At 48.2% G+C, this 66,841-nt stretch overlaps 23 protein-coding genes across 23 annotated transcripts; 11 read left to right on the top strand and 12 right to left on the bottom strand.

The window, feature by feature from the left end:
- Positions 1 to 851: 851 nt before the first annotated feature.
- Positions 852 to 1,349, bottom strand: BP5553_07091 (uncharacterized protein; the record flags this gene model as incomplete). The annotated part of the gene is made up of 1 exon (XM_032015714.1): positions 852 to 1,349. The coding sequence occupies one exon, from the start codon at positions 1,347 to 1,349 to the stop codon at positions 852 to 854; it is 498 nt and encodes a 165-aa protein (XP_031867983.1).
- Positions 1,350 to 9,318: 7,969 nt separating this feature from the next.
- BP5553_07090 (Kinase-like protein) lies at positions 9,319 to 11,247 on the top strand (the record flags this gene model as incomplete). Its single annotated transcript, XM_032015713.1, has 1 exon — positions 9,319 to 11,247. One exon carries the CDS (start codon positions 9,319 to 9,321, stop codon positions 11,245 to 11,247), a length of 1,929 nt encoding a protein of 642 aa, XP_031867982.1.
- Positions 11,248 to 11,921: 674 nt separating this feature from the next.
- On the top strand, positions 11,922 to 13,544 carry BP5553_07089 (uncharacterized protein; the record flags this gene model as incomplete). Its single annotated transcript, XM_032015712.1, has 5 exons — positions 11,922 to 12,009; positions 12,215 to 12,257; positions 12,439 to 13,145; positions 13,206 to 13,337; positions 13,396 to 13,544. The coding sequence occupies 5 exons, from the start codon at positions 11,922 to 11,924 to the stop codon at positions 13,542 to 13,544; spliced, it is 1,119 nt and encodes a 372-aa protein (XP_031867981.1).
- Positions 13,545 to 14,387: 843 nt separating this feature from the next.
- On the bottom strand, positions 14,388 to 15,086 carry BP5553_07088 (uncharacterized protein; the record flags this gene model as incomplete). Its single annotated transcript, XM_032015711.1, has 2 exons — positions 14,388 to 14,754; positions 14,851 to 15,086. 2 exons carry the CDS (start codon positions 15,084 to 15,086, stop codon positions 14,388 to 14,390), a joined length of 603 nt encoding a protein of 200 aa, XP_031867980.1.
- Positions 15,087 to 15,770: 684 nt separating this feature from the next.
- Positions 15,771 to 16,535, top strand: BP5553_07087 (Uncharacterized protein; the record flags this gene model as incomplete). Its single annotated transcript, XM_032015710.1, has 1 exon — positions 15,771 to 16,535. The coding sequence occupies one exon, from the start codon at positions 15,771 to 15,773 to the stop codon at positions 16,533 to 16,535; it is 765 nt and encodes a 254-aa protein (XP_031867979.1).
- A 1,611-nt stretch (positions 16,536 to 18,146) lies between these two features.
- Positions 18,147 to 18,859, bottom strand: BP5553_07086 (Uncharacterized protein; the record flags this gene model as incomplete). The annotated part of the gene is made up of 2 exons (XM_032015709.1): positions 18,147 to 18,757; positions 18,802 to 18,859. 2 exons carry the CDS (start codon positions 18,857 to 18,859, stop codon positions 18,147 to 18,149), a joined length of 669 nt encoding a protein of 222 aa, XP_031867978.1.
- Positions 18,860 to 20,098: 1,239 nt separating this feature from the next.
- Positions 20,099 to 20,701, bottom strand: BP5553_07085 (uncharacterized protein; the record flags this gene model as incomplete). Its single annotated transcript, XM_032015708.1, has 2 exons — positions 20,099 to 20,410; positions 20,504 to 20,701. 2 exons carry the CDS (start codon positions 20,699 to 20,701, stop codon positions 20,099 to 20,101), a joined length of 510 nt encoding a protein of 169 aa, XP_031867977.1.
- A 410-nt stretch (positions 20,702 to 21,111) lies between these two features.
- Positions 21,112 to 21,626, top strand: BP5553_07084 (uncharacterized protein; the record flags this gene model as incomplete). Its single annotated transcript, XM_032015707.1, has 3 exons — positions 21,112 to 21,168; positions 21,214 to 21,328; positions 21,412 to 21,626. 3 exons carry the CDS (start codon positions 21,112 to 21,114, stop codon positions 21,624 to 21,626), a joined length of 387 nt encoding a protein of 128 aa, XP_031867976.1.
- Positions 21,627 to 21,905: 279 nt separating this feature from the next.
- Positions 21,906 to 24,413, bottom strand: BP5553_07083 (uncharacterized protein; the record flags this gene model as incomplete). The annotated part of the gene is made up of 7 exons (XM_032015706.1): positions 21,906 to 22,840; positions 22,897 to 23,014; positions 23,067 to 23,333; positions 23,385 to 23,564; positions 23,612 to 23,735; positions 23,928 to 24,303; positions 24,359 to 24,413. 7 exons carry the CDS (start codon positions 24,411 to 24,413, stop codon positions 21,906 to 21,908), a joined length of 2,055 nt encoding a protein of 684 aa, XP_031867975.1.
- A 2,246-nt stretch (positions 24,414 to 26,659) lies between these two features.
- On the top strand, positions 26,660 to 28,684 carry BP5553_07082 (Acyl-CoA N-acyltransferases (Nat); the record flags this gene model as incomplete). The annotated part of the gene is made up of 5 exons (XM_032015705.1): positions 26,660 to 26,712; positions 26,770 to 27,039; positions 27,098 to 28,212; positions 28,459 to 28,584; positions 28,638 to 28,684. 5 exons carry the CDS (start codon positions 26,660 to 26,662, stop codon positions 28,682 to 28,684), a joined length of 1,611 nt encoding a protein of 536 aa, XP_031867974.1.
- Positions 28,685 to 30,842: 2,158 nt separating this feature from the next.
- On the bottom strand, positions 30,843 to 32,663 carry BP5553_07081 (Uncharacterized protein; the record flags this gene model as incomplete). The annotated part of the gene is made up of 3 exons (XM_032015704.1): positions 30,843 to 32,045; positions 32,099 to 32,471; positions 32,530 to 32,663. The coding sequence occupies 3 exons, from the start codon at positions 32,661 to 32,663 to the stop codon at positions 30,843 to 30,845; spliced, it is 1,710 nt and encodes a 569-aa protein (XP_031867973.1).
- A 315-nt stretch (positions 32,664 to 32,978) lies between these two features.
- BP5553_07080 (Rad9-domain-containing protein) lies at positions 32,979 to 34,654 on the top strand (the record flags this gene model as incomplete). Its single annotated transcript, XM_032015703.1, has 7 exons — positions 32,979 to 33,092; positions 33,164 to 33,307; positions 33,363 to 33,504; positions 33,551 to 33,766; positions 33,820 to 34,385; positions 34,433 to 34,582; positions 34,631 to 34,654. 7 exons carry the CDS (start codon positions 32,979 to 32,981, stop codon positions 34,652 to 34,654), a joined length of 1,356 nt encoding a protein of 451 aa, XP_031867972.1.
- Positions 34,655 to 34,861: 207 nt separating this feature from the next.
- On the bottom strand, positions 34,862 to 35,950 carry BP5553_07079 (RCC1 protein; the record flags this gene model as incomplete). The annotated part of the gene is made up of 1 exon (XM_032015702.1): positions 34,862 to 35,950. The coding sequence occupies one exon, from the start codon at positions 35,948 to 35,950 to the stop codon at positions 34,862 to 34,864; it is 1,089 nt and encodes a 362-aa protein (XP_031867971.1).
- Positions 35,951 to 36,186: 236 nt separating this feature from the next.
- BP5553_07078 (Uncharacterized protein) lies at positions 36,187 to 37,716 on the top strand (the record flags this gene model as incomplete). The annotated part of the gene is made up of 4 exons (XM_032015701.1): positions 36,187 to 36,203; positions 36,732 to 36,843; positions 37,038 to 37,204; positions 37,257 to 37,716. The coding sequence occupies 4 exons, from the start codon at positions 36,187 to 36,189 to the stop codon at positions 37,714 to 37,716; spliced, it is 756 nt and encodes a 251-aa protein (XP_031867970.1).
- Positions 37,717 to 37,917: 201 nt separating this feature from the next.
- On the bottom strand, positions 37,918 to 38,846 carry BP5553_07077 (uncharacterized protein; the record flags this gene model as incomplete). The annotated part of the gene is made up of 2 exons (XM_032015700.1): positions 37,918 to 38,448; positions 38,514 to 38,846. 2 exons carry the CDS (start codon positions 38,844 to 38,846, stop codon positions 37,918 to 37,920), a joined length of 864 nt encoding a protein of 287 aa, XP_031867969.1.
- Positions 38,847 to 41,489: 2,643 nt separating this feature from the next.
- BP5553_07076 (uncharacterized protein) lies at positions 41,490 to 42,167 on the bottom strand (the record flags this gene model as incomplete). Its single annotated transcript, XM_032015699.1, has 3 exons — positions 41,490 to 41,665; positions 41,720 to 41,975; positions 42,024 to 42,167. The coding sequence occupies 3 exons, from the start codon at positions 42,165 to 42,167 to the stop codon at positions 41,490 to 41,492; spliced, it is 576 nt and encodes a 191-aa protein (XP_031867968.1).
- Positions 42,168 to 43,360: 1,193 nt separating this feature from the next.
- BP5553_07075 (Uncharacterized protein) lies at positions 43,361 to 44,450 on the bottom strand (the record flags this gene model as incomplete). Its single annotated transcript, XM_032015698.1, has 2 exons — positions 43,361 to 44,031; positions 44,090 to 44,450. 2 exons carry the CDS (start codon positions 44,448 to 44,450, stop codon positions 43,361 to 43,363), a joined length of 1,032 nt encoding a protein of 343 aa, XP_031867967.1.
- A 1,028-nt stretch (positions 44,451 to 45,478) lies between these two features.
- BP5553_07074 (Tuberin) lies at positions 45,479 to 50,466 on the bottom strand (the record flags this gene model as incomplete). The annotated part of the gene is made up of 2 exons (XM_032015697.1): positions 45,479 to 50,023; positions 50,077 to 50,466. The coding sequence occupies 2 exons, from the start codon at positions 50,464 to 50,466 to the stop codon at positions 45,479 to 45,481; spliced, it is 4,935 nt and encodes a 1,644-aa protein (XP_031867966.1).
- An 879-nt stretch (positions 50,467 to 51,345) lies between these two features.
- BP5553_07073 (putative importin-alpha export receptor) lies at positions 51,346 to 54,557 on the top strand (the record flags this gene model as incomplete). Its single annotated transcript, XM_032015696.1, has 7 exons — positions 51,346 to 51,415; positions 51,468 to 51,610; positions 51,678 to 51,845; positions 51,900 to 52,070; positions 52,122 to 53,529; positions 53,578 to 53,881; positions 53,936 to 54,557. The coding sequence occupies 7 exons, from the start codon at positions 51,346 to 51,348 to the stop codon at positions 54,555 to 54,557; spliced, it is 2,886 nt and encodes a 961-aa protein (XP_031867965.1).
- A 1,358-nt stretch (positions 54,558 to 55,915) lies between these two features.
- Positions 55,916 to 57,806, top strand: BP5553_07072 (Beta-xylanase; the record flags this gene model as incomplete). The annotated part of the gene is made up of 10 exons (XM_032015695.1): positions 55,916 to 56,003; positions 56,059 to 56,122; positions 56,357 to 56,361; positions 56,414 to 56,716; positions 56,772 to 56,812; positions 56,860 to 56,908; positions 56,960 to 57,081; positions 57,131 to 57,276; positions 57,333 to 57,627; positions 57,717 to 57,806. 10 exons carry the CDS (start codon positions 55,916 to 55,918, stop codon positions 57,804 to 57,806), a joined length of 1,203 nt encoding a protein of 400 aa, XP_031867964.1.
- Positions 57,807 to 58,521: 715 nt separating this feature from the next.
- Positions 58,522 to 59,952, bottom strand: BP5553_07071 (uncharacterized protein; the record flags this gene model as incomplete). Its single annotated transcript, XM_032015694.1, has 2 exons — positions 58,522 to 58,711; positions 58,772 to 59,952. 2 exons carry the CDS (start codon positions 59,950 to 59,952, stop codon positions 58,522 to 58,524), a joined length of 1,371 nt encoding a protein of 456 aa, XP_031867963.1.
- Positions 59,953 to 60,585: 633 nt separating this feature from the next.
- Positions 60,586 to 62,794, top strand: BP5553_07070 (Ribokinase-like protein; the record flags this gene model as incomplete). The annotated part of the gene is made up of 12 exons (XM_032015693.1): positions 60,586 to 60,638; positions 60,731 to 60,912; positions 60,985 to 61,067; positions 61,114 to 61,703; positions 61,756 to 61,906; positions 61,957 to 62,022; positions 62,079 to 62,187; positions 62,237 to 62,255; positions 62,304 to 62,500; positions 62,551 to 62,630; positions 62,684 to 62,719; positions 62,780 to 62,794. 12 exons carry the CDS (start codon positions 60,586 to 60,588, stop codon positions 62,792 to 62,794), a joined length of 1,581 nt encoding a protein of 526 aa, XP_031867962.1.
- Positions 62,795 to 63,311: 517 nt separating this feature from the next.
- Positions 63,312 to 65,789, top strand: BP5553_07069 (uncharacterized protein; the record flags this gene model as incomplete). Its single annotated transcript, XM_032015692.1, has 7 exons — positions 63,312 to 63,418; positions 63,604 to 63,770; positions 63,827 to 64,795; positions 64,845 to 64,952; positions 65,383 to 65,511; positions 65,562 to 65,723; positions 65,779 to 65,789. 7 exons carry the CDS (start codon positions 63,312 to 63,314, stop codon positions 65,787 to 65,789), a joined length of 1,653 nt encoding a protein of 550 aa, XP_031867961.1.
- Between the last annotated feature and the right edge of the window lie 1,052 nt (positions 65,790 to 66,841).

The raw sequence follows: 66,841 nt of genomic DNA, 5'->3' as shown, positions 1-66,841 counted from the left end.
CTTGACCCGAATAAATCGTGTGCTAAAGCAGTCTCCTTCCTCTTTTAAGTAAATAAAATATAGCTTAAGAAGGAGAAGGAACCAGACTATGGTATAAGGATGGATGTCCTCGGACCCTGAAAGAGTATTATTATACGTAAAGTATACTTCTATCCTAATACACAGGTGTATTTTATTACTTACGAGCAATTTACGCATCGCCCGCTTCAAATAAGAAGGTGGATCGGTCAATCATACTCCATATTCCCTAGCCGCATATACTTCCACTTTCAAGACTAATACATCATCATCTACGTTGATTGCCACTTCTGTAGCCCTTGATGATCCTAAACTAGTCCTCTGTGTGCCATTATAGATAAATCTATAATTCTACGTTATAAGGCATCGAGCACATTAATTATATCATATAATAATATATACGCTGGGGATTGTGGGGGAGTGTGGATGGAGTATTAATAATGTTTTGATATGGCGAGGCTACTTCTTAGGTTATGGTAGAGGAACCACCTATGAGACTTTATAGGGGTGTTTGTGTTAGATGGGCGTTGGTAGGAGGTGGTTTTATAGCTGAATTTTAGTGGCATTGTGTGTTGGGTTTTTGGTTATAGATTGGATAGGGGGTTAGAGGGGGAGCTGTTAGGAGAGAGAGAGGTGGGATATGTAGAGTAAGAGAATAAGAAAGGGGTGTAGAGTGTGCTTTGTTGTATGGTCTAGGTGTGTGGTCTTTAGGGAGTTCATAATAGACGGCAAGAGAGCGAGTGTTTGTATATTGTGTTTTGATTTCTTCTATTGTGAGATTATAGTGACAAAACCCAGAATATGAAGCAGGCGAGCCTCATTACAGAGCCCTCCTACACCTCCCCCTTAAGCTTAACCTCCTCAAAGCTCCCCACCAAAATATTCCCCTCCCTCTCGTCCCCACTCAACGGCACATTCCCCTCCCTAACCACCACAAAGCTCTTCATACCCGCCCCCTTCGCAGCCTGCACCTCCTTCACATTATCGCTCAAAAACAGCCACTTCCCAATATGGACGTCTCTCGTCTTAGCGATCTTCTCATAACTCTCCTTATCCGATTTAACACCCGCATTCACGGTATCGAAATAGTCGCTAATCAGCGATCGGAGATCCGGTGTAGGCTCCGCATTAGTGTACTGGAAAAGCAGCTTCTGCGCGGCCACAGAGCCGGACGAGTATATGATGATGGTTATTCCTGCGGCGTGCCATTTCTTCATGGACGGCGCCACGTCTGGGAAGAGCGGGCAGCGTAGTGAGCCGGATGCGTAGCCTTGGGTCCATAGGTATCCTTGGAGGGATTTCAGGTAGGCGATTTTTACGTCCCGCGACATGAGGTCCTCGACGTGGGATTGGAGGGCTTGAGGACTGGTGCGGTGCGAGGCCGGGAAGGCATCCCGGTAGGGGGTGAAGTTGGGGTCATCCCATTGAGTGGCGAGGACGGAGGGTAGGGCTTGGAGTGCGTAGGGGAACTAGAGAAGAGAGAGGTACTTAGTTCTGCGTTTGCGTGGGAAGCGCGAGGAATTGGTTGGGGGTTGGTATCGCGGGGTACAGCGCAGGTGATGTGATGTGATAATGATGATGCTCTTACTGATGCTGATGCTGCTGCGGGGTGAAGGTAGGGGCCCCTTTTTTGAGTGGTGAGACTTTCACCTGAGGCTGGGAGGGCGGAAAAGGGGATACATGATAATCGGTATGAGATAATGGTGGAAATTGCAACCAACGAGAAGGTTGCTCAAGCCATAGGAGCTGTAGGAGCCCGTCCGATGATGGCCACGATGTCAATGCCGCTTCCCCCGCAATGTCTCACTCGTGGAAACATACAGAAACACTGCACGTACTACATACATCAGGGCATTGACCAAACAGCAAATAGATATGGAGGATCTTCCATCCCTAGCGGAATGCAACCAACCGACGTGTTGGGTGTGGCAGATGGTTTTCTTTATTCTGTGATACCGCACCACTCAGGCCCGTTGCAGGGTCGTGGGGGGTATGCAGATTGATGCAGAACAGACGAATGCACAGAACACAAGTGAGAATAGACGGGCAGGAGTGGCGAATCAGACATTGGGCTTGGACTTCCAGCCTTCACATTGAGGTGACGGCGCATTACCACCTGACCCATCAACCAAAGCTGGAGAGCGCCGAAATTCCATTGCTTTTTCCCAGCCACGATGTTTACCGATCCGCGCCTTGGAATTCGAAGACAGCTGCTTGGACAGGCTTTTGCTTTTGATCGGTACGATCCGACGACGACTTCGTCTCGTGCCCCAGAGATCTCCTGGAACTAGTCATATTTTGATCTGCACATTCCAAATCTTATTGCGGGGAAAAGCTTCGTTGTGGCGGTTTCAAGAGATGAGCTCTGATCGAGATTAAAAAAAAGAAACATAGCCACGACAACCGCGCAAGAGAGAAAATCAGATAATCCCACCTACCAAAACATCTTTAACGAACGATATCGGACAAACCGTTCCCTCTGCACACATCAAGCAGAAGTCAGTTTTCGATCAGAACACGTGACCGGCATCAATCCCATGATTTTCAACATCGAGTCCGACAGAAGTCTTCTTCGGGAACACTGACCGATATCCAGCAACACCACCTCGACATCCTGCAGTTCAGCCATCTTTACTCGTTTTCTTCCCGCCCCGCTGCAGAGAAAGCCAAGCAAGCTACCAGGAGCTCGGTGAATGGGACTCTGATCGCGTCACGTACGTCGGTCCGCGTCTCCCTGGGAGAAAAAAAACCAACAAGAAAAATCTCTTCGTTTGTCTTTCGCAAGGGCAAGTAAACAAATGCCGTTATTGATTCCACTCCCCGAGGTCCAGACTAGGTTCAGCCGGAAGCGGTGAAGGGGGGATAATAATCGCGATCGTAAGTGCCAGTTTGCAACCCTCAGAACTTCAGGACGGGAATAGCGCAATCCCGATAACCAGTGAGGAAGGGGTCCTCGGAGCAAAGTTGACTATGGTGGTGGAGAGATTATGCAAGCTGCGAACCTGTGTGCGTCGCTTTGGAGGAAGATAACGGTTATTGGGCGCGGTGCACGAATAGGATGGCCGAGGTTTAAGATTGTGATGGCGGTGAGTGACGGTGGTTGACGAGTTAGACTTTTTTTTCATACTCCGTCGTGCAATAAAGTGCCAATAATACTCTAATTTGATGGGTGTCGGTCGGAATGCAGGCGTATGGATCGAATCCACTCAGAAGCTGCCCTGGTCGTGCATGCGGAGTGGTGTTCGCCAACACATAGTATTGCTACTTCGTACTATGCTAGGTAATACCAATACGATGTACCGGTAGTACGAAGTATGTACACATGGAGACGCTGTACTGGGCTGAACTGGTACACCCTGTCCATCCCCGATTCCCTTTTCCTGGTGTTGAGCGGAGCCAGCAAGGCTGCATCATGGCAGCGCTGTACGCGGTACATGGCCCAGACATACTTCTGACATACATTACATGTGCAGTACGAGGTACTGCATTAGTACCATGCACGTGGCAAGAAGCTCTGTCTCCCCTCTCTCTGGGTCTCGGTGGAGTCGCCGAGGCATGCATTGTATGTAGTATGGGTATTATGTTTACTTACGAGGGCAGAATTTGATATTGGCTCGGATAAGGCCCGATACTGAGTTCTTCGAGTGAAGACATTTTGTGAGACAGGATGAAGAATCTTCAAAAACAGAGAGAGACACTCACCCAACGCCACTGTACGGAGTATCTATTCCCGACGGTTGTGTGTACTATCTGCTACCTACTGTAGGTACGAAACGAGTGTCTTGCCGGAATTCTCCCCGTTGCTCATGAAACGAAACTCCCTACGGCAAGTAGCCAGCCGGCGTGGGGATAAACAAACAAGTCCCTTATCATTGTTGTTGTTCCAGATTACCTACCTACCTATAGGTATGAAGGGACCATAGCACCGCAGATCAGAACCCCTTTTTCCCGGAGAAGGCATAATGCAAAGTACCCGTACATAGCAAAACCCGTTGCTGTGTTGCCCGGCCATGCGATATGATGCTGATGATGATGCTGCATCTAGGCAGGTTCTAGTTACACAAGATCAGCGCTGCTGTGCTATGCTGGTTGGCCCGGGTATATCGCTCTGTTTATGTTTCCGCTTGATGTGATGATGATGGCATTGTTCGCTCACCAGTCATTTGATGGATCTACGTGTTCGGTTTCTGCTTATGCTCTGGTATTGATTGATTGATTGATTGATTGCACCTTCGATTATATCATATCATATCATATTATCATATCAATCAATCAATCAATGGAAGATACCGTACTACGTCAACGGCAGTGCAGCGGTGGCCGACGGCTATCGCGAATCGCTGTACTACGTAAACATCCATCGGATATCGCCCATCAACCAACTCCCGGTGGGGCGATTGCGATGATGCGATTACGGATAATGAGACGGATTCGCTGGTTTCAGCAGGTTTTGGCGATCCTCGATTAATGCGATTTTGTTGGATGGTTATCTTTGTTGGGTCCTTCGATACCGCTTTCTTCTAAGGACAGGAAAAATGATAGAGTTTATATTATTATTATTAGAACACCGATGGATATGGTACGTAGATGCTGTGCGGTTAGGTGGCGGTCGCAGGAATCCCTACTGCGTACAGCGGGGCGATTTGGACTTCGAAGCGCTGAGGCTACGAAGCATCAGCATATGATCCTCTCCTAGGTATCCAAGGAGCAGCAACTCGATACGCGAAGACGCCATCATCCCTCACGCTCGATTCGTCTGATCGCAAAGGCATAGCAACAGTTTGCGGACGTAGCACGACGGTACACGCCATTCATATTAGCCTCTGCAAGTTGCAAGTGGGTCAGACGTTATGATGATGACCGCCAAAGCAAAGCAGCCACGGCATTTATTATTCCAAGCCCAAGCAGTGCCACTGTCCCAACCAGTCGTGCACACAATCCGTCAGATAGATGAGAAGGGGGTCGGCGCGTGGCGGTGATAGGTTCCCAGGGCCCTTTTAGCCAGCGCCAGAACAATGCTGACTCCTGAGTCCCGAGTGAGTGAGTGGTGAGTGGGTGAGAGAGGGCATGAAACATTCCTGGGCGGGTTTTAATCATTAATGATAATATGATCGACGAACTCCGTATGTGCTCTGTAGTGGTCTCAATGCGATGCAGCTGGACTCCTGGAGGGAACCCGACCTGCATAACGCTTCAAAGACATCAGTATGGCGCACTCGTACTGCAGTGTGTGTGTGTAAAGCAAAGTATAGCATGGCATCACCGGCACCGTGCTTCACGTTGCTCGATTGAACTTCGCCGGCAGTAGCGGACGGTTTCATGTGGTGGGGATGGCGAGATCCTCCGTTGATCGCCACGACTCGCGCTTCAAGAGTCAAGTCTCATCGATTACTGTACAGGAGTAGTACGAGTAGTGGCCAGACTGATAGTTGCACACGTACGAGGGGACAGGCTGGACAAGCTCAGGAACGCCTGACCCCTTGGTTGATGGTGATCGCATTTCATTATGATTATCATCCGTGCTCGGGGTACACTTACTGCACTAGCAGTAACACTGCCCTATGTATATCTGGGAACTGGGGAAGAAGGGGTGAGTGAGGTGATCTAATTTGATGACGTTGCGTTGCGTTGCGTGTTTGTCCCCAACAAGCATCTTGTCGTGGAATGGAATGGAATTTCGAGCGTAAAGAAGCCCGATTGGGGACACTTCTTGCGGTACTATTGGATGCTTCTTACGCAATTACCGGACTCTTCTGCTATTTCTTGGGTTTATGATCACGCGACCTCCAAGAACAGGAAATTGGGAATTTGGCCGTGCCCCTGAATGTGGGCAATATTGCAATGTCTCAGAGATGTTTACTTGTATTTCACTTCGGACACACCGTACTCGTATTGGGGGATTGAAACGCAAGTGCAGGTTCCAAAGTACATGTACTGTACTGTATCTACCTACGTGCTTAATTAGGATCAAATCAATTGCATCATCAAGCGCCCTGAAGGATGGACGACCAGCCAACGTTAAATAAAGTCGGCATATAGACAATGCAATGCATGAATGCGTTGAGGCTTGTTGAAGGAATCGGAAGGATGGATTAGCAGCCATTCATTACATCCGTACGTCCTCCAGCGGCGCGAGCCCGAGCCTGTGGATTGGGGTGTTGCAATAGGGGGATTCCGGGGGTTCCGTATGGCATTATTCCGCACATAGCACGAAGCATTGTGGCCTGGATTACCTGGATGGAGGGAAGCCAATTCTAGACGGCTGAGCAGAGAGGACAGGTGACATTGTTTTTGTCTGAGAGTCTGGCTATTGGCGGTCCACACTATCGTGAGATGAGAGACATGACAAAGACAAAGAGCCGTTGAACTTGCAACTCGGCATTGTGCCGCTGAGACAATCATGGTACGTGCGGATGGCGGGGGACATGTGAGTACCTGACCTAGGAAAGTACCTTGGGAACCTAGGGGGCTGTACAGTACAGTGTGGTTGGCTTTGATGCACGACTCACGAGTACGGAAACTAATTATTGCAACATAAAGACTATTAGAGAGCTTGGGGGTTGGTAACGACTAAAAGCCGCGCAAGTGCTTTGTAAAGAGGAGCGGTGGTGGCGAGTTGGAAGTCTAATAATACGTGGTCTCATGGAGTACCTAGGTAGAGAGGCAGCTACTGCGGATGGCACGGAGTGTACAGCCACTACTGGTGATTTAATAAGGTACCGTACTGTACAATAGCGAGGGTGGCAAAGCCCCCGATATCGCTCGCCATCAGCCACGGGAGTTGCTTTGTACTGTAGGAGGAGTACTCCAAGGCTTGTGGGTGGCAAGTACGATTGGTGTGTCTGTCTCGTGTAGTGGTGTTATGGTTGTTATGGTGCCTATTGTTGTGGTGGTTTGTTGTGGTTGTGGTTGTGGTTGCTGTCCCAAGAGCATCCAGACTCCAGTCTCGACAACTGGTACCCGGGACTGTTTACTTTTACAACTCCAAAGTCCCAAAGCCCACAGCCTCCAAAGAATACCCAATCCAACCATCGACGAGCTCACCAGTCCACAGCTGCAACTACTGCACCCTCCTGCTGCACCACCTAGGGAGTCCACTACTACTGAATATGCAGGCCGGCTGCAGGCTCCAGGAGAAAAGACTGATCGTCGAGACTCGAGAGCGCACCACGAGTTCCACATCGGTCCCCAGTGCCACGCCGCCGAGGGCGATAGCCAGGACCCCCCAGGCCGCCCATCGAAACGGATGGAAAAGAGAGCGTGAAGCCCTTCAAAGCAGCGATGGGCAATGGCCGCCCAGCCTCTGCTGGCGCTCGCCGCTGTTTCACTTCCTGTGGCCGTGACTGGCCCCGTGGCCCGGCGCTGGTTGCTCTGGCGTTGGCGTGAGCTTTATCCGGAATGAGGCGTCTCGCTGCTTTGTGCCCAAACCGTCTGGCGACCGTCATGCAAGCAGGCAGATGGCGGTCAAGCAGCAGTTCGTGGTCGTCCGTCCAGCAGATGCCAGCGCTCTCGGGCGGGTTCGGTGGCCACCAATGCCCTTCACGGCGGCTTCGAGCCTGGAGGAGTGCTGAATAATGCAATGGCTCCCAGATTGTACCAGATGGTACCAGATTGTACCAATAGTACACTGCCAATAACGGGTACACCGCTCATAATACCACCCGCTCACATTGTTATTCACCCTCCGCCCATCCAGCGTCCAGCTCCAAGCACTAACCTTCCCACGCTTGCACAGTGGCAGCCACTCACCTCGTCCCAAAGTGCTCTAGTCCCTTCCTCTCTGTTCTCTGTTCTCTGTTCCCTCGACCACTCCATGCACCCAGGCTGGCTCTAGTCCGCTTCGGGTCTGGCCGCCAGTTGTTGTTGTCTTCCCACGTCTTCCCTCTTCGCTCTCTCGAGAGTACACATCCCCATCCCCAACATCATTTACACCGCTGCGTATGGTTTAAGACCCCGTCACAATCTGTACTCGTTCGCAGTTTCTTTTCCCCTCCGCCTCTCCTCGCCCTTCTTCTCTCCGCCCGTTGCCTACCTATCCCTCCATCACCTTCACCACCTACCTCCGCCGACCTTCACTTCGCTCGTCAACTCGCACTCCTTCGCCCCCTCAGCTTGCCTCCCTGCGTCATTTACTGCCCCAATCTCCCTCAAACCACAACACAATTTGCTCACCACGACAACAACAACAACTCCCATCCGCCCTTCAAGCTTCCGGATACGAGCAACTGTTGTAGAGACATCGAACCGATTACGTCTTCGCTGCTCCACGCTCCACTTCTTTCACGACCCACCGTCCTCCAGCTGTGCTCCATCGAACAACATTGCTTCAAACCAGGCAAGCGGATAAGGCAGGCGAAGAGCAAGCTCTTCGGCTTCCGGGTCCATCGAGTCATCCTCAACAACACATGATTTCCAATACACAGTCCGAGACTGTCTCCAGATAGACTGGCCTCATCAATTCAATCCCCTCCAAGTCGTCGTCATCTCTACAGCCTCGGTATTGGCTCTTCCTGAGTCACATCACAACATCCCTTATCCACACCTCCCCCCCGGAACCATCCACTACTCCCTTCTCCCATCCTCCCGGGCCAACGTCTTCCATCACCATCAACGATAATACCGACAATACCGTACAATTGGCATCTTGTCGATTGTGCTGCATTGACCTCCTGGTTCGATCCGTCCCCTCGAACCCAACCCATCTCCACCACTTTTTGACAACCACAGGTAGTACGCTCTGGTACTCCTGCTGAGGCTCCATCCATACCTCAGATCACTCGTTCCTTATCTTCATTCGACTTCCATGTCACTATAACGATTTCCACATCCTTTCCTTACCGGACACTTCGTCCTTCGTCACTCTTACGACCCCTCAACAACATCTCTTTTGTCCTCCAGTTCGAATACCCATCAATGAGCCTCTGACCCCTACAACGATACATACCGGAGTTTTTCAACAGTTACTATTTTTATTTCCAAAGGGTTGGGATCGATCTATAGCGTTACCTATTTGTTTATTCGCCTCGTCCGATTGCCCTCCGCCCGCTCTCCCACCTCTTCTCCGCTTCGGATCTTCAACCATCACGAGCATCGCTCGCTGTGCCAACACCTGTTTAGAGGAGACGAAAAGCATTTCCCCAGTGTATTGATTGCTAAGCAAGTCTTCCGGGCCAAAAAACATTTTCGTTGTACCAGTATATCGCGCGTCGTTCGATTTACATCTATATACTTAATCTCTTTCACGACGGACATTCTACGTCCGCCGCCTTTGCAACTTCAGTTTTTCAATCCGATCTCATCATGGAATGTCTTCGGGAAAGGTTCTATGATGGCGTCATCCTTGACGGCCGCTTCGAGACTGTGTCTCCCCTCAACCATGGCTCCTTCGGCATGGTATTCATGGCCAAAGATCTGACAACTGGCGACCACGTCGCTATCAAATGCCTCACCAAGAAATCTGCCAGCAGCGTTTCCGACTCCACATTCGCTATTGACGAGAAGTCCGAAGAGCTTGCCTGCCATGCTCGTCTTGGGTCTCATCCGAATATCGTCAACCTCATCCATTCATTCGAGACCGAGGCACATCTCTACATTGTTCTTGAGTTTTGCTCGCGGGGTGACCTCTACGAGGCCATCCGTACCGGAACCGGTCCTCTCGAAACAGAAAGAGTCCGCCAATTCATGCTTCAGCTTGTCGATGCCGTTGCCTACATTCACGGCAAAGGCATGTACCACCGGGATATCAAGCCTGAGAATATCTTCTTGACCCAATCCGGTGACATGAAGCTCGGGGATTTCGGACTGGCCGCCACCGAGGAATGGACATATGAGACCACCGTTGGCAGCGACCGCTACATGTCGCCGGAACAATATGACTCAGCAGGTGCCGGCTACTCGCCCGCTCAAGCCGATATCTGGGCCATCGGCATCTGCCTCTTGAACATCTTGTTCTCTCGCAATCCGTTCACAACTCCCACCGAGTCCGACCCTCTATTTCTAGATTTCTCTCGAGACAAGGAATCCCTATTCGATGTCTTCCCGACAATGTCCCAAGACACGTTTGCCGTCATCACCCAATGCATGAGCTTGGATCCCCGCAAGCGCTCCCTGAGTGGTGTCCGTGAAGCCCTCTTAAGTGTGGTGAGCTTCACCACATTTGACGAGACCTTGGATGACTTCGATTCCGCCAAGCAACATATCGTTGCCAGCTCCCGCGAACCACTCCGGACTCCTTCAATCCAGAGCCCACACGTGGACCAGGGTTCTTTTCCCTGGGCCAAGGCTTTGCACGCAAGTCCTCCTCAGCAATTCCGCCAACTGTCAGACATCCCCGACGATGAGGATTACCAGTCAGAAGATCTCTTCCCGAGCTCAGAAGAGAGCGGCAAGGACTGGTTCTCCGTTGGCGGACACACTCCATCTTTGGCATCGATGCTCGATTCATCTCTTGGCTCCTCGATGATGTCTCTTGCGATCAGACGACCTGCCAAAAATGGAGTGCCCCGTGCAACCCGCGGCATGGTGTCCGGCTCTCTGCCAATTACCATGTCCAAGCCTAAGCCATTGCCATCAATGGCCTCTGTCTTTGGTAGGAAGAGTGACACCATGTCCAAGAGCTGGAGCGACCTTTGGGATGAGGAGGAAGAAGAGGAGTCTGAGCAGCTCAAGGCCCGTCAAATTCAAAATGCTCGAACTTGGAGCCATGAGAGTGAAGCTGATGAGGATACTGTTCGCCTTCCTCTCCAGCCAAAGAGTCCCTCTTTCATGAATACTGCCAAGGTTGATCAGGAGGCATCCCAGACTGAAATATCCGACATCGACGGCGATATCGTTGCCGATGGTTTCTTTTTCCATGAGACCCCGCGGAAGACGGTTGCCTCGCAGCATTCGACCACCACCCCTCGCTATTCACCACCAATCAAACGCCACGCTTTCGATAAGTGGTCGGCGCTGGGAGATCGCAGGCGAGCATACATGGGCCCAGCCGAGTTGGAGAAGTCTCCGGAGTCATGGAAGACTCGGCGCAATGTTGGATTAGGCTTCGCAGGGTTTGGAGCCGGAGTTTGGGATAACAGAGGGAACAACACACTCGCTATGGATAAGGGCAAAGAGTGCCCATGGATGAAGGAAAAGGACAGGGCCCGAGATCGCCAACGTCAAAAGGACTCTAGGCACAAAGATCTCGGTGACCTTGAGTGGGTTGGGGGTTTCACCGACCTCCACTTGTAGTTTGGCATTTTCTTCTTTTTTCTTCTCTCTTTGCACTGACTACGGTGATGCTGTCGACTTGTTCGGATTTACTTGTATATCATGGAACTAGTTGTCAGATTTTGCATAGGCAGGGAATGGAAAGGGAAAGAAAAGATATATATGCTGGAACTCGCTTTTCTGCGTACTAGATAGCTATCCTATCTTCGGATGAGATTCTTTTAATACCAGACAATTACCCACTCTAAAATATGTTTTCATGAACTCTCGTGATTAATAGGTTTAATTGTGCTAACTAATATGACCTTGATTTAGTGAGCCGAGGCTATTCAAGTAAGGTCTCTAGGTACCTAACTAGGTAGGTAGGTGGTAAATAAAGGGATTTGGTTAAAAGGTTACAGTTGACCAACCGGTTCGCTTCCACCCTTCGTTTAAACCCCCTGAAATTGACTCACGTGACTACAATACCCCTCGTGGACCTTAACCTCACCTCGTCCACTCACTCACTCAAATCATTCAACTCATTCATCCAACTAACCTCCTGTTACTTCCGCTACCCCCATCTATCTTCTCATCTTTGCCCCTATGCCCTTTACAAATTTTCACACTACTACCTCACTCGCAAGCTATCCTCCTGTGGTATAACCAGCTAAAATCAATAGATAGCTAGGTGGTCAGGTAGGTAGGTAGTAAGTATGCCAGCGCAAGAAAGCCGGTTTGGGCCGCTGAGTAAAGGGACGGAGGTTGTCGCGGAGTTTGCGGGGAGGGTTGAGGGAAGGGTTTGTAAGTTGGAGGGTTTCTTAGGGATTTTGACGTACCCGGGGGGAAGGGTGAAGGATGAGTAGAAAGGGAAGGGAAGTGATGGGTAGAGGTGTTTGATATGTTTTTATGTTTTTATGTTTGGTATACTTTGTGTTTCGGTGAGGAGATCTCAAGTGAGGTTTTTGGGGTGTGAGTTAGTGACTGACATACCTAAATACCTGTATAGCTAATGGGAAAGAGAAAATGAGGTGGAGGGGTGTGGTGAAGCCGTAGGTGAGGCTACTCCATGGTGTTGGGTATTGGGTGGATAGTCTCAAGTCAGATTGTTTTATTCATATTGACATTTTATTCTCGTCTTTATTTTTTAATTCTGCAAAGTCCTTATTTTAATTAATTAATTTTCTATCTTATATTTATACCCCGTTCTATATATGTACCCCCCTTTCCAAGCAAGCTAACAACCACCCCTCCACCAGTTCTCATAACAGGCGTATCCCCCTCCTCCCTCGGCGCTCAACTCGCCCTAACCCTCTCAACCCACTCCCCCTCCCTCCTCATCCTCGCCTCCCGCACGCTCTCCAAAATCCACCTCGTCACCACACACATCCTCTCCATCCACCCCTCCGCAAACCTCGCCTGCCTGCAGGTAGATTTCTCTGACCTCGATAGCGTCCGCAAAGCCGCTGCGGAAGTGCGTCGGATTCTAGACAATCATGGCCCGGGCAGGGGAATCGATGTGCTGTTCAACAACGCGGGGATCAATATCTGCGAGCGGTTACTAGCACCTGGTAGTGGCGTGGAGATGCAATTCGCGACGAATCATCTGGGTCCGTTCCTTTTCACTAACTTACTACTGCCCCTGATCCTCCGCGGGGACCTGGTCCCTTCGGGGATGAAGAGGATCGTCAATACAAGCAGCGAAGCCCATCGTATCTCCCCCATACGCTTTAGCGATATCAATCTCGAGGCTGGGAAACAGGTCCCGGATGAGGAGATGCCGAGGAAGAATTTGCCGGAGGGGGTGTTGAGGGGTGGTGGTGCGTATGAGCATGCAGTTGCGTATGGGCAGAGTAAGACTGCGAATGTGCTTTTTGCGGTGGGGTTGAATGGGAGGGTTGGGAAGGGGGGAGTAAGGAGTTTTGCGGTGAATCCTGGGAGTGAGTTTTGGGTTTCGTTTGTTCTGTTCTGTTCGGGCGTTTACTAAGTTTAATGTCTAGCTATCATGACGTCTCTGGTCCGAGATCTCGATTCCACCGCAATGGAAAGCCTTATGAAGATCCCTGACTGGAAATCCTTCGATCAAGGCATCGCCACGATGCTCGTTGCCGCGCTGGATCCTGATTTGGACCGTGAGTGCCTTTCCCCTTCTAATTATGGTATATGGCTGATGTGGATGGGTTTCGGTAGCTGTCGACGGGGTCTATCTGGATGATTGTAGGCAGAGGAGAGCGGCGAAGTGGGCTGTTGACGAGGCGGCTGCGGAGAGGTTGTGGAAGGTTAGTGAGGAGTTGGTGGGGGAGAGTTTTGGTGAGGACAAGGGGAGGTGTAAACTTTAATGGTTGGGTGGGGATACTTCTGGTGATGGCGATGGGGATGTTAGGTTTGGAGTTTTGGAGAACAAGGAGGAGAAATGAGGAAGTACATGTTATGAATTTCTTGGATTTCCAACTCTGTCTACAATTTGCTATTAGTTGGCCTATGCTAGGTTCTCAACGATATTTATGATGTAAGATATTTCTACGGACAATCATGAGAATATTGGCTTAGATTATCTAGGGATGAAGGGACTAGCTTCCTGAATCAATCATCCGGTGTTGGCTCTCTAAGATGGATTTTACTTTTGATGTGAGGAATGGCTAGAGAGTCGATGAATACTTATATAAGGGTACAAATTTCGCTTAAAGTTTCTTCATCACCTCGCTCTACATTCTGTTCGGTGATCGACGACTTGCCCCGATTTTGGGGTCTCCTAGCAATCAGAGCTTGAACCCGGCCTTTCACAGGGCTTGGAAAGTCGCCATCTCGGGTATTAAAGCCACGATGCCGCATCCCTACTGGAAGAAACTAGCTGTTAATTGAGCCTGGTTTCTTCCTGAGATGTTACTCCAGATACTTCGCTATATGTCGGAGGATTAAGAGGGTGATTGGAGTCTCACACTTACAAGTTATTGCCGACTAGGACTCTTAATCAGCTTATTGTATTGCTCACAGGTTTTCTTCCTCTCATTATAACTCGTTATCTCCAGATCAGTATCACTGAGCGTCGAAATTCCTCGGATATGTTTTGAAAGGTCCGAAACTGAGCTAAAGTTTCCGTGCCAACAGTTACTGATGATGTTGTCGATTGGATTTTGAGGGTCTGTTAATGGGAATTGACCGTCTATTAAACGGTTTACACCCTATGATCCTTCAAACTCGGTATAGAGCTCAGTTTCCCGAGTCAGATACCAAAAGTCAGATCCCAAGGCGAATTGCTCGGTAGCTGGACCTACAACACCAAACGTACCACCCTTTGATCCGATCTTCTGAGCCCTAACGTAGGGTGCATCACCAACCTCGAGATCGGCCCCAATCTCGAGAGCGTGGTCGAAATCAATCAATTTGAGCTGATCATCATTGTCGAAAAGAATATTTCGAGGATTAATATCGCCATGTGCGTACCCAAGAGATTCTACACAAGCCACCACATCCGCGAGTTGTTGTATCCACCGCAGAATAGCACGCGGCTTGATCACTATAGTCATACGTTGGTAGAGTGTTCCATTCCTAAGGAGCTGTATAAACGTGATGTCGGGACAACATAGGAATACCCGGATAACGCTGGGGCAGGATGCTTGGTCGAGTAGTTCAAAGATGGTTTACTCGTGTCGCAAGTATGGGCCGCCAGGCTTTAGGGACACTTTCGCCGCAATATCTTCTGATATTGAGAGCAAAACCGAACACCCATCGATACCGAAGATAGACGAGCCTGGAAAGACCGTAAGCAATTGTTCGATAATAGGGTTGAGGTCGGCTGCAGATGTAGGCGATGAGGAATGGCGCGTGAAGCTGGGAATGAACTCGCGCAGTGTTTCGTATGTCCAACTTAGCCTAGTCATTTTGAGTAGCAAAGGAGAACACGCGATAAAAGCAGGTGAAGGTCGTGTGTGGACGAGATTTCGCGGTTTATAAAGCCACCGCCTCGAATAAATTGTTGGTCGAAACTCGAGAGGGGGACAACCCAAAGGGGGGCACGTGGTTGAGTTTGAGGACTGAGGAATTTGCACCGCTGTTTTACTGTCTTAAAGGCCTGGCTAAGGAGTTGAAGAGTGTTATTTTTCCTATTCCCAGGTTTCTCTTTACCAGGACCTATAATATCACATTATGTATAACGAGATGATTAAACCTTACCCAAGGGACGTCACATGAGTATTTTGACCAAGGCACTCTAATAGCCGCGACTACTAGACATAATCATGTCGGATAGTAAGTAGCTTTAGGCCGCTCTACTATTAATTTACTAGTTTGATCTAAGGTAGCAATCGGCTATAAAAGGGCTAGTAAAGCAAGAGGAACCAGGAAAGTGGGAGAAATTTGGACAGTTTGGACGTGGGCCTGACCGTTACCTGGCTCTGTGTAGCTGCTGGGTACCCCTATGTAGACTCTACTCTACTTCGCAAGGTGGACATCAGAGGAACCTCAGCATTGTGATGTCACGTTATTCACGTGACGGAAACACCTCGCTGAGAGCTACGGCTTTTCTCTGCCCTCACAAAGCCCCGACACAACCCAACAATCAAAACATGCCGCCACGAAAGCCCAAATTCAAGATCACATGGTGGATGCGACTTCGGTCGAAGATTCGGACTTTTAACACCCCACTATATCTTCGGGATAGCATCGTGCGACTCCGGCACGACAACCGTCACCCGTACTTTGCACTATTAAAGTTGTTCATTATACACCTGCAAATGCCATCAAGGAACTGGTCTTATGACTATCCACTGCCAGAGCCACTTGCCCCTAAGGATATTGCAGATAATGAGGCTCTCTTTAATCGCCATCACCCCGATATCTTCCAACTGAGATATATCCCCATATGGGCCATACGCGATACCCCTCTCCGTGCTATCTATCGCCTCTATGAGGTACTAATGACGCGCGAATTTGTCTTGCTTCGTCTCGAATGCGAGTATATGTGGCGTCAGCTCGGCCGAAAATGGTCCCTACATTCAATACCAGATCCTTGTGATCCAGATCCTGTTCGATACGCTATGCTGGCTTCCACTGTTGAGGAGTTAGTCAGGGCTTTTAACTGGCGCCTTCAGCATGGCCAAAGAAGGAATGGGAGGAATGTTCGCAGGAGTATGGAGAATCCTTGGCCTAAGTATGATCCGGAAGTCACGCCTTCTTGGACAGCCTCTGTTCCTCCTATACAGGAAGAGGATCTGTGCGAGCTTCCTTCAGACATGGTACAAAATGGTCAACTATTTCTCGGAGATGGAGGATGTGAGAACTTCATTCGTCGAAACTTTGACGCTCCTACGCGTTATTTATATACGACATGATGCTTAGTGTATCCGACGTCTATAGCCTATTCGCCTCTCCATTTAGTTGCTAAACTTGGAAGTTCGCATCATCAAAGTTCTGGATGATCCGCCTCGAGGTGCTGCCTGGACTTGTCCTTGGGAGGGACCGAGCCAAGCAGAGAGGTATTGGTTTACCGTAAAGGCAGCCGTTTCACCACTAGTTGTTTGCGGTGTGGTGCGTGCCGCCTTCTTTTATCGTGCGTTCGCGGCGATAAATTCTTTTACACGGGTTTTGCTACTCGTACGAGTCCCTACCTTTGTGAGGTTGACTATAAAAGCTGCCAAGGCCGCTGCCTATAAGGTAGCATGGGGCAGACGAGGGCCATGGGGGTGGTGCTGTGTGTTTGTACGCTATTTCCAAGGTTTTCCCTTTGGTTCGTGTCCTCGACGGCACCTCAAATGCGCACGTCTTTATGATAATACCCTGCCTTTTTTATGTCTAGCTGTGAAGGAAAAACGCTGGTATCTATGTATTTTAAGGTCCTTAACCTCCGCTTTCCTAGGGCCTTGCCGCTGGCGTCCTATCTTTAGCATTGGAAGCTCTTAGAGCAAACCGTACGTTAGATTTAGGACCATCATTCTCGCCCTCCGACACCGGCCCATTTTAAACTGCTAAGGACTTGGACTCAATAACTCTGAACAACTGTAATGGCTAGCTAGTACCATTAGTGATTTGGAGGATAGTGCTTGGTTCAAAGTGGCTGGGTTTCTCTATAGGTTATTACAACTTCAGCAACACCTCATTTGCTTCCTTGTTCTCGTAGTTATGGTCTATTAAGTTATTCCAATTAGAGCTGCTTTGAATTTTTAGGCTTTCATTGCCGTGTCAAAATCTACCAGAGCTTCTCGATGAAAAAGAAATAACCTAATGACTCTAAAAGGTAGATAGCTGGTTAATGGCGCTTTTCGGAAGTTGGCATCTCTGTAGACTCCATTGTAGATATGTCTAGTAATTGCTCACCTATTCTGTTTAGATATACAGCGTCCTAGATACGGGAGAAACTGATTATTATTGAGGCCCTACTATAGTAGACATCTTGGAGTAGATAAAAAGCATCGCAGCAGGCTTAATGAATTGCTAGAAGATGAGGATGCTAAATAGTGAGAAATTGAGTTGATACTAGAAAAAGTGAAGGCGAAAGCAGCGACCCCTAAACCTGCCTTAGTCAAAGGCCCTTCTAATTACGCAAAAGTTTCATCGTCAAGGAAAAGTCTAATCGCCAATCGCCAAGTTCCAAAATCCGCCACACGTTGATTGAAAGGACCTACTTCTTCCTATGTCTCTTCGAATATTAGGTGCCAATTGCCAGTGTACAAATAGCAATCTTGTCCTGGTCCTTCATTCACAACCTCGATGTAAACTCAATCCTGCTCTTTCACTTCAATATCATTTACACCGTCCACTCTAGCACAGCGATAATAGGTTGAGCCATCGCTATTGGTTTTTGATCTGACTATCAGTTCCGTGGGGATATATTTGCTAGTGGAATAGAAGCCTTGCGTGCTTTCCAGAGCTGTTGGTCCTGTGGGAGAGGCTTTAATAGGACACTGAGCAGGCATGGTGTATGCTTTGTTGTTATCAGACACCTCCTAACCGCTGGAAGTGAACAACTCCTCTTTGTACATGTCCTGGTACCTAGCCGCTACCTTCTCCATATGATTGTGTTCGGGCACCAAATCGAAACCATTCAAGTTGAGATTTCGAAAAGATTCCATGTCCAAAGGCCCTCCGTTCGCGTCCCTGAAGTGCTTGAAAAGAGCCAAAGCATCTTCCATATCAACTGTCTTACTTCCTCGCTCCGAATACGCAGTCCTTCTAAGCTTTCTTTCTAGTGCCCATTCAAGTGGAGCCGCCCAAACCCTAATTGACTGCCCATCGAAGAGGAGTATGTTCTGCTCATAAGCTCGCTCAAAAATGGTCTTGCTAGCTGCTGGGGTTGTCCAAATCTCCAAGCCATCATTCATCCAGTCGAATTCGAACTTCTCCTTCTTCGCCACCGACTTTATTGCAAATTTACGCGGGAACTTGATTTCATCATCTTGAGCCCATTGAGGATCAATCATGTAATCAAGGTCCCCTGTCGCCTCGCGATTCTTGAAGTAGGTCACCGCGAGGTAACCGCCAACAGTGACGACGTCGATCGGTGCAAAGGTGGCGAGGAAATCGTTGTCGCCCATTTCGTGGTCGAGTCGCTTTAGAGCTGCAATACATCATCAGTGTAGCACGGTGTAAGTGGGATCTTACGGCACCTGCCTTTCTCGAAATCGTTGGCATCCAGTAACTTCTTCGTGTCGGAGACCATTGCGATCGTGGTTATGGCTTCAGCTTCGAGTTTAAGGATACAGGATAAATTCAAAGACGCCTACCGCTTTCATCTGGAGAGAAGCAGCCTCATTTCAACTCATGGTGATCAAAACTCCTGCTGGAAATATAGAACCCTTTATATCTTTTTGAATTCCGAAAGTTGCGGCCCAGGAAACTCTCCATGCAGTGATAGCATCCATGTACAAGGTTTGGCGTATAAATATAGACTGCAGCTGGAGATAGAGACCATAGAATCAATGATGCAGCCGGCACAAGTTGGATCTACCTTTGGAAGTGGGTGCTGAGACTAATGCAACCCTAATCTTGGCCCCAAAGACCTAGGCCACAGCGTTATGCCAGCTTCCAGCGTTCCATACAAATCGTTTTTATATTTAGTGCGACAACACCAACAAACTCGAAACAGGTAGCCATAAAGGTCCTTTCTATTAAACCAATGATTCTAACCAATTTAGCTTCTTTAGTCTTTTTCAAAAAGTACCCGTTGAATTATAAGGAAAGTAGCGTAACGCTGTTTCCTACCAAACCGGAGGTGCTTAGTAGGTCTCTTGGGCTACGATTACTTCCTGGGAACAAGGCCCTACTAGGTACAGTATGTCAAGGGCGGATAAACCACACGCCTCCCGAGCGCTAAATACGTACGCATGGCCTTTCCTCCATTCAAGAGTGTGTCATCTCGCAACGAATTAACTTCTGTCTTTCATAATGACTTTAAACAGTAACTCAAGAACGATTTGTTGATCGTCCTGCTCGAGAAGTGAAGATGCACTTTTACCGATAGATATTGCCCATTGCTTTACCACACAAACTGCGTAGTAGTTGGATGGATAGGACGTTGAGATTTCGGTCGCGAGTTTTAGGAAATAGGGATACAATAGCCCAAGGCTCTTTATTAGTTCTAGTCAAGGAGGATGGCTATTTCGGGCTGTGTTTTCTTGTGCTATCGACGGGGATGGCAAGGTGAATGTGTCTGAAGTGTTGGAAACATCAACGGACGTTGATCCTGACTTGTTGGTTTTGGTGATCCGCTAATTGGAGAAGAGGGAAATAGGGGCTTATAGAACACCGATCCACCTGTTCCTCCATATGAGAGTTCCAGATCCTTAAGTAAAACTCTTATATTAGGCTTTGCTTGTAGCCTATTTGTGATCCGCTGAGTCTGCGTTGTTCCATAGCCCCTAAACTTCCAGCCTGGCGAGAGCTAGTCCGGCAAGCTTCATCAGGAAGCAGGCTCACTGCTAGGCGCGCCTCTATCTCCATCTCCTTCCGCTTCCGCTTCCGCTGCCTCCTTCGCCTCCTCCAACAGGCGATATTTCCTCTTACTCTTCTTCGTGGCACTACTCTTCTTCTTCCTCTTCACCTCCCCCACAACAGCAGTTCTACTCTCTGCCCCTTTAGTCTGCTGCTCCAATCTATCTGCCAACATCTGCCGGGCGAGCTTGCGGTTCTGGGTGCGTGAGCGTGTGGATTGGACCTTCAGGACGAGGCCCGTAGGAATGTGTTTCAATTGCACCGCGGACGACGTTTTGTTCTGTTTTTTCGGCCGTTGGGTTAGCACTTATATTTGACCAAATTACGGAGCCATGTCGGATAGCAGCAAGTGTCTGCGAGGGACATGACGTACAATCTTCTGTCCGCCAGGCCCACTGCCTTTTAGGAAGACCTCTGTAAATTCTTCCTCGGGCGGGGGTTTGGGCCTATCCGGCATCTTCTTTCCACATTTTGCGGAGGATACTGCGAGATTTCGATGCGCTGTGCAGCCTTTGTTGACGCTTTCAAGGGCTGGTCTCCGAAGAGTAGCTCGAACAAGTCCTCGGAACATGGTACATTTTTGGAGCTGATGGCCACTGGATATCGAAGCTGTTGAGGGCTTCCTTCCAATATGCAGAGCGTCCAGTGCAAGCTTGGTTTAAATGTCCATTTGCATGCGCTTGATTGATGGAGAACAGTACTTCGGACTTGGGTACAAGCACGGGTCCTTTTTCAGTGGCCGTCGGCTTTCGCCCCTTATCCGCGCCGAGGAATTGGACATCGCCAAGCCTAGTGGACCTCCATGGGCCTTTAATTATTGCCTCCTCTTCCTCATCATCCAAGGTATTTGGATTCATTCAACCTACCCATCGTCGCTCATTGCAACCCGCATCCACTGCTACACCGTGCCAGCACGAGATCTCGAAGCCAAACGGTCCATTTCATATCCATACCACTTGTGCGATCCCGATACCAGCCAAAATGCCTATGTTCGCGTCCACCTTCCGCTGGCTGCAGCGCAAGAGGTACCAGTACGAGGTATGTCTTCAACAGGCCTTTCGAATGAACTCTAGACACTAACAGTCAAAGGTCACATTCTCCTTATACATGTTAACCCCGACCGAGAAGTTTATATTCAGTTCGTTCCCCCAATCTCCTCACTATCCTTCGTCCTGCCCCCCGATAACGGCCCACTTCAGTCTCATTTTGCCCCAAAGCCTATTACAATCTCCAACACCACTGCTAGCAAAAGCGAGGGCATAAACTAACTATCACCACCAGACTCTTTCCTCTTCCTCTTCTTCAGCATGGTCATAATCGCCTTGACTCTCTATCTCCCCCACCACCTGACCTTCCTCACCAACCGAGCCTGGTTCTACTACAACGGAGACGAGAGCGCGAAGTCATCCGTAAATGCGGTCCTGAATAGCGCGACGACTGCCATTGCACCTGTTGTGGGGGATTCGAACATTTTGGTTGCTCCGAAGGGGTTGTAGGACCGGTGGAGTGGCCTTGTGGGAATTCTGCGGCGTTTCTGTAGAAATATGCTTGCGCGAAATATGCGTTAATAAAGAGAAGGGTGGAGTTTGGAGTATGGGTTTGGGCTTGGGATGTAGAATATTATGAACGAAGGTGCGATGTAATAGATAATGCCAATGAGAGATTGTTGAAGTATGAATTTGATTGCTCATTTGTCTAATCGCAATATCATTGTGGCAAGGCTATGTAGCGACGAACGCCCCAGCGGACAGCTAAACTCTCCTATGTATCAATTTTTATCTTGTCCGTGTTTCGCTAGCACCGGCCAAATGTTTCATGGTACTATACATCAACTCGCTAACACCCCTAACTCCCTTGCTCTCCAAATAGTGCAATACACCCAGTCTATAATCAGGCCAAGCTAATGTCAATCCGCCATCTTTCTCGAGCTGTTTCAAGGAAGCTTGTGTGACTGGGCCCCGATGTGTGCGTTCAATCTCATCTTCTGCGGCGACTTCCAGCTCTCGAACGTATGAGATAGCCAACAGGCAAAGTACCGGTGAGAAAGAGAGACTGAATAACGGCGGGAGGGACAACGATGTCCCAAGCCCTTTGACGTAATTGTCTAAAACTGCAGCGGTGTTTTTAGGTAGCAAGCAGCCGAGTGCATTCATATCTGCTGTGTTGAAGGCACGCCCTCTCCAGATGCAGTTGCAGACATCCATAAGAAAGCCATTGAATTGCTTGACGTAGTCCTTTGGGTACGATAACGTGTCGCTACCCGAGGTATCTCCTATTCTCGGGGACATAGCAGCTTCGAAAGCGTGTTTGTAGAGAGCTAAAATTCCGCAAAGACGACTAAGAATGTCGAGGGACTGCGTGAATTGAAGAGTATGTATTAGCTCTGCAGGGGGTATGGGAATGCGCACTAAGTCTTTCAAAGTGGGCTGGGAGATCATAGAGGTGATGGATTCATAGAATTCTAAGACTTTCGAGAGGGTGGAAATACTAAGAGAGCATTGGACGATAGTGGTGGCTAATATATCGGCGTGGGATACTAGGGAGGTAATTGTAGATGCAGCACTGGGTGATTGTTGAGGTTGCGCCAGCAGTAACACCGTCCAGCGGTCAAGTAATTTTCTGTAAAATGCCAGGAGGTCGAGCTTCGCTTCAGTAGTCTCATCTTCGAGGATGGCTTGCTCGACTGGTTGAAGGATTGATGGGTAAAGATCTATTTTGCCCAGAATGTGAGTTTTGTACTTTTATACGCTTTTGGAGAAGACCGACCTTCAAATGGACTAAGGGGGGTATAGCAGAGAAGATCAAGAATGGCTGTGCGGCCTACAATTCCATTCCAGGAATCAGCCATCGACTTGATATACGCGAAACAGGCTGGTGGTAGTATCTACTAAGTTGTTAGTAATATTACTCGAGTATCGGCGTTGCCATAATCAAACCTTAGTATATTGAGCATAACTCCGAACACCCTCGAGCATCTCTATTATCCTAACCTCGGAGGATTCGGGATTTTGTAGCTGATCTTCGAAGAAAGCAAATAGCCAACTATCCACTCGCTGGTTATAAACTTGAGAGGATTTGAGCTGCAAGAACTTCTGCAGCAGAGGATCCCCTATAACCGCGGCCAACTGGTTAGGCGGCTCAATCTTTTCAAACCGTTGAACAAAGTCATGTAAGTCTTCTATTTCTTCCAGTGTGACAGAAGACTGGGGTTATGTTAGTAAGGATCCACTGCGCAACTTGGGAGTGCAGCTTACTTCATGGGCATTGAACGTATGTACTTGGGGTATTGTAGATGTTTTGGCTTGCTTTCCGCCGGTTATATCCCTTCGAGGGCCTCCGAATGCTCGCTGATTAGGTCGCAACTCGCGTTGCGTTCTCTGGAAGTGTATATCTTGGATCTCCTCTAGGTGTTGGCGCCATTCAGGATTTGGATGCTAAGCATATTAGACGTAGTTTCACACTGCGTTGAACATCTACCTACTGTAAATACCGATGCCCTTCCAGATACCATATCGCCAATAATCACATCGGGGTAATAATCTTTGAAGACTCGCATGAGCCCGACAAGAGGTGGCTCCTTTCCCGCTCGCCGGATCAATTCCATTCTTGGCACACATTAGAACTGCCACCACGATATATGTAAAATATGACATACAGATATTGTATCCTATACGGTCGGACATGTTTCCGTCTAGTTATAAGGGAGAGCACGTGACATAATTGTGATCTTAAGATTATAGTTACAGGTAAGCATAGGTATATAGGAAAGAGAGTTTGATATCGCAAGGCATGCTTACCTGATGGCAATTGTGTCAAGGAGATTAAACAAAATGCTATAGAGTTGTGACAATATCTTGGGGTTTTCAAGAACGCCATAGACCATGATGAGCCACTTCACTAGAGCTGCCTGGGCATTATAGGAGGGTTTGGCCTGCCCATGACCAAGGCTGCCGACTATCTTAATCACGATAGTATCCGGAACTTTGGTCGCTGGATAGAGGTTCTTGATCAGCCCGTTGGTGCTTGTTTGGTCCAGCTCGTTGGGGAGCGTGATGATGTCGAGGAGTCGATCCAGCGACGTGTTGGACAACCCATCTTCATAGGCTATTGTGCATACGCTCTCTACTTTGGCAGATACCTTGGATTCCCTTTGCTGTGCAGGGATCTTGGAGGCTGTTGGGACTGTTAGTCTCGCTATTTGACTTCACGAGTACAACGCGTCGCCCACCTTGCTCTAGACGGTCAATCAGCTCTGTGACGCCTTCGTCGCGTGGCGGGGCCATTGCTGCGTGTTGCGATTCGAGGATGGCATGCGTACAAAGTATGGAATCACCAAATTTGCTGTCACATATCACAACGCCATCACCAACATTGTCGATCGCCTGCTCAGATCTGTTTGTGTAACGTGGAGGCTGCAGGATAAGTGCTCGCTTCTCCCCGATACCTAACACTTTTACCCACACCAAGACGTCCCCAGCCAACGTCCAGTCCAACGTCCCAAGCTCGCCCAGCGAGACTTACATGTCGAGGAAGCACAACAAGCGTACACAGTGACACCGCTAGCATGTCAAACATTATCAGGCATTGGAAAGTCAACGTTGGGTTCACGAGAAATCACGACAGCAGAGTCAAAAGCCACGAAGCGCCCAATCAAGTTCTCCTCCCGCGGATGATTCGGAGGCCCTTGACACTGCATGCATCCTCGGTGGGCTGACCATTTCTGAGGATGCTGAGACTTGGCCCGGATGTATTGGAGAGTGCTCTACGATACGATGGTGGCATACGAAAATCCCTTCAGAGCGGGTGGTTAATGGGCCATCCAAGTCGCGATCCAGGTCTACCCTCGGTCGGTGGTGTCAGATCCAGCGCCAGAGTCTTCTCCTTGGGCTGACCAAGGCGAGAAAGACAGGACGGTCCGCTGGCCCAGGCCGCAGTTGTGCGACCAGCTGACGACCTATGGAGGTTGCAGGAGAGAGAAATTGCGTGGGCGAGAAGGATGCAATGTGATAATGGCACTGCAGCCCGCAAGAACCTTTGTTGAATAGGGGGAGAATGAGGCGGTGCAGGAGCAAGGGCTGGCGTGCGAATACAGAAGAGTACTGTATTCTCGGACCTTTGAGGCCACTGTTCCTACCGACCCAGGAGGCTAGGTAAGTTCGCTTTTCTTCCGGCGTATTACTGTCCTGCTGCTGTACCAAATGGTCCAAATGGCCGCAAGCGACAGCGAACCAGACTCCAAAGTTGGGGCGCAGATTACGAACTACGGTGAGGGAACACTCCAGCTCTTTGCGGCCGGCCGGGTGTAGTCCAGTGGCTCCATTTTGGCGCTGATGGGCCCGAAGGTGGAGGGACGCGTTGCCACAGGTATATGTATTGGTATCTACGTGCTGGACTACAAAGTAAGTACCGGGCCATGAAGTCCTCATAACTTCGCGGAAGGCCTAATCCCAACTCGCAAGTATAGTACATGTACATGTACATGTACGAAGTACATCGCATATCTCAAAACATTATATTGTGCGACAGCCACAGTTTAGATCTAGATCTAGCACCAACTTCGCTCTCCCACCCCTGGCGGTCCTCGGAACGGTGAAACAGAGACAGCCGCACAGCAGATTTGTTCTCGGCGCACAACCTCCCATTGTCGAGTTTCCTGGCGCATCAGACGCTGAGAAAGCCGTTCACCCCGCCGCTGCCCCCAAAACACGAAGTATTTGTACGACGTCCTCCGTACCCTCCGTGATATTCAAGCTCCTGGCCCTCAATCCCAAGATGACGATGCTGACCAAATTCGCTAAGGCGTCTGTTCCACTGCTGCGGGTTTTGGACAGGCTTTAGCGCTAGAGATTCAGGGTCCACCAAGTCGCCTCCTAAGTGCAAAGGTATGTATTGGTTGTTAAGGGAGCCCTTCTTTAATTATCCCTGACCTGCTGAGCAGCAGCCTGGCCATTTACTCCGCATCCGCGCCAGTTACACAAGACATACGAAGTAGATTAATGTGACACGGAGCGTGGCACTCGACGAGCGCTCTTCTAGGGTGGCGAACTAATTTCAGGCTCTTTAAAAAGATACTTGGCCGCCACTTACTGAACCACACCGAAGATCCCACCCCACGTACCACCAAAACCTCATGTCTATGGAAGCACGTGTACACTGAGACTAACCATTGAGCTCGAGAGGCTCGCAGTCCGTCAGCTTGCTGCTTCTCGAATACTTTTTTGTGGCGCTTTCGCCTCCTGTCAACTTTGGATTCACATGGAAATCGAAATTTTGATTTTATTATCCGGACATCGAGTTTGATTCAACAAAAACCCCAAAATTATCCGTCTAATTTACCACTGCAAACAGTTCAGAGAACAGGCTAGAGACCGTGCTATCAGAAAATATGATTAGTCTGCAACATGTCTAAACATTCATAACAATCCCGGTTCGGATTTCTCGCGTTATAACCGGGCATTGGGTTAGTCCACTGTTTACATACCCAAAGAAAACAACTTAATGCCCAACAGATGCCTTTGTTATTTCAGATATGGCATCATCACATACGCAGCAGTCCTCCAGTTCCGAAGACGAAGATGAAATGTAAGATCAGCTTCCCTAAATCTCCCGCTTTCAATAGAAACCGTCTCATTATATTAGGGACCTTGATAACCGGCCGGAATCAGGCCCTCTCGCAAGGCCCTCAACAACAGTGGGAAATGATGGCGCCTTAGCTGTTGTGGTTCGAGATGCAAATAACTGGCTGCAAAACATTAGATCTCTGCGGGAAGCGGATGTTGTCATCCTTCTAACGCCAGTAGTCGTTCCTATCAGTCCTGATCCGACGGATCTTAGCGATCCTTTTGAGCCGCTAGGCCGTTCATTAGCCAGAAGGCACTCTAGAATCCGTCAGGTACCATACACCCGAAGGTTAGAAAGCATGACGAGTAGATATTCTCGTTTTATTCGTGCTAACACGGCGCGACAGAAACGGCATTACTTCGACTCACCTTGGATTTATAAAAAGAGGCCATATTATTATACTCTGTTTTGCTCTTCGTCCTGGGGAGCAGGTCCCCCTTGAGTTCGCCGATATCACGTTTGCTGTTAGTGATAACAAGCCTTGCATTATTGTGGTTTGCTGTTCACCAATTGATGCCGCGCAAGTCATACCATTCCCGACTGTGATTCAGACGGCAGGATATTCCCCACCAGCCTTGGAGTCTACGGCAGCATTGATATTCGGAGAGCAACCGGCTGCTCAACTCGGCCAATCGCTTGACCAACCCAGATTGTGGCCCGTGGACCAGTGGAATGAAGCGAGAGACTTATCGAGTGTTTTGGAGTTATGGAATCAGAATATCAATGGTCGATTTACGCTCGACCATCAAACCCTAGCCTCCTTGCTCCGGCGCCCGGGATATGCAAAACACTATGTGGTTCGGGATAACAGAACGGGAGCGGTACTTGGTATCTGTGCGACATATCTAGCATATGTTGACAAGGAAGGGGAAAAGCTCATCGCATCACTAGCGATACTGCTCGTTCGATCTACACACCGGCAGCTGGGCATCGGCCTAAGCCTACACAGCCACGCAGTTAGTCAACTTAAAAGGACAAGAGGTGTTATACGTTTACAGCTTGGAAGCACTTTTCCAAGGATACTGTATGGTCCTCCCTCCGACATTCAGTTCAATGAAGAATGGTTTCGGCGGAGAGGATGGCAATTAAACAAAGATGTACCTGGGCAGGGGCAATCGACCTACGATCTCCTCCTAGATTTTGGAAAATGGCGATATAACGATCATTCATCTCCTACCAAGCCAGTTTTCAGGCTCTGTACACAAGAGGATATGGCGACAGTCCTTGAAATGGTCGAGAATACATCTGCAAGGCAGGGTAGGATGGGCTGGTTTGACCAATACGCATCCCTCATGAACATACCGAACGTCAAAGATATTGTTCTAGGGATTGAAGACGACAATATCATTGCGACCGCTCTCACATACACACCTTCGTGTGGCAGTCCGATCCCATCTAATTTGCCATGGGCAGGTCGAATTGGTGATGATGTTGGAGGAGTCACTTGTATTTGTATATCCCGTATGTATTTTCCTTACCTTGGCCTCCTAGCTTAGAGTTCGTGCATTCACCAAATATTGTGGGTGATGGGAAAGTTTCCCTGGGATTTTCTGGCCCCTTTCTGCGTTCCTATTAAGGAGTAGATAGTGTGGCTACAAGTTGTGGCCTGGCGACCGATTCTACATTCCAGGAACGCTGTGGACGTTCTGTATTTCCAAATGTTGAATTGCTGGTCATTATATTATCCAAGTACTAACTATGGACTAGAATCACCAAGAGGCCCAGTCATGACTGGTTTACTCAACGCTTGTATAGAAAATTTACGGAGTCAAGGCATGAGGAGGATGTTCATTGATGGTGTGGCAGGTGGATTAGATACTTTTAAACAATTAGGTCCGTTATCACCTATGCTTCAAAGTTGTTACTCGATATGCTGATTGTGATAGGATTTGAGGAATGGGCACGATACAGAGACGTGTGGAAGGACACTTGAGCATGTCCACTTTTCCAGCAACTGGCACTCGTTTGAGCTCAGCCCCTATTGCGAGGGTTTGGTTATTCACACCAACTCTTACGTCTTGATAAAGTCTTACTCTAGGGCAGACAATTCAATAATCTCGGCCGCCATACAACACACCGAGAAGAAGGAGACCATTCCCAATCAGATGCCCACCGTCCTGCGCGGAACCAGAGGAGGTTTGGTATCGGTCCGTTTGATCCTTCTTTTTCCTGCAATCTCATTGAGGATTGGACTTTCAATATCAAAATCGTATTGGAATAGCCGGGCTGTGGTATTTACCCGCCCAATTCAACCGGCAGCATGTCCCGCACTCGAGTTACACGAGGGAGAAGGTGCGGTTCAATGGGACGATTGGCTACCGTGAAACATCCCATCCCCGCGCGGCCACGTCCGTCTGCATGCTCCCTTCATCGTGTCTCCAGGATACCCGTTGCAGATTTTTTTATGCCGCGTCTCGGTAAGCTAAGATTGTACAACAGTGAAAGACGACCGTCGACCGCACTGGTCGACAATTGGGCCAACGAACTCGAAGTTAAGCTGTTGTTGGCATATGTCGACATATGTAGACATCCTCGGGCCAATCCCATGACGTGAAATGACATGGAAGTGTGCAAAAGTGGCATGCGCATACTTGTGGCACAGGGTCTGACTTTCAGCTGTTCGGCTATCTGACCGACTTTTATGTCTAGATATCGCAAAACTTCAGTTCTTGGTTTTCCTACAGTTTTTGCTAAAAAAACCAGCTTTTGTTAGCTTGGTGCAAGGCCCAATAAAATAGAATGCAGCTGAAACATACGCCACTGCCGATAGGTTTTTGACATCTACCGAAGCCATCGGGTTCACCGCTGAGCACGAGAGAAGACCATTTGCTCGCTGTCCAAAAGCCGGTGAATAGGACCGGGGTGCGCGTACCACTGTCCATATCTATTCCTAGATTTTGGGCAGCTCACCAATACGGCAATTGTCTAATGTTGTCTAAGTAGAGAACAAGTTGAAGGATTGTTGATCACTTTTTCCACTTTCACTAGTTGTCATGGAGTCCACGTGAGCGTTGTAAGGCAGCATCCGGTGTCACCGCATATATTGTCATCTACCAAGGACTGCCGGGAAAGCCCCAGGAAGCGTCTCGGTGTTGTAATCCACGAAAAACCAGTAGTGATAGCAGACAGCAGTGCAACGTCACATGGGAAAGAACCAGTACTTAAGGGTTGCCGAGCTATGGGGAAATACTAACAGACTACATCCTACCACCATTTGACGTCTCGTAAGGAGTCGTCCAAACTCAACCCGCTATTGGTATGTTGCCCGGGACTAGGCTTGCTGTATACCACATTGCGTCGTACGATCTTTCAAAAAACATATAGCTATAGGCAGTGAACATTGCTTACTAGTTTTGACACCGTTAATATACAGGGGTCGCTAAGGCTGCAGCGTGGTGTCCTGCAGAGCCATTGTTTAGATCTTTGAAACCTCACTGCATGACCCCCTCGAAGCCACCAGGTTGCCATTTCCTGAAGCGGCTTGGACCGTAATTGCCTCCAATGGAGGAAACTTTGTGATCCGAACCTCGGCCAGTTATATGCAGCTAACGCTGACAACCGTCTTAGCCGGGGCTGCAAGCGATCTGATCCTGATCATTTGAAGGATTGGGATGCGGCTCTTGAATCCTATAGGGCGGGAAAGTTTTTCTAGAAACGCTTTTCCTACTGGTTGGGAAGTGCGGCCTTCCCGTAGCTACGGGAGTGGGCTGGAAGGATGGGGTAAGATATATTAAATCTGTCTTCAGGATCTACCGGGTGGACTATTCTAACCAGGGAGGCCTGTAATGGGCAAGACCTTAAAAAAATCCTAAAGGCATGCGTTGGCAACATCCCGGTTTACTCTATGCTTGATTGGGGAAGTGAACAAGTGTAAAAACTAGGCAATATACTGTGAAACTTCTACTCGAAGAACGATTTAAATTTACCCCGTGAAAATGGGGAATTTTGCGTGATTTTTGAATTACTTATCATGACACAGAAGGCCGTTGCATGTTAGCGGCTGATGGCTGCAGCATGCACCAAAAGCCACCGAAATGCCTCAACAGACCATCTTACAATTTCTATTACACATACTTGTGAGACATAATAGTCTAATCAGAAAGAGACTCTGAGTCCGAATCTCCCTCCCTATACGGCGCAAATTCAAATTTACCGTCAACCTTTTTCATAAGACTCTGTTCAATATTAGCCTGTTCCCTCCCAGTAATCTTGTTGGCTGGGTTCTGGGCCAGTATTGCTAAATTCAACCCCCTATTGCTGTCTCGTAAGGTAGAGATAAAGTTTAGGATGCCGTTACTTGAGAACGACGTAACGGCAAGAATGTTGAGAGTGCGTAAATCGTGAAGTCCTGACATTGCAGGCCAAATATCATCCGTAACTTCGTAGCCGGTGAACCAAAACTCTTGCAGGGCGGGTAGGTGAGTGGCGATACGAATGATTTCACGACTCTTGAAATAGTCCGAGGTCGAGATGAGTTTCAAATCCTTGAGCTTCGTCAGGTGGCAAATGGACTCCACAAGATTATTTATATCATCTCCAAAGGCGCCTTCTGGATCCGCTTTTAGGTCCAATGACTCCAAGGACGTTTGATGCAAAAGGGCTTTGTGAAACTCCTGGTTATTGAGCAAAGGGTACTCGTGTACAACAAGTCTTTGAAGTCGAATATCATCTCGCAAGCAGATCTGCCGAGCTATCTCAGGAGCGCTGACCAAGGCGGCAAACTGAAGGTCACGAAGACATTTGCATCGTCCCAACCATTCAACGACGTCTAGAAATACGACGTTTTCGGTAATCTCCAAGTTGATCCGTCCTTCGGCATCGTGAAGGTCAATAATTTCAAGAGCATCGCAATCTTTTAGGAGCGAGAGGTTCTTGATCGCGTCGGCTTTTAAGCCATCCAATTTTAACATCCTCAAAGACTTCGCATGGCGATTCAAGGAAAGAAGAGTTTCTGGGCCAATAGCCGCCGCACCTAGCGCGGAAAATGACCGGAGGCTGTTGACTCTCAAACCACTAAAGAATGAGGCCAAGCGTTGATCAATATTCTGGAGAGGAGGACAAAAGTAGAAAGTCAAGTCATCAAAATTGGGGCATTTGTCGGCGATGGACATAGCAACATTTTTGTCCAAGACAGATCCGTCCCACAAAGTCATACTCTTGAGCTTCGACAGTCGGCCAACCCATATTGGAAGGGCACTGGCATTGATATCGCCGGAAAGATCTTCAAGAGCAACTGTAGTTTTACTCTCGCTTGCTGCCTGACTAACAAAGCCCGTTATGGCTTCTCCAATTGCCTACAGTGCAGTTAGCAGTTGCGCGGTCGATGCAAGTGGGGCATGAGTAGTACATCAAGTATAAGAGGAACGTTGAGGCGGGTATATGTGGTTTTGCTTAGTCTAGTCTTCTTCTTGACGGGTCTGTCTTGTCCGTTAAGGAATTGCGCCATATCTCCATCAAAAAAGCTATCGAGAGCTACGTTGTGGAATACGGGATCATTAAGAAGATCGGACAGGTTCCGCAGGTCGAGGACTCGGATATAGAGACAGTATGGATATGCCGTGTCCTCAAGGCTGGACCCGATAATTGATTTCCACATCAAGGCCCATTTGGCCACCGTATTTCTTTGCACATCTCTTCGATCGTCGAATGTAAGGTCTTGCGAGCTCGTCCATGGGGCATCGTTGCCTTCGCTGGTGATGATCGGAGATTGATTGTGAATCCTAGATTCTGTCAGTTAATTGTCCTAATATTGGGCATTCGGGAAAGATCTGTGCCAACCTATAAAGCCACCTAAGTGCAGGATGCATCAGAGATTTACCTGCCAGGGCACAGCTGAACAGTACTCCAAAGTCCTGTCGATTCCCGAGCTCCTCGCATATCAGTGCGAGAACATCTGCTGGTAAGCGCAGCATTTTAACTAAACCTGCAGTGCTTGACGTGTGGAGGAAGTGTTCCAGGTATGTGATATCAATTTATTAATCCCTCGGCAGATTTTGATATTGGAAGCCCAATGATACTGGACGTTGTGTAGGGAATGTGGTGTTGATGTGTACGGATTTGTGTACTTCCGCAGAACGCGGAACACGCGATGACGCGCCGTTGCGCGTTGCGGGGTGGGGAACAACACCCTAAACCCGCTACAAAGTCACTACTTTCAACCGAAAACACTTGAACCCTTTGGATCATGTGCTGTGCCATCTCAGAGAATAATAGAGTTGAATTTCGTTATGGCCATTTTAACCTTTACACTCAGCCCCGAAGGTATCGGCAAGCTGCATGATGCTCTCGCATGTCTTGGTAAATTCAGCGAATCTGTTTCCATTGAAGCATCTCATGATAAGGTCTGTGATGTGATACCTTGCATATTCCTTGCTCTAAGTATCGAGTTTGAGCAAACTGATTTAAGTTATAGCTTGTCTTGACCGCACTTAACTCTTCCAAATCCGCGTACGCTTCCTTCACTCTAGTTGGGAACAAATTCTTCTCCAAATATCAATATAAGCCTCTGAGGTCCGCCAATCCGAAGGAAAAGTTCAACTGTCGGATATATAATAAGGTAAGAATTGTTTTAAACAGATTTTAGCCTCGCTACGTTAGCTTATTGGTCTAAGGCACTTCTATCTGTTTTTAAAGCCCGGGTTGGTGATCCTACCAGGGAACGGGAAACCGCAATTGAGAGATGTGACGTCTCCGTTGAAGATGGAGAAGGCAACACCAAAAGCCGGTTTATCATTAGGATCATTTGTAGACACGGTATGATAACCAGCAGAGACTTTAGACTGTTAAATAACAGTGATAGGTGTGGTTAAAACATATCGATTGACTTTCGAGTCTGTTTCTCCGATGCATGCCCTCTTTGTCAAGGAGAGTGCAAACAACAGCTGGTCTATCTCCTCGAAAACTCTTCGGGAACTGGTTGAGCATTTCGGACCTGGTACTGAACAGCTCGATGTTTATTCTGAAGATGGCCGTGTGAGCCTTACAAGTTATACAGAGAAAATCATGTCCGGGAGTGGTCGAGCCCCCATTCCATCCCCTCTCAGAAGACGAATGCTAAAAATGAAATAGAGATTTTAAAGCAACCGCTTCATACGACAATTGCTATTGATACTCTGGAATTTGCAGATTTCTCGGTCGAGGAGCAGCTACACATCGTCATAAGTGTCAAGGATTTCAAATCAATCATCACCCATGCCGGTATCACAAATACGATAGTTAAAGCTCTTTATTCTCGCCCATCATGTCCAATACAGTTAACATATAGCGACGAGGGCATTCTGACCGAGTTTATTCTTATGACTATCGGAGAAGCCAAGGCCGGTTCAGCAACACCTGCGCCCAATGCTTCAAGGGCAGGCTCTAAAAGACCGGCATCAAGACAACCCCTTGAAGCAACGTCGAGCTCTAAAAGGGCAGCTACTTTAGAAATGCCACCTCCCTCGCACCATGGCGAACAAAACCGAACACGAGACAGCAGAAAAACCAAGGTTTCTAGACCTTCTCCACCACCTCCGCAGCCTAGCATCCAGTCCGATGCGCTCTTTATGCCCCCTGCCGATGATGACCGAAGATGGGACCCATTGAATTTCGAGGATGAAGATGAAATGTTACTCTGGGATACCGGAGCGGAAAATGTGCGCGCAGTGTCTCCTTTTGGCTCTAAAATACTGACTAATACTAGAACCCGACGACATTGAACTCGAGTCGGAATTTGACAGCAGCTGAAGCCGGGAATCAGAGTGGCAGCCATGGTGAGACCAATACCACAGGCGGCCAAAATAACCAACACACATCAACCCAGCGTATTCCACCAACTCAGCGACTGTCAGGGGTATGGTGTCCCACCTTTCCATACAGGAATCGAGCTAAACGTAAATAGATTAAGGGCATGTTCGATGATTGATGGCAACTTCGTGGGGTGCCAGTAAGCCAAAGCCGATATGGTCGCTCCGATATACCATCCTCTGATGCCTTGCTCCATGTATCAAGCTGAATGTTGCGCTGAGTGTGAGAGCTACTCGTGGGTCGAGCTGACATGGGAGGAGGTAAAGGAAGCCTCAAGGACGGAGTGCTTAGGTAAATTCGGGTCGTTCGAGAAGGGATCGATCGTTCAACCAGTAATGCAGATCCAACTCGTAGCACAGCCCGCCCCGATGCTTGCGATTTTGCTTTTGGGTGGTAGATACTGAGCTGAAGCGACTACGTTCCATCTACCCACAACGTCTCCGTTGGTGGTGGCGGGTCCGCAATTACCATGCTCGCCCCATCCCCAAGCCAAGACGCTCCCTTCTTTAGTTAACCCTAAGGCGTGTTCGCTGCCAATGGCAATTTGTGATAGATATGGTAGTCCCGGAGGAGCAAGTTGGCCATGATCATCTCGGCCCCACGATAGTAGATTGCCGTTCTCTTGCAATACAAATATGCTTCCCCAACTTGCACCCACGCTCTTCCATCCGCACATAGACAGTGGTGCTGAAGATTTCACATTCCATTTGTCAGAACCCAAGACAAGATGATCCCCAACCACAGGGTCCCCAACAAGATATGTGAATTCTCGCCCACAAACAGCTCGAATGACCTTGAAATTGATGCCCCCAATCTTTCGTGGAGTATAGATGATCCCTTCTGGCTCACCAAGCTGGCCTTTCCTACCACTTCCCCACCCATAAACATCACCGTTATCCATGACGGCAACTACATGGCTGACAGATGCCGCCAAGTCCACCACCTCAAGCCCATCCGGTGGGAAGTCTTTGATAAGTTGAGCTTTCGAGGAGCGAAAAAGCAGCTCACCCTGTCCGAGCTCGCCTTTGTTACCAATACCGAAGCTATATACTTTAGTAGAGCGCCCTTTCTGGTCTTCCTGGACGATAATCGAGGCTTCCCATGTAGCAGCGCATAAAACTGTGTTGGACTGAAGGCTTGGAGATCCCTCAGAAGTTAGCTGGACTTCTTGAAATTCCGAGTCCAGATATCCAGAATCCGAAACGAGACCACAAGCTCCACTGGTAGCATCACCAGAGCAGTAAAGATTTCCAGATGACAGTAAAAGCGTGTGGTTTCCTCCTGCTCTGATGAGAGGTGTTGAATTTGGAGTGCTGCACTTGAAAAGAGCTGGTTTCGGCACAGACACGTCTTCTTTGTGGCCAAGTCCAAGCTGGCCAGAGCCATTGGATCCTAGTGCATATATTGCCGCCATGATTATGATTAAAGTTGTTAACTTTTGTCCAGATCATTCACTCGTGGTCATGCGTAGTTCACCTGAAAGTTTGAGAGTTAACGGAAGGTCACCGTGCACGTGATGCATTCGCTAAACCCCTGTAATCTTAGCGTCCCGCACCAAATCTACTCACCAAATCGATCGTGGAATTTTGCAAAATATTCCTCTACGACTTCACGACAAAATTATTCCGACAATCATCGACAACCGCCACGATGTCTGCCGCAAAGACGTAGGACTCCCTCCACTCCCTCGAGTTAATCGATGGGTTCAGTTTTAGTTGGCCGTCCTCTCGCTGGGTTACCACCGCATCGCATGTTAGCTCCAGAGTGACCGATGCGTGGGAGCCAGCTCGATCTTTCCTATGCTACGCCCTCCATGGTTTGAGTCTCAATGGCTTAGCCCGTGAGAGAGTGGTAGCACGGGGTCTTGAGGTTGAAGATTAATTCTTCTCTTCCAAATCCATTGCCGCACACAATTCAGTACTGCCAATGCGCCATGCTTTGGTCGGAAAAGAATTGTCTACGTGCTGTGCATTTATCTTGGACATGTCCAGGGTCTTGTCGGATGAGACAGAGTACCAGTTGGTTAAACCATCCTACCGAAAGGGTCCATGGAACGGTCATGCCTCTGGTCATCTCACCGATAAAATTCATACTTCGAGTTAGCCACTGCGAGAATGCCGCGCTTTAGCTGCAATTCCCACTCGGCGCTCCTCTCTCATACATAGTATGCGAGTCAAAAGGCTAACCTAAAGTAGAACCGTCCCGACCAATGACCAAATCTTGGTCCCTGAGACGCTCTTGAAGAAGCGCAAGAGCCAGGAGAAGGCCAGAGAGGAGAAGTCTGCCGAGCTCGAGAAGAAGAAGAAGGTACGTTGGGGATTTTATTAGCACATGCGGGGCGCTTCATGACTTATATGATGCATAACACCATTTTTTGCGACTAGATACTCAGTATCGATGTTGTCGCTCAATTAACCATCTTTCGGGTCTGATTTGTCATGAAGATGTTACCTATCTGTGCAAGTTCGTTCTAGGCTCATAGCTAACTGGTTCTATTACAGGCACAAAAGGAGAAGCGTGGTGTTATCTTCAAGCGTGCCGAGAAGTACGTTAAGGAGTACCGTGACCAAGAGCGTGAGAAGATCCGCCTTGCTCGTCTTGCCAAGCAGGATGGCTCCTACTACATCCCAGCCGAGGAGAAGTTGGTCTTCGTTGTCCGTATCAAGGGGTATGTTGTCCATCTCATGCCACTCAGGTATATGTACTAATAATCCATCCAGTATCAACAAGATCGCACCAAAGCCCCGAAAGATCCTCCAACTCCTCCGTCTCCTCCAGATCAACAATGGTGTCTTTGTCCGCATGACCAAGGCAACTCTCGAGATGTTGAAGGTTGTCGAGCCATGGATCGCCTACGGATACCCCAACCTAAAGACTGTCCGCGAGCTCGTCTACAAGCGTGGGTACGGAAAGGTCGACAAGCAGCGCATTGCCCTTACCGACAACTCCATCATCGAGAACAACCTCGGCAAGTACGGCATTGTCTGTATGGAGGATTTGATCCACGAGATCTTCACTGTTGGCCCCAACTTCAAGCAAGCCGCCAACTTCTTGTGGCCATTCAAGCTTAACAACCCCAACGGTGGATTCCGCACCAGAAAGTTCAAGCATTTCGTCGAGGGTGGTGATCTCGGTAACCGTGAGGACAAGATCAACGCTCTGATCAGACAGATGAACTAGGCTGTACATGGGTTTGTTATTTGGGCATGGGGTTATTCTGCTTGCTACGGCTACGGTTTGCACGGCACGGCGTAAAGCATCACAATGAATGATATGACAAAATCGAACAACCTTCATGACCCAATCTCTTAGTTGACATTCCTATTCGTGACATGCAATTCTACAATTCTACATCGCACATTTCCCATAATATCCTAGCCCTTAAGCCTTAATATCAAAGCTCGTCCCACACCCGCAACTACTACTAGCCAGCGGATTCTCAGCAATCTTAAACTGGCTCCCGATCAACTCCATCGTAAAGTCCACCATACTTCCCTTCAGTAGCTCTAAACTCGGTCCATCCATAACCACCTTCGCTCCGGACCCATCACCCGCCACAAACACCGTATCATCTTCATCCAACTTCCCCACTTCCACAGCTTCTTTCCCGCTCTCTGATGTAGACCCCATTGCATTCGCATCGGTAGAGGAAGTATTCAACGCCGGCGAAGATTCCTCCTGCACGACTCCCGCCATTCCGGGAGACATCGCATTGGCATTACTCGAGGAAGTGTTTAATGCGGGAGAACCCTCTTCTTCAACCTTGTGGGAGCCAGGATTACTCGCGGCGCCCAGAGGAGGAAGTGTAGTAAGTGACATGTTGTATTGGAAGCCGTGGCAGCCGCCGCTTTCGACCTGGATTCGCAGCGCAAGATTCGGGTTCGAATCTTTGGACATGATTTGTTTTAATCTCTAAATAAGGAAGGAATTAGAACATGGAATTTATAAATTGGCTGTGGCGGACGACGTGAACGTACATTGGCTGCTCTAGGTGTAATCTGGATATTCATCGGATTCCCATCATCGTCATCTCGGGGGTTGAATATTGCAGTCGTTTGGCGGCGCAGCGCAGTGGATGTAAACGCTCGTCTTGAGACATACTTCTGAGATGGATATCGTACTAAGGAGGTCTTGTTGGCTAAGCCGTGGTAGAGGGTTGTGGAGGGAGGCGGAAGTAAGAAGTCTAGGACTGGATGTGCGGAGCTGCCAAAGAGCCTGCGGGGTGCGAGTTGGAGGAAATGTCGAGCCGCAGAAGGGGAATGAGATGAAGACAACTGTGAACAGCTGCGTGTTAAAGATCGAGTCGCCATGATAACAATCTCCAGCTCGAATGTTCTTGAAGCACTGTTGGTTGCGGGTCGCCGGCAATGGAGCTCAAAAATATAAATATTATTAGTAATGAACGTTAAGCGTAGTGTTTGGCCACCACTCCCTTTGCCTTCTACAAAAGTCCCCTCGACACTCTTAATAACATACCCAGGTCTAATCTAAAGGCTATATATAGTTTACTAAGCTTAGCTCTTAATATAGCGCTTTTGTAACAACAGTAACGCTGTAGGCAGCGCATTTAATTCAAGTTATGCAACTCATGCCAGTCTCATTTCCTCGTTGACTGGTCAGAACTTTGCCTTACTACTACGCTTAGCCCTATGGGCCAAAATTCAATTGCCCACGTCACACAGGCACACTTATCGATCGCATCGCATCGCGACGTCCTCCATATCGCACCATCGAGCAAAAAGTATCGGATATCCTTCACGCCGACGGGGAGGATTATCGCATTCATTGCATATTCCGGACCAAAAGTACAGGACACTGCCACTGGTGACTGGTGACTGGTGACTGGCCCCTAGCGTGGACGCAAAAAGGGACCGCTGTAAAATTGTTCCTAGCAGCATTTTCTACAGAGACAAACTGCGGACGATTCACTGCTCTGGAGTCTATTCTATACTTAGTACTTCGTACGACGGAGTACAGTACCTCCCTCTATACTCGTGTCTGGCAGTAGCTCGTCCCTTACGTGTCAGCCTATAATTCGGAAATCTACTCTTACTCTGCAATACTGTCAATCCAGCAGGTAAATATACCGTCCTTATGCGTAGGTACCTGTATCGGTTTCCTGGGCGTCCTATATTCGAGCGCGTACGACGTCGATTCTTCACACAGTTGGCTAATACGGGGCCGTCGATCCCGTGGAAGTAGTACTAGTAAGGGAAGACCTGTTCTGGGGATCGTATTCTGGTTCAGGCGCCGGTCCTCTTGTACCGATATGGCCAAATTGCCGCTTACACGAGATATAAGCAATCTACAAACACTTCGGAGTCTGCTTCTCCCGTCTTCTCTAGTTGATCCAGTCTTTGTAGCCATCGATTTCGAAAGACCGCAATTTATTATTAATCGCTTTCAGTATGGCTACTTAGATACACAAGTCGGTCTTGCTATTCTTGATACCAGGGGCCTTAGTTCGACATCAAAATTTACGACTTTCAATTTTATTACAGGAGAAGATGCATATTTCGAGAAATCAGCGCCTATTTATCGCTGCGGTACTGCAGAAAAAATCTCTTTTACAAGTATGCTATCAAAGATTAATAGCTGCCTTCGTATCTATTAAAATAGGAGAATTGTTCTTATTGGGCATGGAGTTTCAAATGATCTTGCTGCGTTAAAAGCTCTTGGGTTTAATTTCCAAGAAAATCTGGTCATTGCAAAATTGGATACATACTTGCTTGCACAAGACTTGCAAATGGGACATTTTACCTTGAAGAATCTACTTGTCGAGCTAGATTGTCCTTGCAATTTAAAATTTCATAATGCAGGCAACGATGCAAATTTTACGCTTCGGCATTGCTATTGCTAGGTATTAAGGCTATTGGAGTAGCGGAAAACGACGAAACGTTAGAAAGAATCGAGATACTTTAGTGGATCGCGATGGAAGAGGTACTATCACGGAAAAAGAAGAAATGGATACGACGGAAAGCCGCGAAGACACGGACACTTGAAGAACAAGAAGAGATTCGAGCGAAACGGCGACAGCGCCGGGAATTGGAGTCTAAGGCTGGTTCCAATCTTCAGACATTGTAACGGACATTGTCATCGGCCCTCCCATGGCGTCGTTTAGAAGATGCCTTATCTGCCAACTAATTCGCGTCGAATTCCGTCCTCAGAACCGAGTCTCGGTCTGCGAGCACATCCCGGCCTTCCTATAGCAGAGCTTTGGACGATCGAGGAACACTTCTCAACAGCACCTGCGAGCTTCTCCACCTCGTCGTGGCACTCAGACGATCGAGCACCACCACCTGAAACAGTCGAGCGACACTTCCCAACATTAGCAAGCCTATCCATCTCTATTTAGACGATCGCGCATCCCTTCAAATGACCAACCATCCCCTTCTCAATATCTGCTAGCTTCTTCAAGCTTCTGCAAGCCCACAAGAATTGAAACATCGTGCATCCAACACACGAGCGTCCTCTAACTACTCGGAGTAGAATGGACAGAGGACAAGCGACGAAGAGTACTCCTAGCCATAGCCTCAAAGACTCCTCGAATATGCATTGGGTCTACTAATCTCGCGATTCGCAAATGCGTAGGGCAAAGGAGATATATTTCGGAGCGAGCAGCTTCAATTCGGGTACGATAGAAGGGAGCGCTGAGTATAGGCAGGAAGCTACAATGTATAGTAGAACGATTTACTATAGTGATCATACACTGGCACTGTACTTTGGATGGCGCACTATGTAAAAAACTGTTCCACCTTTTTCGCACCATTGGAAAGGATAAACTGATTTAGGAGTGCTGGCTAATACCTAGTCTGATTGAAATGTTGCCACACTTCGAGAAACTCCTATAATCTATAAAAAATTGATCTTGGTGTAGATAAGAGAGAGAGATGAGTTTTTGCTATTGCTATCTTGATAAAAGCGTAGAGCTTGTATAGCTTTTCTTTCAAAGCTCAGTGTAGACCTTTGCCGCCTGAGAATTTCTTGACTAGACCCAAGGTCGCCGCAACAATACTTGGCAGAGGGTGCCCATCGAAGGCTCCCAGATCATACTGATGGGCAGCCATATATCTCAAACTATAGGTGAACCAAGAAAACGTCCATATCCGGCCCAGGAGTTTTGTCTTCCCTATTCTCGACATCAGCATATCATTTCGGTCGGCCAGGTACGTTATTTTCTTACATGACTTCTTCGCGCCCCATTTCTCTCCTAAGTAAACTGCGAAATCTTCGATTGTGATGGCCACTGGCTGTACCAAGAAGAATGTCAGCTGTAGCATATTATTCTCGTGGCTACTGGTCGTCGCATTCATAGCTCCCAGAGTGTGCAGAAGTCCAGAGGCAATGAAGGCCAGGTATAATTGCAGATACTTGGACAACAATGTTCCACGAGCAATCGGCACAAAACGAGTCAAAATGGTGAAAGGAAGATTCAATTTCTACACCACTGGGTCAGTCAAGTTCGTTGGGAGTATATTGGCACTCACTCTCCGGTACAACTGATGCCAAAATTTCCCCCAAAGTCCACGAACGGTGCAAACATCTCTCAATCGACCCATAACTGGTGGCCAATCCTGGGGAGTAAGAAGTCCAGTTGCAACTGTGAGGGCCGAGGACAGCGAATACTGCATGTTAATAGCATAGTAGGCAACCAAACCTGGGATCCAGGCGAAGACTATCTGTCTGGAGATTGTATCCGAAAATAAATCAGGAGTGGACGGAGTCCTGTATGTTGATATGATGTAGCCGCATAAATCAAGCAGGAAGTAAAAGAGGAATGCTTTTGAAACCTCCGTACGGGCGAATTGCCTGAGAAGTTACTTTTTGAGGTTCAACGTGAGGACTAGAGGGGATTCCAACCATTTCGTGATTCCGGCAGGCGCCGCATCAGGTACACTTTTAACCTTCCAATTCCAACCTATTCCTCTCATCGTCGAATTCAAATCCAAAGACCACCAGAACTTTTCCCGCCATGTCTTCGGGCGATTTCCATCATCCTTGATCCTGGAAGCTTCCTCTGGCGAGTGAAGAATGAAGAAATCTATCCAGTGTAGGAGTAGAAGAACCGCGTTAATCGGAGTCACAACATCCTGATTGGCGTCCCCACTCGTGTATTTAGGAATCTGAGCTACTAGAGAGCATAGAACGACCAAAACTGAGCCGGCCCGAAGTTTGCCAGGTGGAAGCAGTGGCCCCAATACACAGGTCAGGTATATTGTTTGGAGGAGGTAAGGTCGTGGTTCCAGGGGCCGTGCTTTGTCAGGAACGAGTGATTTGAATATGGCTTGAAGCCCGCAATTAAACATGGCTCACAGCCTGCAATTGTGGTTGGAGATGCCGGAATTAGGGGGAAATGTACGGACACATCGGAAAAAGACAGACAGAATGGTTCATCTGAACCACTGTAGAGGATGTTGGAGAAACTGATTGCGGTGAGACATCTCCCCGGCTGACAAGGTAGCTTCACGTATTTGCCAAGCAACGCATTATGAGATATTTCTTTTTAAATCATATTCCCATCTCTGTGCTCCGCGGAAAGGATATAGTTGTAATAAAACAATATAAACTATATTTTCAACAGTATAGAAAGCCGCTTGTCTGTCGGATTATAATGATATTTCAATTTAACTAATAACTCCGTGCTCCACAGGGGTATACATTTAAGCTAATCAATTTTTAGATTTGATATCGGGGGTCGATACGGAGTACTTCGTAAAGCTCTCTGAAGTCCAACGGAGTCGGGTTTATGAGATAAGTCCAAAACTCCATGTCCCGAACGAAACAATGCCTACACTAATAATAATGAAAAATATAAAGAAAACCCCTATCCCGATCGTCCAAGTGCCCTCTCCCAAACAGCCAGTGTATTCTCCCAGACAGTCTTTCCAGCATTCTCCTTCCTATATGCGATCAAAGCAGGAGTATCCTTCACGGTCGCATCATCAGCGCCGACCCTATAAACGCCCTCTACAGCGCTCGTCGCAACATCAACACCCTTCGGTACCGGCACCCAAAGTCCTCCCTCCGCCTTGGGTTTGGCAGACGGATACCTCGCACTAGTAGCAAGAAACAGGCCCCTCTCTCCAGCTTCATCCACGCTCGTCGCAAAGAGGTTAATAATCGGTAGAAGAAGCCACCTGAATGCAGTCGCAGGCAACGCATAAATACCCTTCGTGGTTCCCATCAACCTATCCACTACGCCGGTATCCACAAACCCAGGGTACTTGTGTATGAACGTGATACTGGGGTATGACTTTACCAGCTCTTCAAAAGCCAGAGTTGTCTGCGTGGTGCCGTTTTTCATGGCTTTTATGCCGCTGAAGTTGTTGCGAACTTCTAGGTCGGTGAGGTCGATCTCGGCCTCTCTACCGCCGGCCAGGATGGAGATCACGCGTGGGGATGGGGAGGCGGTTAGGAGGGGAAGAAGATTGTAGGTGAATCGCAGACGGGTGTAGTAGCGGAGGGCGTGAGGGATGTCGATTCCCTCGATGGTTTCTAGGAATTTTATCAGCCATCAACGTTTCTTAGAATACCACATGGGGGAGATACACACCAGTTCGACCATCCCAAGTTAAATATCCACAGGACAAGAACAAGATATCCAACTTCTTCTCCTTAACTTTAATCTCATCACAGATCTGGTCGACATTCTTCATCAAAGAGACTTCGGTCTCGAAAAAAACCACCGTCGCCTGTGGGTTTGAAGCTTCCAATTCATTCAATAGTAGTGTCGAAGCTTTCCTGGATCGTCCTACGACGTATACTTTGGGGGCATTGGCGAGTTTGGTGAATTGCTTTAGAGTACCCATGCCAATGCCATTTGTTGCTCCCACAAATACAGCGACCAGTCCTGAAGCTGACTGGGACTGTTTTAGCTCAGAGTTGGAGATTCGGACGTCTTTGATGTTGACCATTGTTGCGAGTACTTGTATTGGTCGATGCCGAAGGCTGGTAGATAGATAGATGGAATGGGATGAGATGAGGATTGATTAAGATGAAGTAGAATAAACTGTGGAAAATCGAAACCGAGAGAAAGACACCCAGCTTCTTATATATTTAAATATAGTAGCTATGTTGAATGATTCATCTATACGGCGTATATCGTAATGGGCCGTGCCCCTCGGATTGTAGATGGGTTTCCGGGGTGCAATCCGAGCACGTCGGTTATATAGCGGAGACTTTAGTTCACCCCCTGGCAGAAATGATGATATGGATTTGTCAGGATGTCTCCGATGAGTACCAGCCACGACCATCGCACCGAATAAGCACTGTAGATTCGTAGCTTGATGAAGTCATATTCTTAACTTTTAATAGCCCTGTGCATTCTAAAGACCTTGTCAGACTAGGGGAGTTGCTAGATATTAAATGACTGGTAGAACAGAGTCAACATTCCCCTGTTCCCAACCGACTCTCATAGCGTTTTATCGCAGCGGGATAATTCCACCATCAAGAATAATATACTGCCTTTACGGATAGTACCACGTCTCTTAAAACGGCTGTTGATACCTAGTAGAATTCTAGGTAGGTCGGCCGTCTAGTTACGAATTATCTCCCCCATCAACCTGTCGATGCCCCATATCTGATGCTTCAACGTCGTGTTAATCAGCCATTAATCAAATCAGATCAACAATACACTGTAGCGCGATTAATACTTGATGACGAACCGGTTGCACTAAGCACTAAGGAGACCTTGAGATTACAACATTGAAAGTTTTGCATTAATACACTATAGTTCCTAACTAGGAGACTAGGATACTATTGCTTTTGCAGGAAGCAAAACTCCATCTATGTAGTTCTTAGGAGCGGATAAACATGCTTGGCAAATACACAGTTGCGCCTTCGTGGCACCTGTCGTAAAATGCGCAAGCTGGTGACAATAGCATTCGAAAAATAAAAACTTTTGAGGTATTTCCATGCTGCCCAAACGCCGACCATTCCCCCTTTACGCCCACCTGGAGAAATCGAGACTATCTACAATGCTCTCCCCAGTAGTTCCCGGCCCAACTTCCGTCTCTGCTGTCGACAGAACCGATGACCGCTGTGAGCTCGACTCGCTCGCGTTTGTCAAGAAGTTCGCAACTGAAGAACGGCGAAGGCTGTTGATGCTATCTCGCACATTCCGCGATTCCTGAGCAACACCATTGGAGGTGCCGGGGGGCGAAGGACGGTTTGAAGCTGTAGGCTTCGGTCGGTACTTCTCCCGCAGTCGATTAACCTCGCGAAGTCGATTCCGCCAAGACGAAATATGCTCGCCTCCCTCAGTATTTGCCCACACCAGACTAAAAACCGACGCATTCAGCGCGAGGAGGCGGATAAAGCCTGGTAGAGCTGATAGGCTCATAATTTTGGTTTCCGCAGCCGGGGATATCTCCGGAAATCCTGGTTTACTCATAACTTGAACCTTGTAAAAGGCATTGTTTGCATCTAGATCGGAGGGAAGCCGCATGGCAAGAAACGAAGCTTGAGACTCAGGCGTGATGACGATGTTGACATAATTAAATTCCGAGGGGAAAGTGTCGAATCGAAATGGAAGCCCGGAATTATTGAATATGATATTGACATAGTCATTTCCAATGTGTCGCTTCTTTCCAATACACTGAGGGTCATTCGCTAGATTGGTTGGCATTTGTGTAGTGACGTGGAAAACAATCTCCGTAACGCGATCACGCCAGCAGAACGCATATTCGCCGTCTGTATTGGAGACTCTGTCTAACCCTTGCGTGTTGAACTTGGCACCTTGCAGTTTGGTAAGAGTTCCAAGCCGGGAAAGAAAGTATGTGTAATCGGTACTTCCTGTCATGTTCGCCAGAATATCGACTTCTTGCGTCTGATTCTCACCGATGTAGACGACCCCGACCTTATGCCCATCGACGGTAAAGTTGCGATCGAATGATTTAATGGCACGGTCCACAATAGCGTCCATGGGAAGAGCGATTGGACGCACAGATTCGCCGACCTGAGGGATTGAAGCAGATAACTGGAGAAGGAGGTGGCTCGGGAGGACGACATTAGCGTCCGAGTGCCGAACATCTCTTATGGCATCAGTTGGATGTTGGCTCTGGTGAGGCGGAGGCCGGTTGAATTTCTCTCGTATGATGTAGCAGGAAGTACCTGAAGGCTGCCGCTTTGTGATTTGAGCCCAGCCTCCCCGTGTAGCCTGCTCTACTGTCACGATACTTTGCCCAACGATCCATCTCTTCTTTAAGATCTCCCCAAAGCGATCAGTCGTAAATGTTGGGTCGGCAGCCGACTCATCAACATCGGCGTACGCAACACGCTGAATAAAATCCAAAGTGACCTGCGCCTGCTCATCGATCTTTTCTTTGCCATAGATATCCGTGGATACCAGATTTTTTGCAATCCAGCTTACTTGACCACCTCGGTCCGTCAATCTCAGAGATAGAAACCAGAATATGATGACATGGTAGGCCAAAGAATGCACATACTCAGGTAGATCATCTGATGTGTTTGGCTGGAAATTACTTTCGGATATGCTATTGTCCACAATGGCAGCAGAGGGGCGGGCATGCGGATGGCTGTTACGGTTCTGATGTACTTCTTTGGTGGGTTGATCTCGCACATATTGGAGATAGCGAAAACAAATCGCAAAGACAATCCGGTACTCTTCTTCTCTAAAGTTGACGTAAAGATCAGGCATTCTTGCAAGACATGCTAGGTACTCGAGAATGTGGACTGCAACGTGGGACTGCGTGATAATGGTTGACATTTTTTGAAGAATGGTGACCAGGGCCTTGCTCGTCGAACCAGGGATCTCATGGCTGCATATCGAAAGGGCGTGAATGCAACTCTTTGCCGTTCGTTCCCATGTCGACCCTATCCCCTGTAGGAATGTCCGTACGATGTCATCCTGATCAGTCTTCGAAAAGTGGTGGTGGTAGCTTAGGAGCATATTCAAGATCTGGAAGAGACATATCGCCACATCGGACTTCCGGAGCCCTGACGATAAGGGCGGTTCCAGGAAGTTGTTGTTCTTGATTAGGTCACATACTACCTCCCTCAATGTCTTGATTTGGGGAATTGCGCCCCTGAAGAAAGCTTGATTGGTCAATTGAGACGGCAGGTGTACGAGAATAAAGCTGTAAACCTCCCAGTCACATCCATTCTGTAATAGACGAGTGGTCGTCTCTAAATAGGTGCTAATGTTCACACTGGTGTGCTTTGCTCGAGTTGGCGGCGCCTCGGCACTCTCGACTTCGGCCGTTTGCTCAGTACTGGATTCCGTGCTGATTTTGCTGTCTCCGCTCTTGGTTTGCTCCTCTTCGGGCCCATTGAAAGAAATCAATAATGAGTTTCTCCGTCCTGAAATCTCTTCCGGTAACGGATCTGGATCTGGATACATCCACATGTGGTGATTACGCTGAGGAGCCCTATTTGCACCACTGGCCGCCCGGATAGCGTGCCTCGTTGTAAGGTATCCTTGTCCAAAGGAGGTGCTTCGTGCTACACGAGAGCTTCCCGTGTCATCAGTCCGAGATGATCGGTGTTGGTTGGCTTCATCCATGGCCTGCTTTTTGGCGAGAGCTCCTGACGTCCGATACAAAGATGCCGCGAGACCCTCCGACTCCGTGGAGAGGGCCAAGAATATCCTATTGCCCCAATCGGCTCTTAAGCGGAAAAGCATTTTGCAAGCGGAGATACGAGCATCTGTTTCACAATGGTGAGATTTTGCGATTGTAAGCAGCTCGTCAAATATACGAAGGCATTTGGACGACGAGTTATCCATTGCTCTCATGAACATTTGCACAAGGCCTTTTATAACAACATTCGATGGCGTCTGGACCGTGTTGGTGGGGACAGTTGTAGACGAGGGTCTGCCTGAATTAACTGAGCCTTGTCGGGTAGGGGGCGGGGATTGAAGAGGTGACTGGAGTCGGTCACTCGCAATTGAGGCGCGAATAGCACCGATAACATAGTCGAATAGAGTGTCATCAGCATTCTGGGCTACTGCCACAGAGAATGCAACTGCCTCTTCCAAGACAGCAATATCTTTTTCGTCGCCAATATCATCAAGGATGGAAGTCACAAACATCTGGAGGACATCCGGATCGTCACGCTCGTCCATCATTTCGACCACTTTGAAAACGTCTGTAACAGCTTTTAAGGCATGGAGCCGAATATCTGTGGGTTGAGACCGATCTGCAAAGAACGCGTTGAGAATGATCTTTACATTCTCTATCCAGTCCAAGTCTGAAGGGTAACAGCAACGATACTCTATAAAGTAATCGATGACCAACTTGGCGCATGTTTTAGGTAGATATGCATGGGTACGAACGAAGAATTTGATACAATCCGCTCTCTGGAAGAATTCATCGCCAGAGAACCTGACCAAAAGTTTTTCGATGCGAGTGATGAGGCTATAGAGAGTTTGTGCTAAGCCGGTAGCAATATTATGCTCATTTGTATCATCTTTTGCCGAGGGTTTAGCCATACGAGAGGTGTTGGCAATTGCATGGCCATCAGGTGTCTCTATCGCTCGTTGTGAGCATTTGAGGATGACGTCGAACATAAGAGACCAATCCTCGTCCATCACATTTTTGTTGATCTCATGATCGATCTCCTGGAACATCGATAAAATGAGCTTCAACACATCCGCATCAACTTTGGCGTGCTCGACGGCTGTGACGTTCATAAGAGCCTGTATTAAAAGCGTGAATGGCACCAATGGGTATCCATCTTCGCCATCTTTTGCAAACAATTTTTCTAGCACAGACAACGCTCCACGAATCTCACGGATGGTTTGTTTCATATTTTCTCTACCATCAGGATGATCGCGGAGTATGTCCAAGAGAATTCGGACTGTTGTCTGGCCATTATGCGAGCGGCATAGATTGCTGATAGAGCGCCATGCTTCTGGCTGGACTTCCCCAACAAGGCAATGGATTGAACACAGAACCTTGACACACTCGGGTAATTTGTCGCCGGGTATCTCGCCGTATGTGCTGATGGCGTCAATAACGTTGATACAGGCTTTCAGGTCATTCGATAGCGGCGTATGCAGGCATATATACAGGACCACATCGATGAGTTCACCAGCGACGTCCTCGCTCGAAGCGTAGAAGCTGAATTTGATGACGTCCACAATGAATGCAAAGAGCAGCGACAGATTCGTTTCTTCGCCAAGTGGGCTCTTGCCTTTCGGTCTACCATGGCGCCCTGCTTTGCTACGAGCTGTTGCAGTGGCCTTGAAGCATTTCTCCAGCCACGAGGTCAACAAGGGTATAGCTTGGTAATGAAAGCCCGTCAAATCCTTGCCATGTTTGGCTAAGTCCACAAGAGCTGCTAGTTGAAGGTGGAAGTCTTCGGGGTTTGTTGGACCTGTGAGAACTTGGAAGTATGCCAGCCGTTCCGGATCAGTGGAGGACACATTTTGAACGCATGCCGTTAGCAACTGAAAGCCTGCCGCGCGGGCGTCGGGCGGCTTCTCTGGTTCGATAAGGTCCTTTCCCTCCTTGAATATGCTTGTAATCTAGCAACCTGTCAGTATTTTTCATTGCCACAAATAGAAACAGAAACACATACACCTTTAAGCGGGTAATCCTGAACAGCATGACGTATCGCTTCCGCAGCCGCGATTCGCCTTGGGAGCGGATTCCCAGCTTTCAGTTGATCGTACAATTGCTCAAGATTCGCGGGTCCCCCATAGATTGTAGATGACAAGCCGCTGACTCCGGTGAGCTGCTGGGCTATTGAAGCTGGAGACTGGGCATTTGGGCTGCGGGACGACCTATTGCCAGTCAAGACCTTGAAGACGCTGGCAAGTCCACCTGTGCTTTTTGGCTCGGGGGTCTGGGCTACGTCCCCGGAGGATGGAGACATAGAAGCTCGAGTCTTTGGTGCTGGACGAACTGGGGGAACTGGTTGCGGCAGAAGATGGTTAGCCAATCTTCCAAGGAAGGTCTCTTCAGCCATGGCTATAGTCTCAAGTTGAAAATATTTCAGGGAAAGAATCTGCAGATTGAAAAATTGAACAGAAATCCATCCGGCGACCAACGCCTGGCGTGCCACCGGCGCAGCAGGACGAAGAAGCAGACTCCTGCCAGAGCGAATAGCGTCACATCACAGTGATGGGACGTCCAAAGAAGTCTGTAGACTTACATGGGGTTCGACGTGGGCATCAGCGCATGGAACGAATGCCAAATGTCACTATCCGTTACGGCGCATAGCAGATGCGCCGGGGAGGAGATAAGACCACAGGCCGCCAACGACCTAAGCAGGATGAAAATCCCGCTCTTCCATGAAGTCCCAAGCAATGTGCCCGTTCGTAATGGCTGGCAATGTTCTATCCAAGATCCGTTCTAGCTCGTCTAGCATCAGGAGGAGAAAAGCAAACCGGTTCGACAAAAGGCGACAGAAGACAAGCTGCAGGGACGGGCGGGTGATTGCCGTACTTATATTGCAGCTAGAGCAAGACAGCAACCCAAGGTCCCATGGTGTAGAATGGCTCTTTGAGTCTTTTGTCTTGAGTCCGGAGTCCTGCGTCTTGACTCTTGACATAGGGTTACGAAAGCAAGGAAAGCCAACTTGGGGTCAGGTGGAACTACCCGCACTATCCTGGTCAAGCAACATGACCGGGGCTCCTGTATTGGTGCCTGGGTGCCTGAGACCTCAGTTCTGCGTCGGCAAGGCTGCCATGGCTACGGGGACCATGCGCCACCAAAACAAAAAACACAGTGGGATGCCGCCGTGCTGTGCTTGTACTTTCCGGTGTTTGTGTTCGTCGATCGATCAATAGAGCTACATTACCAACCTTTCCTCCACCATTCCCGCCATAACTCAAGCTGCGACGAGATGGCTTTGGACTTACAGAATGTTGCGCAGCTTCTGCAGGCCACTTTAGATCCGCGGCAGCATAAACAAGGTGGGTTCCGAAGCTCTCTGCGATGGTTGCCCGGTTGCTGATCTGCCTATAGCTGAGGTTGCGCTCAAGAATGAAGAGACCAAGCCCGGTTTCTCCCTCCTCCTCCTCAATATCGTGGCCTCCGAAAGTCTGCCCTTAAATACACGGCTCGCCGGAGCTTTGTGCTTCAAGAATTTCGTCAAGTTCAACTGGGTTGTGGGTTACTTACTTTCCGAATTTAATAAACAACAATCATGGGGCTTATGCTGAATAGTCATTCTAGGACGAAGATGGAAGCTACAAGCTGCCTGAAAACGAGGTTGCAACTATCAAGAAGGAGCTCATTGGGTTGATGATCTCCGTGCCCTCAAGCATCCAAGCACAGCTGGGAGAATCAATAAGCGTGATCGCCGACTCAGACTTCTGGCAGCGTTGGGATACACTGGTTGATGTGGGTTTCCAGGGAACCATAACCCTTTTTAAATTCGATGCTGATTCTAGGTAGGATTTGGTCTCGCGGTTGACAGAGGACAACCCAAAGGTCAATATTGGCGTGTTGGAGGTAGCACATTCAATTTTCAAACGATGGCGGCCACTTTTCGCATCCGATGACCTCTACACCGAGATCAATCATGTTCTTTCCAAATTCGGAGAACCATTTGTACGGTTACTTGCGGTACGTTTCTACTATTCTATCCGTTTGACTGCCAACTAAATCCGCGCCCAGAGCACCGATCGGCAAATCGAAGCGAACAAGGGAAATAAGGACGTGCTAAGGCAACATGTCGAAGTCTTAAACCTACTCGTAAAGATCTTCTATGACTTGTCCTGCCAAGATCTGCCACCAATTTTCGAAGAGAACCTCGCCGATGTCACGTCACTCCTACACAAGTACTTAACGTACGACAACCCACTTCTAGCGACTGATGATGATGCCGAGTCTGGCCCTCTGGAGTTTGTAAAGGCCGGAATATGCGAAGCCATGACCCTTTACATGCAGAAGTATGAGGACGCTTTCGGGGAGCTGTGCAAGCCATTCATTACCAGCGCATGGAGTCTGTTAACGACAATCGGACCGGAGACTAAATTCGACATACTTGTCAGTAAAGCATTGCACTTCCTAACTGCTGTCGCAAGTATCGGAGGCCATGCCCAGATATTCAACAATGAAGAAACTTTGGGACAGGTAGTTGAGAAGGTGATCCTTCCAAATATCAGCCTACGAGAATCAGATATCGAGCAGTTTGAAGATGAGCCGATCGAATATATTCGAAGAGACCTCGAGGGGTCTGATGCTGATACTCGGCGCAGAGCAGCAACAGATTTCCTGCGCAAGCTCCTAGAGAAGTTTGAGGGATTAGTCACGGAGGTCGTAGGACGATACACCAAGCATTATCTCGAATTATTCAAGAACAACCCTAGCGGAGAGTGGAAAGCTAAAGATACTGCAATATACCTGTTCTCAGCTATTGCTGCTAAGGGTGTAATCACGACCAGCCATGGAGTCAAGATCACCAATCCTCTAGTTAACGTGCTCGAGTTCTTCGAGAATAATATTGCAGGGGATCTTGTCGCTGATACAGGCGTGGAGCCCATTATCAAAGTAGATGCTATCAAATTTCTCTACACATTCCGGCGTCAGTTGACCAAGGCGCAATGGAGTGTCGCATTCCCACCGCTGGTGAAGAACTTGGCCTCCTCGAATTATGTTGTTTACACCTATGCGTCAATCGTGGTGGAACGGGTCTTATTCCTCACTGATGACTCCGGGCAACACATTTTTGGGGCAGCTGATGTCGCCCCCTTTGCGGGAGATCTCTTGGAACATTTATTCCAGCTAATTGAGAAGGATCCAGCTCCCGAGAAGCTCCAAGAAAACGAATTCTTGATGCGCTGCGTAATGCGAGTGTTGATCGTCATCAAGCAGGGTGTAATTCCCATGACGGACAACATCTTACAGCACTTGATCAACATCACTGATATCATCGGTAAAAATCCCAGCAATCCACGATTCTACTATTACCATTTCGAAGCCATGGGCGCTCTTGTCAAGTACTCGGCGCCATCACAACCAGAGAAACTAGAGAATGACCTGTATGCACCATTCGCACGGGTTTTACAGAATGATGTTCAAGGTAAGAGCTGACATCCCAGATTAGTCAACTAAGCTAACCGATGGCCAGAATTTATGCCCTATGTCTTCCAACTATTCGCCGCACTCCTCGAAGCTCGTCCCGATGGACCGTTATCCGAGTATTATAAAGCTTTGGGTACCTCCATTCTCGTACCAGCTCTATGGGAGTCAAAGGGCAACGTTCCGGCGCTTGCACGGCTACTAACGTCCATCATACCAAGAAGTGCCGCGGATATCGTGGCTAACAATCAACTTGAGCCCATCTTAGGCATTTTCCAGAAGCTGATGTCGAAAAAGTCAACTGAGATCTCTGGTTTTGATGTCCTAGAAGCTGTGGTTACCTCCTGTCCTGTGTAAGCACCTCGGCAACCCCCATATGCATGATATTCTCTAACATCCGCCTCTAGCTCTGCCATTGAGCAATATTTCCCTACGATTCTCACGATAATATTTACTCGCCTCAATAACAATCCACCAGAAAAGTTCAAGCAGCGATTCGTCCGCTTTTATCACCTTGTCGCCTCCCGCGACCAGTCTGGTCTCGGAGCTGACTTCTTCATAAAGATGTGCGACTCTATCCAAGATGGGGTTTTCGTCCCCATTTACCTAACAATAATACTGCCCGTAACTCAACAGTTTGCTCGCCCTCTTGAGCGAAAGCTTGCGGTTGTGAGTCTTACCAAGACTTTGACCGATTCACAGGCATTTGCGGTCAAATATGTCAAGGGTTGGGGAAAGACATGTGAGGCCTTGCTGAAGCTCCTGGAGAATCCGCCAATGCCAGTTGCAGCAGATGATGTCGTTGTGGAGGTTGACGTTGATGACTTGACCTTTGGTGTTGGTTTCACGCCTTTGAACACCTGCAAGAAGCAGCCAAGAGAAGACTGGCCCGAAGTGACAGATGTGAAAACATGGGTGGGATCCTACCTCAAAACCGCTGATGGGCGGCATGGAGGCGCGATTGCGGGATATGTGAATGACCGGCTGACACCAGAGGCGAAGACCGTACTGGTATCGTACATGCGATGAATAATAATAGCTCACGACAAAATGCTATGAAGATATGAGAAAACCAACGGTCAAAAGGAAGCGTGTGTGTGTGCAGGTGTTATTTTAGTGGCTCGTTTTGGGGGCAGGTGAGCAAAAAGTCTAGAATACTTGATCAGCTTTCTGCACTCTTGCTCCAAGCACCATCATCTATATTAGGATGACGAGTCTCCTACCCCAGGCATCAATAGTTTCCTCAATGGTAACGTTCACGATAGATCCAATCGTCGATACCCTAGTTCCCCGCAATCGAACCGTTTTCTCTACGGCTCTTATACGTCCGTCTCCGTCTCCTCGGCAGCCGGCCACTCCCTAGTAACAAGAACATAACTGCCTAGGTAGATAGCTTTAATAAGGAGCGTGGAAGTACCATTTCTCCGCTTGTCCACCCCGGGTTTGTATGCTGGGTGCGGAGAAGTTGAGCCACAGCCAGGTTATGGGACCCTCTCATCCATGCGCCAAAACGATGCTAAAACATCAGGCTCAATAGCATTCCGCGGCCTCCATCTATTCGTCCAATCTCCTATTGCCTTAGCCCAATATCAAGACATGTGGTTCTATAGTAAAAGAGAAGTCAAATTAAGAGTTGCCACCCCACGCATTGGGTGCCTCCCATTTATCACGGGTCCATGCAGACAGATCGATCTGGAGGCGTTCTAGCCAGGACACACTGACATTTCCTTGGATCGCTCCCCATGACCAATTCCCCACAACGCTCGCACCCCTTCCCTCATTACACCAGTCGTATGTTTTCCGGCATTTAGGCAATTACAATGCCAACTGAAATTATATAGTGGCACGTGGTAATATCTAGGTCCACCGCATCGCATCGGCAGCTTTCGCAAGCCTCGTAACGGTATTCGGATCTTTCTGCAAATGCGGAACGGAATTTCCTTGCGCGGTGCATCCGATGTTTTTCTTCTATTCCTAGTAAGAAGGTGCTATCGCCTGCTCCGGGGAAGGGGCAAGTACCCCCGTATCTTGCTATTATGAGCATTTAGCCTGGATCTATAGTCGGGTCCTCGGAATGGTGAGCCTTTCATTTCACCAATTACCTGCAATAACGCCCAGTTTGTTTGGTACATAGGTACTCCGGAAGGGGATTTGAGCTTAGTGTTTTATATGCCTTCGGATAGTGCCGAATGGGGCTCCCCTTCCATTCCGAGAATCCTTGGGCGTGCAAAGTACCTACGTAGTATATATTTAATAATGCCTGTTTCTTCTACATATAACCTTTGCTTGCCCACCCAGAATTCACTTTAAGGAGTTTGTTGTCTTGTCCATTCCTTCCGTCATTGCACTGTACATATCTTTGCCTTCTCCCTCAAGAAACCGAAATAATGATTACTGTTCGAAACGTTGTTGCCCTGGCTGCGGTCTTGGCCAATATTGATGCCGCACAGGCTCAGAATGGCGCCTATGGCCAATGTAAGTTTTGTCACAGTTTGTGAAGAGTTAGAAAAGGTGGCTGATTATTTTCAAGGTGGTGGTATGAACTGGGGTGGCTCTACGGCTTGCGTCTCTGGATATACTTGCACATATTCAAAGTATGTATTATCCATTCATTATACCATATTAATAGGAATCACCACCTACAATGTTCCTATCTCGGGCTGGTAATTAATAAGTTTTTGAGAGAAGTGACAAAACGTCCGCTCATCCCAGAGATATAAATTAGAGCCTCTGAATCTTACCTGCCAAGTGGTAAGGATGGGACATTGAAAGGCATTGCATCTCAATTATATGACGATTTTTGGAATTATCTGCTAACCTTTTTCTAGTGACTGTAAGTTTCAATTACCGGAAATAGTAGTTTTGATACTAATGCAGCACTCAAGGGTATTCTCAGTGCCTTCCTGGTAGCGGCAATGGAGGCGGCGGTGTCACCACCACTGCCGTGCCAACGACAATGACGACGGTCACCAACCCAGGCACTACTAGCACTCCCCCAACTGGGGGTGCTGGTTCCAGTACCGGCGGCGCCAACAGCATCAACGAGAAATTCAGGGCTAGGGGCAAGAAATACTTCGGTGTTGCAACGGACCAGAACAGACTTACTGCTGGAAGCAACGCTGCTATTATCCAAGCCGATTTCGGACAGGTGACACCGGAGAACAGCATGAAGTGGGATGCTATTGAAGGTATGTCATTGTATCCCTCTCGGTGGATAGCGAAAATACTAACTTTGTGCTTCAGCTTCGCAGAACAGCTTCAACTTCGCTCAGGCAGATTACTTGGTTCGTAACTTGACATATATTGGGGCGACTTATGCTTATAGCCATAGGTTAATTGGGCAACAACCAACAACAAACTCATCAGAGGACACACATTATGTACGTTCGAACCTCAATAAGCTCCAAGTGACTAAACTAACAATTAATCAGGCTGGTTCTCTCAACTACCTAGCTGGGTAGCAAATATCAACAACGCCGCCACCCTAACCGCGGTCCTCGAAAACCACATTGCAACCACGATGGGTCGGTATAAAGGCAAGATCTATGCATGGGTAAGGCACAATCCCACCCTAAATTCTCCCTACATGGCTAACCTTTCAGGATGTCGTGAATGAGATATTCAACGAGGATGGCTCTCTCCGTTCAGATGTCTGGTCCAACGTCCTCGGCGAGAACTTCGTTTCCATCGCGTTCAAGGCCGCTAGAGCAGCTGATCCTAACGCCAAGCTATACATCAACGATTACAAGTACGTATACACATCCATTCAGCTCGGTCCCAGAACTAATATCCTCTTCTACTTAGTCTCGACTCTGGCTCATACGCTAAGGTCACTACCGGAATGCGCGACCATGTCAAAAAGTGGATCGGCCAAGGAATCCCCATCGATGGTATCGGATCCCAAGGCCATCTCCAATCCGGCCAGGGTTCCGCTGCAGCTGGTGCCATCTCCTCGCTTGTTGCCTCCGGGGTCGCTGAAGTTGCAATCACAGAACTTGATATCGTCGGTGCTGCATCTAACGATTATGTTGCCGTTACCAACGCCTGCTTGAACGAGCCTAAGTGCGTGGGTATTACAGTGTGGGGTGTTCGGGATCCTGTAAGCTATATCTTTTCTCAGTTGGTTGTGTTCTTGCGTATTTGGACTCGGCGTGGAAATCTGATGCTAATGTGCTTTGCCCGAAATAGGATTCCTGGAGAGCGTCAAATAACCCATTGCTGTTCGATTCAAGCTACAATCCTAAGGCGGCGTATAATGCGATTTTGGCAGCTTTGTAAATGTGATGGAAGGGAAGAACGCAAGATAGGACAGGACCAGAGCGAACAAGGAAAATTTGGGGAGGGATTTAGAATTCATGTATATACTTTGAGATGGATTGGAATAAAGAAATATCTTGCAATAATAGTCTCAATGTCTCAATGCATTCTGGTGATTTGATCTTTCAGCCTCCTTTAGAATATCTCGAGATAACAGCCTCAATGTCTCAATCTATTCTAATCCTCCAGTCCCCTCTAATGTCTCAATACATTCCGATCTGTTAGTCTCCCTTTAAAATATCTAGCGATACAGGTCTAAATGTCTCAATCCATTCTAATGTTTCAATCCCTTTGAAATATCTAGCAATATCTAATGTCTCAATCCATTCTAATGTTTCAGTCCATTTGAAATATCTGGCGATATCTAATGTCTCAATACATTCTAGTAATTTAGCCTTTTAACCTCTCTTTGATCGGCTAGTAGAGATTGAATTTGTTCATTATAAGTGAAGTCTGCAAGACGATTCAAGTTCTCATACGTCAATAGACTAATTTGTAAGCTATACGACCAAGGCCCTCACTTAGGCGATTCACTTTCAAGTTATATACAAGTTCCCTGATGAACGTTTCTCTTATTAAACTTATATCTGGAGGTATTGACCAGCAGCAGGCTAATGCTTTCAAGCACCCCTATAATTTACACAGAAGCCCTGTACCAACATCCCACGTCAGACCATCACCTCCCCAATCCCCGCCGCTTCATATACAGTCTCAAAAGCATCCAGCCGGGAGCAAAATGTTCACGAGGGTCAGGAATTGCAGGATACCAGTCTGGACGGATAATTTCGAGCTGGTTTGGCAAAATAGTATCAAATTCCTGTGGAAAAGCCCGGTTGTAGAGCACGAGAATAGGAATCGCAAGGTACCTATATAACGATTAGTATACATATAAAATACACTGCAGTGGAATATCCAAGGGGCCATACTTGAGTTGCGTGAAATGTTTCATCGATCCAATTGATTGTCGAACATTCCAAGGATCATTCCCATTTCCTATATCAAACGGGTAAATGATTTGGAAACGGAGGGTGAGGTGCTTCAGGGTGTCAGAGGCGAGACTCAGGGCAGAATTAATCTTTCCACCATCGCAATGTTCCCCTAGCGATCTGTCATAAACAAGGTCACATTCCAGTGTTTCAAGCTTTGGGGTTGCCTCCAGTAGTTGTGCTAAATGATCTTCGCTAAGTTCACTGTATCGAAGTGAGAGGGCGGTAAGGTTTTCTGTGTAGGGTATTCCGCTGCGCCAGTCCCAAACAACTACATCTGGGACAAAGCAACTAACAGATAGTGTTTGGAGACCTGGAACGCGAAACAGCCGCGACATTTGCAGATCAATGTCGTATTGATTATCTAGCATCTGTTCGAAATAGTCGCGTTGAAGTTGTGGGGATCTAGCATTGTCGGTGTCGAGTGAAACAACGATGTTTTTAATAGGTTGAAGTCTGTAAAGTTTCGCCGGATCGCCGATAGCTTGAAAGATTTTGCTTCGATAGATACAACTTCCACGAATTCGTATATCGATCAATGTAAGCCGGGGGAGAAAAGCGACAAGGAGTCCGATTGCCACGTCCAATGCCCCTTCTTTGAGCGCGTGCACCCAAGGCAAATACGGGATATCCTCCATTTCCTGTATCCTATCCACACACATGGTGAATTCTCCTAAACTGAGGCCCCCCTCACGTGTCTCATATTTATTCCAGAACAACCCAGCTGAAGTGTCCACTGCCAAGATCGTTGCACGCTTGACATGATGAGCGAGATCCGGGCGGTTCAGGATGGTCCGAAGAAGGAGGTAGGGAGGAGGTCCGAAATGACCTAAAACTCTATTTCTCTTCTTTCTCCTCGATTTAGTGAATGCTAAGATATCCTTGCCGGATAGATCGGGGATAGGAGGCAATTCTTGACGGGGAGGAGGGACCCAGGAGAATTCTGAGTATAGGAAAGGTTCGGCGAGCCGGCGCAGTAGTCTCGACACAAGGCTGAAAGCTGCATGTTCTTTTTGTGAACTATAGTTAAGAATCAGACACCACACCTCATTTGGAACGCGATCTGCTATAACTTCTAACGACGAAGCTAGAGCTTGCGGTGTGTGTGACTCTGCTGACATAGCGATAGTTTGTGAATAAGCCTGTCTTGAAAGAGTAAGATCGGATTCCGATTCTAAGACAAGGTGAAGAGGCCGGGAGATAGAGAGGTGAGGAAGCGGAGCGCCGAAGAGACGAAGTTGTAAAGAGATGAAGATGTGAAGTTGGAAAGGTCTTGACGAGAAGTGGTCAAGACGAGAAGCGGTCAAGACGAGACGCGGTCAAGACAAGGGGTAGTAAAGGGATAGAGATAAAAATGGCAAAGTAATAAAACGTAGAGCTTTGTTTATATTTGTGCACTGTTGTACCTGTGTGGAGTACCTGTTCATCTGCCTGGCTTTAAGAATCACTTACTGAAAACGAACAACTCCAAGTACAATATTCCCTAGAGTTTCTATTGAGAGATGTTCTCGTTATATACCTACCCGAGGCAGATACTAAACTTAAGATACTAGTTCAACATTGCATCTGAAATTGGGATATTTGTTGACAGTTGCCAGTCACGATGTCGTTGGCTGGTGGCCAAACAACCCGCTTACATAATGCCCAAGCAACCCCACTACTGGCTCGTCAGTTAATAAAGTGGTTCAGAGTCTGCTGATGTTACTCTTAAGGCATTTGACAGTAACTTTGTTCAAATCTCAATCTCAGTCGCAATGGCCAAAGGTCGGGTATTAGTGATTGCTGGCTCTGACAGCTCTGGAGGAGCGTGAGTTCCCCATGGCGGCCATCTCCAAATATTACACTGATTCTCCTTCCTTGCCGATTTTGGTGGGCTGACATCATATCGGAGATTTTCAGGGGTCTTGAGGCTGATCAAAAGGTGATCGCAGCACATGGCTGCTATGCCATGACAGCGACGACCGCATTGACTGTTCAAAATACTCTTGGAGTGACCGACATTCATTATGTGCCGCCAGCATTTGTTGGCAAGCTGATCGATATCTCCGTCAGTGATATTGGGGTGGATGTTGTTAAGATCGGTAAGGACTCTCTTTACTGATACTTTCCTTTACATCTTGCACATTATGGCTAATTTTTGGTCCTACATGAAGGCATGCTAGCCTCTGCAGAGACAATCAAGGTCGTTGCAAATGCTCTCCGGCAACACAATGTACCCGCCATAGTTGTTGATCCAGTAGGCGAAAACCTGCCTTTTATTGTAATATATCTGACTCGTTCAGGTAATGATATCAACCAGTGGATCCCACCTGCTACCAGGAGATGCGGTTCGTGAACTGCGTATGGAGATCCTCCCACAAGCAACCATACTCACGCCCAATCTTCCCGAGGCAATGGATCTTCTCTCACAGTCCGGCAAACCTGCCCAAGATCCTAAAAGCGTCGACGAGCTAGTAGAAATTGCGAAATCTGTGCAATCTCTCGGCCCGCGGTATGTCTTGGTCAAAGGGGGCCATTTGCCATTCAAGAAAGACGGCAATGTAGCAGAGACGGACGAGGAACGAGCTGTCACTATTGACATATTGTATGGAGATGGCTATGTAACCAGGATAGAAAATGTATATCAAGATACCAAGAATACCCATGGCACAGGGTGTTCGTTAGCATGTGAGCAAGAAACTCTTAACACAGCTTCCTCTCTGACATTGACAGCTGCAATTGCGTCGAACCTTGCAAGGGGCATGCAAATGGTACAGGCGGTGACCTCCGCCTGTAGATACGTTCAGGCAGGCATTAAGACTGCCAGTGACCTCGGCCATGGAAACGGCCCGATCAATCACTTCCATTCAACCTATACTTTGCCTTTCGCACCGTAAGTCATCCGAATCCCCCTGTCAGCGCCTTACTAATACACATCAATGCAGAGGACACTTTGTCGAATACCTGTTGAACAGACCAGACGTTGACGTGGCGTGGCGTGGCCATACTGAGCACGATTTTGTAGCTGGACTTGCTGATGGCACTCTGCCAGTCGAGGCGTTCAAATACTATTTAGTCCAAGACTACTTGTACTTGGTATTTGACTTATTTGCACTCGTTACCCCAATCTTTGCTGATCTCCTCAGACTCAATTCGCGAGGGCGAATGGCTTGGCCGGATACAAAGCCAAAAAGATAGAAGATATGGCGGGAGTATGCCACCAACACTGCCGGTCCCCCCACAGGTTATAGAGACTAATAGACCCTAGGCGGCAAAAGTCGTGGCGCATATACATCACGAGATGTCACTGCATGTCGAGTATTGCAGAGATTTTGGTATAACGAAGGAAGAAATGGAGACAACGGAGGAGAGCGAGGGTATGGATTTCTCCTCAATGACTTGACCGCGGCTAACTGATGTGACCAGCATGCACGGCGTACACGAGGTATGAGTTTGGAAGCTTGATTGGGTAATTAATACTGATGGTAGACAGATATGTGCTTGATATCGGGCAATCTGAGGATTGGCTTGCCCTCCAGATTGCTATGGCGCCCTGCCTAATCGGGTACGGCCAGATTGCTGCACGATTATATGCCGATCCAAAGACGAAAAGAGAAGGGAATCTGTATTGGAAATGGATCCAGAACTATGTTGCAGAAGACTACACCGAGGCGGTACGACAAGGATCTGGTAGGTCTTGCTCTCTAGCCACGTTACGGCTGAAACTAACATCACGGAAGCACTCCTTGAGAAACACGCAGTTTTGCAGTCACCAAGCCGTATCGAGGAGCTGGTAAAGATTTTCATTCATGCAACCAATGTAAGCCTCTCAGTCGGCCCTCCTGTTTTGCGGCGATACTGACTTGCTTGAAGATGGAAACAGGCTTCTGGGATATGGGGCACAGGGGTGTAAATCGGTATCAACAGGGAGAAAAATAGAGGGCCGAACTTGCTGATCTTACATTGTAGACGGTTCCATTGTAGCATTGGGGGATAAACAGCCAGAGATTGGAATCAATCTGGACTGGTTCACTAACGGGCTCGTGGTGCTTGGAAGTTGATGTTTCATATTTGATATTGATAAATGCCGCTCAAAAGCAGCTTAAAAGCATTAATGGACATGGCAACGATATAATAATTAAACTACAGTACTCCGTCGCTTCCTCGCACGGTGCGCTCAGGGGGCGACAAAGGAGAAAAATCTGCGCTTTGACGTATTTCGCCAAGACATCTGGAATTTTGTCGCTTACCCAACACTAGTACCTAATCGGTAAGGCGGCTGCCAAATAATTTTCAGGCATAGAAGTTGCGCAAAGAACTCGACTTTTTGCAAGTTCTTTCCTTCCATCAACAACCAACAACCAACACCCAACAATCACCCCAACCTCATCTACCCACGCTCTCATCTATTTGAGAAGCTATTCGAGCAGAACCCCCTCAGTGACCTTAATATCACGACCTTGCTCACCTTTACTCCCTCTTCCACCAAGAAACAAGCACGATGTCTTACGGAGGAGGATACGGCGGTTCGCGCGGTGGCGGCGGACATTCTAATGGGTACGATACATATGGCAGCCGCAATAATTACTCCAGTGGCTATTCCAGCGGGTATGAAAACCTACGGTCTAGATATTGTTGCTAAGTTTGCTTTCCGTTGTTTGGTGTCGTGGTGCGATCAGGCTCGCGCTCACCTCTTGGGCCGACTTATCGCACCGCCAACCAAGCAGCATCATTCCTTCACTTTTTATCGTTCTATTTCATCAAAACAAGCGCTAACCTTATTGAAAATACAGCGGTGGATATGGTGGCGGCGGTGGAGGCTACGGCGGTGGTGGTGGTGGTAATGTCAACGGCTACTCTGGTGGTGGATACGGAGGAGGCGGCGGCGGCGGATTTGGTGGTGGAGCAGGCGGAGATCGCATGTCTAACCTGGGAGCCGGTCTTCACAAGCAGAGCTGGGGTAAGTTACAGAATAATTCATCCATACCGGTATACAGGCTAACAGTGCGCTTTTAGATCTCAACACCATGCCAAAGTTCGAGAAGTCTTTCTACAAGGAGGACCCCCTAGTAACCGCTCGATCGGAAGAAGACGTCGTTAAGTTCAGAAAGGATCATAACATCACTGTTCACGGCACCGAGATCCCACGACCTGTCGAGACTTTCGATGAGGCTGGTTTCCCTGCCTATGTCATGAGCGAAGTTAAGGCCCAGGGTTTCCCAGCACCAACTGCCATTCAATCCCAAGGCTGGCCCATGGCACTCTCTGGACGAGATGTTGTCGGTATCGCCGAGACCGGATCCGGAAAGACATTGACCTACTGTCTCCCAGCAATCGTTCATATTAACGCACAGCCTCTCCTCGCCCCTGGAGATGGTCCTATTGTCTTGGTCTTGGCTCCAACTCGTGAGCTGGCTGTCCAGATTCAGCAAGAGATCACGAAGTTCGGGAAATCGTCTCGAATTCGCAATACTTGTGTTTACGGTGGTGTCCCCAAAGGTGGACAAATTCGAGACCTCGCCAAGGGTGTCGAGGTTTGTATCGCCACTCCAGGTCGTCTCATCGACATGCTCGAGTCTGGAAAGACTAACCTTCGCCGTGTGACCTACCTCGTACTCGACGAGGCTGATCGTATGTTGGACATGGGTTTCGAGCCTCAAATTCGCAAGATCCTTGGTCAAATTCGACCCGACAGACAGACCTGCATGTGGTCTGCTACCTGGCCTAAGGAAGTTCGCGCTCTTGCTTCCGACTACCTGAACGACTTCATCCAAGTCAACATTGGCTCCCTAGAGCTATCTGCTAACCACAGGATCACACAAGTTGTTGAGGTCGTTTCCGAGTTCGAGAAGCGTGATAAGATGACAAAGCACCTCGAGAAGATCATGGAGGATAAGGACAACAAGATCCTTATCTTCACAGGAACCAAGCGTGTCGCTGACGATATTACACGTTTCCTTAGACAAGACGGATGGCCTGCGCTTTGTAAGTTCATAGCATCCTCCCCATATACTCGCCACTAATTTTTCCATAGCCATCCACGGTGACAAGCAACAGAACGAGCGCGATTGGGTTTTGAACGAGTTCAAGACCGGCAAGAGCCCCATCATGGTTGCCACTGACGTGGCTTCCCGTGGTATTGGTATGATTGAAAACCCCCCTCCCCCCTCCACAGCAACGACCAGCCGCCTACTTAGTAGTGCTTTACTCTCAACGCTCAGGCGCTTTCTAGATTGCGCATTTTGCCCGGGTTCTTTCGTGTCTTTCGGTTCTCTATTCAAGGGTGTCTTGGATCTGGAGGGCAGCATGTTTCGTGCTACGCTCGTGATTCCAACTCACTAAGTACTTTCCCCGGTACAATATGTGAAATTGGCGTTTCTTGACTTGTTCAAGCTATCTCCAAGACCCCCAAACAAGAGGACCAGGATGTGTGGATCACCTGCCCTGGCATTACCAGCAATGGACAGTTCATGTCAGATGCCGAGAGAGTATTGGATGCATATATATAAAGCTCCTGCTGCCCTGGACCGTTGCTATACACCGTTTCTTGCTCTTGCTAACCATCAATGAAGACGTCCGGAACATTACTCATGTGTTCAACTATGATTATCCCAATAACTCCGAGGATTATATCCATCGTATCGGTCGTACTGGCCGTGCTGGTGCCAATGGTACTGCCATTACGCTCTTCACCACTGACAGTAAGTTCATTCAGCCCTCTCATCAAGTAACGTTACTAACTCTATTTCAGATCAAAAGCAGGCTCGTGATCTCGTTGCAGTTCTCACTGAAGCAAAGCAGCAGATTGATCCACGACTTGCAGAGATGGTTCGTTACGGAGGTGGCGGCGGTGGCGGCCGCTGGGGAGGCGGTGGATACCGTGGAGGCCGCGGTGGTGGCCGTGGTGGTGGTGGTAAGTTCATTCTATTTCCTTTCCCCCGTTCCATCAGCTGATGGAACTAACGAAGGTCGCTATTAGGAGGTTTCACCTCTTCTAACGCTGCGCCTCTAGGAGGTTCCCGGCGTTGGTAGAGATTCGACAGCTCTCGCGCGACTCGATCCACGATCTATCCTTCCATAGGATGTCGAACTCGAACATCGGTCCCCCGTAAACGGACAAGCTGCATTTGCGTCCCGGTCGTTTAAGGCGTTAATGGTCTCGGAAGTTGGGAGGAGGTAAACCATCGTTGACTTGCTTTACGTTTTCATCCCTCTTGTAATTGCATTTTTTTCTTCCTTTGCAAAAATTGCGCGCGTTTCATGGACATGGAAATTAGACAGGCACATTGCGCCACTGGTTCCGCTAAGGGGCGGTTGCCATCTCGACGCCCATAGAGGACTCACTCTGGTTTCTGCCTTTTGCATTTTGCAAACCTTACCAATGTAGATTCTTAGGCTGGTTCACACGGACCATGCTGCGAGGAGGGGGGCCCTTTAGTGGGTTAGCATTTTTCTTGATAGACTGCAGTGTACCTAGGCTTCCTAGTATGATAGAATAAACATTAAATCAATAACCCGCTGTATTCCATCGTGCCTGTGATTCGAGAATAAGTATTTGTGGTTGCTGGTGGTGGCAGTACTAGTTGAGCAGGTACGTTGCAGGAAGGATTCCGAAGGAACTCATCCCGTCTATCCGCTTCCTGAATTGAACAATTCGACCTGATGCATAATATATATCTCTCCAATTCTCCCCGCTGAGTTTAATCCTCCCTCATTCGTACACGATGTTCTAACAAATACTTTCGCATCTTAACATGGTATATAACGTAAATACTTTACCTCATCCACAGTACAAAGTAAGCGGAGTTGAGGAGAGGATTTCCTTATCAGACTGCTAACAAACTACCCAATCCAACCCGACATAACACAAGTTATGGAGACTGTGGTTGCGGTAGTTCTCATATCAAGGCTACCTACCTACCTGCTAAGTTACCAGGGAGTACACACGTTAATGACATCCATCCCCTTCAAGAATACCTCTCTATTACGCGAAATGAAGAACTCATCATCACAGAATAAGGCACGCAGATG

Source organism: Venustampulla echinocandica (assembly GCF_003357145.1).
Source record: "Venustampulla echinocandica strain BP 5553 chromosome Unknown scaffold_5, whole genome shotgun sequence".
Lineage (NCBI taxonomy): Eukaryota > Fungi > Ascomycota > Leotiomycetes > Helotiales > Pleuroascaceae > Venustampulla > Venustampulla echinocandica.
This window is presented reverse-complemented; position numbering and strand designations above follow the sequence as displayed.